Consider the following 71,783-nt stretch of genomic DNA (forward strand, 5'->3'; position numbering starts at 1 on the left):
TGACTCATAAAACACCCCCACACTTGAATCTTTGCTTGTCCTCAAGCAAAAGGCATAAACATAGCAGCATAAAACAAGATTAATGTATGACAATACAATTAAAACTCATGTCTCCTCAAAGGCTTTTATTTCAAGCGTACACTAATGCAGAAGTGTCTTTCGAATATGTCATTTTAGTGTTTATTTTGTATGTTTATTTTTTTCATATGAGGAAAATTTTGTGATAGTTTGTTTGGTCTATTTATCATTTTATTGTATTGTAGGTACCATTTTTTATATTGTTTCTATTTTTTTTAGTAAACTAAATTGTTTCTTACGTACAGTATACAGGGATATATCATGTTAATGCCGTATCGAATACATCATATTAGTATTATTTTGTTTCATAATCAATTTATGGATATTGGATCAAATTTTGTTGTCTAAGATTATACACCATGTCTTAAATCATGCCTAAAAGCGCTTGTTTTTTAAACTTTATACGCATTTAACTCAAAAAAAATTCTTCGAAAACTTGCATCAAAGGTAAAATTGTAATTGTCTTCCCTACTAAACCTTTTGCAGCCAACATTTGTCAATTGTCACAAACTAGTCCAATCCCTAATGTAGCAATTGACTTTTCTTATCAAAGAAATGACATAAAACGATTATGATACAAATTGTCAAAGAAATTGTTGAATATAGCACACATTTGAACACAAAATACGAAATATATTATGATGCTACCAAAGAAGCATTTTCCCATTAATGCGCTAGTGATTTTCAAATAAGTATTTTTCTTTTTCAATCGTGATGTGATCCAAAAGATAAACATTACACTGCCTTATTGTAACGCCCCATTTTTCTTAACGATAGAAAATAGTGTTACGTCTTAATACTTAAGTGTATAATGCGGATTAAGTTTATAAATCTTATTTTTACTAATAAATTAATTAGATTGTTAAAACTTAATTTAAATAAATACCTTTCTTGCAAAAAAAAAATCCATTAAGTTAAAGTCTTAGCTCTTGATCGTAAAACATAAAAATAAATAAAACACAAGGATATAAAATATGCATCAATATATTCTACATGACATTAATTATCTTGCCCTTAGGCTTACATATCCAGGCTTGTCAGGGCAGTTAAATATTTTACAAACACCTGCAAGTTAAAGTACGTCATACTTAAGTCGAACTAATTATACATAAGGAGAGATCACACGAGTGTAGAGTTATTTAGTCTACTAAGTACATGAAATAGCTCCACAACTCTAACCCACAAGTCAATATTTACATATTTGACAAAACACTACTAATGACCATCAGGGAGATTGCCGTTCGCGACCAACATCAATTCTAAAGGCATAACTATTTCCAAAGTGACATGGTGTATAGAAGAAGAGATAACTAGTCCTTCGATTCCTATGGTTATCCTAATTATTCCTGTGCATATCAGTGTTTGGGACGCCATATCCAATTCCCAAACTACATCTCCTATTTTCTCCAGACACTCAATCCTTCGGGTCCTTGAGTGACTCAATGACTCCTCCGACATTATCTGCAAATTGTAAGGGTGAAATACTCGCACACAAGGTTAACTAAATGCTAATAATATTACATGGGGATACATAATATATTATAGTTACATGTAATGTTTTTCAAATAAAGAAATATATACAACAATTATACATGTAATTTCTTTCACCATTAAATCCTGCAAAAATCAAATAATTAACCACATAGAAATTAATAAATCACAAGAAAATATAAATCAATTGAGAACACAAAAATTCATGGCAACATCACACATCAAAGTTAGTCAAAACAAAGATCACTTAACACTTTCTCATAATCAATACAAAGGTTATAGTTTTAACTTGTTAATAGCATCTTGGTTAAACCTACTCCATGGAGACCTCTATTATGAGTGTAAGGCCTTCTCAACTGCCATAACATGATTGTTTGCAATGAGTAGATATATAATCTCTACTCCAACCATTCTGGCCCGATCGCTGCACCTTATTATAGATAGTCTTGCACAGTCAGGTATCACTACGTCGGGTATTATGATTTCCTCTAGTCAGAGAAGATATCACTAACTATTGGTAGGAGTTCAAAACACCTGTGATCCCCAGAAGGTCTGTAGTCGACCCAACTGAACCTATCCTCAGTCTTATATACGTTATCGTATTATAAGAAACAACATGTATTACTCTTTACAAAAATTATTAGTTTATGTAAATCTTCAACACAACTATTTTCATCAACAATCAACTTAACAATTTAATTGTCAAAAAGTCATAAATGTACCTTAAGAGAAATTTCTTCAAATATTCAAAAATAATAATAACTATGAGTTAGTTATAAGATAAATAAATTAAGAAAACCATATTATATACACTTACAGTACCATGTTTAACTGATTACTTATCATATATATAGTATTTAGAATGTTTTCTAGAATTTCTTCTTTCTACTTACTGTCCAATTTAATAAATAATATAAATAATAAAATTTGCTCATGAATAATATATATTTAAAACAGATTAATACTACAATTAAATACACAAGTTTTATAATCTCATGTGATAATATACATATATATCTTGGGCGTTCTCCAAAGTATATTCCCTTACCTTTGAGCTTTTTAAAACTTGAGTAATCACCTTCTTCCACACCAATTTACTCATCAAAATCTATGAAGCCCGGGTACAAGATACGATACGGATATGATACGGCACCGATGCGCCGATACGGAAAAATTTCAAAAATCAAGATACGATACGGCCGGGATACGTTAATAAAAAATTATATAATTAAATGTACAGTATCTTACAATTTTTTTTAATATGCAAATATATTAACAAACACAAGAAATCAGTCATAGGCTCGTAGCATATCGATATAAATATAAGTAATATTGACGATTAAGAGAGTGATGATTAGTCAATTACATATACAATATTATCCCAAAAAGAACACTATCAATGCTATACTATATCCAAAAGGAACATTGTTAGTGCTATATTAATATAATGTTTTTTTCTTACTTTTTAAAAGAAAAAAAACATAAATCAAAATAATATAAAAAATAAAATTTATATTATCTGATACTCTTCCGATACGTATCGGGAAGTATCGGATAATTATTTTTAAAAAAATTAAAATTTAATGATCCGATACTCTTCTGATATGTATCAGAAAGTATCGGGCAGGTATCGGTGCAAGACACGCAAGGGATATGATACGTCACCCATTTTGAAGTATCTGAGCTTCATAGATCAAAATAATTATCTCTTAACTAACTATCATTGTAGTAAACACTAAAATTATTAAATGTTAAAGTAAAGTTAATTTATAGAGTCAAAATAACTCTGAAATGTAACACTATTTCTCTAAAGAAAACTTTCCAGTGTCACTACTTTTGGAACGTATCTATCATTGGAAAAATTTCAAAAGAAAACTATCCGGTGTCACTATTTTTAAGATCTTCTATTAGCTACTACCATGTTAACCAAAATTCTAAACAATTTAAATTTATTTCTAGCTTAGAGTTATTAATCTTGTTTTACAAACTTATGAGCACCTTCTAGTTAAAAGAAATAATATATAAGTCAAGTGAGTAGCTCCAATTTATTACTAGAAAAATAGGCATCTTAAACTTAACTAATTAGGGAATCAAGTGATAATATGCTACTGTGTTGTTGTAGCTATAAGTAAATATCTTATTTTATTTCATTTCAATTATAGCCATGCAGAAAATAGCTACTCTTATGTATATATTAACATGCACTGTATGTTTTCATCTAAATAGAAATTAGTATGTCAAACATGATCACTAATCTTTTGAAGTTCCAAAACATCATTTTATAGATAGCCCTTTTTTTACATTGGTTTTTCATGCTAAAAAAAAATAAAACTGGTTTATGTAGAGATTACTCATAGAAGGTATAGATTGGTATTCAACAGTGTATATTTGCCTATGAAATCATTTTTCAGTCGGTGAAAGTTATTGTTTTAAATCTAATAAAAACAAAGCAAACTAAAATAAGCTATTGAATGTGATAGTGAATAGGACTTGTAGTCTTCTAAGTAGTCAAAGATTTGACAAGGAATAAACTAGTAAAAACAAAGAATAGAAAGAGAAGGAAAGAGTATAAACCTTGAGTTTTCACTTCTCTGATAATGATAGATAATGATAGTTGTGTGTGAGTGAATTAAGAAGTGTACTAGCCTATTTATAGAAGAAGTGAAAAGCTTTGAATGGGCAACATGAAAGCCACGTTTAGAGTTTCTGAAGGGAGTAAGGCAGTAAGCCACGTTGATGTGTTTAATGTAGTTCTTATCTAATTACAATTTTTTTTTATTGATATGGTGAACTGTGGATTTATGTAACTTTGAATCATCTCAACAGGCTATGTCAGCTTATGGATATGAAATTGTTCAAACACTGATTACTGATATAGAGCCAGATGTCCATGTGTTTATTCTACATGGACCTGGTGCTGTTCGCGATGTTGCTAGCCAAATTCGTGATGGACTTCTCCAGGGTTCTCTATCTCATCAGTAGCTTCTATTCCTCCTACTTCGTATCTGATTTATATGGGAGTGTGGTTGTTTTATTAGTGCTCTTGGTTGTAACGCTTCAGTATGATATATGATTTTGTATCAGAGTGAAGTGCTAAATTGATCCTCCAAATATTATGTCATCGGTATATCAGCCTTGTAAAAAATATAATTTGTCATTAAGTTAATCCTTCAATGATTTAAAACAATTGTCACATTTTCTCTCGAGGAAAATGGTGATGCCAAATTTAAAATTTGGTAAATGTTTTGTGTCTTTGTTGGATTTATTGATGATAAATTCTTTGGAGGATGATTTAAAGGAATTACTCTTGTTTTATACTTCCAGTTTGCAACTCTAAATATAGATAAGAGTTTTCTACGTTATAATTGATGCATAACTAGGCTTTCAATTATCCTTGTATATACACGTTTTCTACATTGTGAAAGTTGAATTCAAATGACTTTTTATATACCGTTTGTTGCATAACTAGACTCTTTCTTTTTTTAATAACTTTTTACATCGTGAAAGTTAAGGACTATGGTTTTCTACCCACAATTTTGTTCAAAAGAAAAATGCTTGTTTCTGTCTCCAATAAATAAATGTAAAATAAAAATATCGAGATGCGGTTAAGTTGCAATTTTGTCCCTCGGAGTCGGGGTTCTTTTTAATTGAAAAAAAGAAACCTAAGAAAAGAAGTAGCATCAAACTGCTAGTAAATAAATCTAAGAAAAGAAAATAAGTCTTAAACACGTAGAAGTGATTAATATCTAATACTAGTAATGTTGTTGGATATTGAAGAAGTTATATCCAATTTGTATCATTGTTTGAAAGTCTCTACCAAAACCCTCGTTGAATGAGAGCACCTGCCTAGCCGGAATTGTCAAATCGAGCCTTTAACAATGTTGAAGGAAAAAATGCATTCTGAGCAGCAATTGAGAGTTGAGACAGAGGGATAGTTGAATTATTAGGGATTGTAGCTGCAATGTTAGAATGCAACTTGAGAAAGAGAAGAAAGAAACTAAGCAGAGAATTTGCAAGGATAAATTGAATAGTGTGAATTGTCTTCATATTGTTCAACTAGCCGTTACTCATAGCTTTGTGGTGTTACTTTTAACTTATGTAGTCATTTAATCATTTTTGGTCTGGGTTATGTAATTGCATTAAATTAAATTGAACTATATGTCAAATGATGACATCTTTATTTTGATGAATTAAATTGAACTATATGTCAAATGATGACATCTTCCCTTTAATGATGATAACAACATCTGATTTACCTAAGAATTGCATTATATATTTTTATTTTGGTAACGCCACAATATATCTTTGTTCGCCCGTACATAGTTTGGTTACAAATACAATGAAATTCCCAATCATTGCCACAATCTAAGAAATTTGTTAACCAACTATTGTCGGCAATATCCTTCTAGAAGGGAATAGAAGGGGTTAAAGATTTATAGAAAATAGCATAATTAAAATTAATCTAGAAGGTATTCTGTCACACAATGGTGACAGCAGTTTCTTTGAGTGACAAGCTATGTTTCACCTGTGTCGCAATGACAGTCGTGGTTAAGGAGTTCACTTCGTGATGAAATGTCACTTTTAGAGTGTAAGAGCTATCATGAATGCATCATAACACCAAACTTTAGCATGAGTGAATGTACAAACAGGAGCAGAACACTAAGCAGTAACGATTGAACTATCAAGTTAGTTTAAAGATTATTAATTGGTAAACAACAATTTTGATCCCTTTATGTGTTAGTTTAAAGATTATGGTAAATGATAATCTGTGCCCTCAAGGCACAAGTTAAGAAACAAAGATAGAAATATTTTGTTGGAAATTGTGCATTCAATATTCTAGAAATTTAAAATCTTATCTTTTCAAGACAAAATTTATGATTTAATTCCACTTTTAGAATCTTAACTTGTGCCCTGAGGGCACAAGTTAACACTACCCAAAGATTATTAATTGGTAAACAACAATTTTGGTCCCTATATGTGTGAAACGTCTATAGTCCCAGAATGTATTGAACTTAAAAACACCACCTAGTGTGTCTTGTGTCTATAAATTTATGGACTAAATTGACCAATGAAAAACGTATTCGAGGATTAAACTAACTAAAGACATATTTGAGGACCAAATTGACTAACAAAAGACACATTTGCATTTAGGAACTATAATCATAGCTCGTAGCACATTGAAGAATTAAAATGATTGTTCACCGTATCAATAATTGGGAGTAAAGCAACCCCACCCACCCAAATTGTAAATTCTAGCAAATACTCCCCTCAAATTTGAGAAAAGACAAAAACCCCTTAAAAATGTTAAATGTTGGTCAATTTGTCCTCTCTGTTAGTCAACATGACGTGGTCGTTGACCTTCTACGTTGCATTGTCACGTGGTCTGACATGTAATGCCACATTATTGAGGGATTATAAATCAATAAATCTTTGAAATAAAAAAATGCTAATACAAATAGAAGGTCAACAAAAAAAAAGGAAAAGAAGCAAAGATGCTTGAGATATTAAACTAATCTTATGCCTTCACTTAACCCAAATAACTTATATTTTAAGCTTCTAAATCTCTCGGCAAGTTCATGTTAACAAAAATAGGCAAAAAAAAAAAAAAACATATCAATCCGACATCAAAATTTGAACGAAAGACACGACACAAGTTGGTGGGCCGGCCGACCCCGCCCTGTTTTTTCAGGGCACCTAACGAGACAATCCAACAAGAGGGGACAAGTTCAGCAAAAAGGCGGGCTAAACAGGTCAGCCCGACTGATCGGACCCGTTTTGCCACACCTGCCTCTAGATGCTACTAAGCTATGAACATCAAAAATCTCATCATAGCAGGTGTTATTAGCAATTTCAGCCTGCTCAAACTAAAACGGATGATAGTAATACGTTAAAAACTATATATTGTGCTACACTTGACAAACTAATGAACTCCCAACACATGATTTGCAGATGACTTCTAGAACGGTAAAATTCATGATTTAATTCTAATAACCACGTGGAACTACAAAACTATCAACACAACAAACATCTTCAGAAGTTCATCGTAGCTGCATGTTAATAAATCTTAAAAAGGTCTACATTGGGGTTACAAAAATCAATAAGGGCAAACCATAATGCAAGCATTGTCATTAATAGTATAAATTGCAATTAGAAATGGTCACCAACATATATTTTCAAAAATACAGAAAAAGATTAAAGATACACCTTCAGCACCACGGTATACATAGCTCAATAACCTTTTACGAAACAAGCTTTGGGCCGTCTCTCTAGTTCTTACCTTACAAGCTTTGGGCTTTCGGATCCTAGTTTTTGCTTCCTTTTTCTTTTGTTTTTCTTTTGACTGTGTTTTAGCCTACACAAAACAAAAAGTAACTGTCCAAAATCAAAGATGAAATTTAAATATGAAAGTTTAAAATAAAACATGAAAATATGATGCAATTTTGTGCATAAAAATAAATTTTAAAGTATAAACATGTACATAAAAAAAAAATACAAAATGAACAAACAACAACAGCCAAACATTATCTTATCACTAAGTGGGATCGGATAAATAGATAAAACGACACCATAATGTTATATCATATATCATATTTTATCCAACTCATTAATCTCTAGATTTTTCTTGATAGTTTCTAATATAGTTTTTCGAGATCTTCTTCTGCCTCTAGTGATTTGACTACTCTCCTTCCTAGAGAATATACATGTCTTTTCTCTATACGCTCAGACCACCTAAGCCGAATTCTCACCATATTTGCTAGATAGGCACTACCCCAACTCTCTCTAATGTTGTCACTTCTAATTAATACTATCTAGTCTAGTATTACCGCATATCCAACGCAACATTTTCATCTCCTCAATGCTTATTTTAATCTCGTGTTGATTCTCTATTGAAAATGAACGTTATTATTTATAATTTCAAACCAACTTGCAATTGATTGAGTAATCTTTTTCAAGAAGCCAAATCAAAATATTCATAAGAGAAAAAAAGTTGCACTTGAGCACATGCAGTACAGAAGATGAGCTACTAATAATTGTGACAGCAAGATTAATGAGTTATGTGGCTGGAGCTTGTTAACTTCTCAACTCAATACTAAATCAACAAAAACCAGCACCTTAGCACAGTATGAGATCCCCTTCCAAGATATTACAACAACCCCTAACTATCATTTCTTGGTCCTTTAGTACCAAATGTCCACACCCTACTTCAAGCAAGTAATTATGCACTAGTCTATTAAACCATCTAAGTCGTTCTTCAGTTGCAGAATCAAAGCAAATCTACCCACCTAGCATCTCATTATTAACTTAGCCGTATTGTTGAAGAAAGACTTAGTTTTTCTAATAAATTGTGTGAGAAGTAGATAATTTGAAATTGTAACGAAATGCATGCATAAACTGTTAAAGCATACACAAACAAAGAAACTACTGCAATGCAAAATAGATTGTTAAGTCCACTGTTTCCTCATGTAAAGTAAAAACAGAACTAATATGATACAAGTATTCTACTACAACATTCTTTCCTCTGAATAGATTAAAAAGAAGATCACACTACAAAACAATAATATAAAACTAAAAGATAACAATAGAATATATGAATTACCAGTGTGGTGATACCAGACTCTCGTTGTAAATATGTAGATGACGTTCAAATCGACCAGAAATTGTAGTACAATAATCTAAGCCACCGTCATTATTTAAGTTATACACGCTGAGTTTAGAATGCTGGGGTCTCATAAAGAGAACTCCGTATTCTGAAATGAACAAGGCATCAGATAAACAATAAGGACCAGGTGATGTTAACTTATCCTGTGGGATGATCATCAGTTTAGTCCATGACTCAACAACTCCATACTCTTTCATCATCCACACAACCCAATGAGTTTTGTTAGAATGATCAAAAGATACGTAAATACAGTTACTTGAAACGTACAACACAGTATTCTTGCCACGATAATCTTGAGGCAGCGACATCTCCCCATACGTTTCCTTCTGAAGATCAAAGAAAACTATCATTTTATTAACTATCCAATTTAAATTGCCGCTCACAAATTTCCCTACCCCTAACCGATCAGGATCACACCGCGGATCACATGGAAACTACTGCAATGCAAAATAGATTGTTAAGTCCACTGTTTCCTCATGTAAAGTAAAAACAGAACTAATATTATACAATACACGTATTCTACTACAACACAACATAGACATTCTTTCCTCTGATAGATTAAAAAGAAGATCACACTACAAAACATTAATATAAAACTAAAAGATAACAATAGAATATATGAATTACCAGTGTGGTGATACCAGACTCTCGTTGTAAATATGTAGATGACGTTCAAATCGACCAGAAATTGTAGTACAATAATCTAAGCCACCGTCATTATTTAAGTTATACACGCTGAGTTTAGAATGCTGGGGTCTCATAAAGAAAACTCCGTATTCTGAAATGAACAAGGCATCAGATAAACAATAAGGACCAGGTGATGTTAACTTATCCTGTGGGATGATCATCAGTTTAGTCCATGACTCAACAACTCCATACTCTTTCATCATCCACACAACCCAATGAGTTTTGTTAGAATGATCAAAAGAGACGTAAATACGGTTACTTGAAACGTACAACACAGTATTCTTGTCACGATAATCTTGAGGCAGCGACATCTCCCCATACGTTTCCTTCTGAAGATCAAAGAAAACTATGACATTTTTACTAAAGGCGGCATCTTTATTAACTATCCAATTTAAATTGCCGCTCACAAATTTCCCTACCCCTAACGGACCAGGATCACACCGCGGATCACATGGGAACTTTTGAATAGTTGTCCAATCTTTTTCCCCAAAGGTATAAATTAAGGTCTTAGTTTGATCGAAATTATAGCAATTTCGCACAACTGCTAGGACCTTGTACCTGTCGTTAACTTGATCATAGCCAAAGCCACGATGTAGGAACCTCTTATTATCAAAACTATCAAAAGCAATAATGGTTGGAGATGGTTTGGATATCAATTTGATAGAAGGATTCCACAAAGTAAATTGAGAGTAATCATTAAAACAAAGCAACCCATTGCATGAACCTATGATTGTCATTGATGTGGTGTGTATCATTTCAAAGTTAGCGGGTTCAACACGGTGGGATGATGGGTTATCCAACAGTGGTTTTAAAGGATAAGATAAGAGATTGCACTTTGAAATACCCATAAAGACAGAGACCAATTGTGGGTTGGCGGTTGAGATCAGAACGTGTTTCTTTGCGAATTGAGGATCTGAGATTAAGGTTTTCCAGAATTTGCAAACGCATCTGAATTGAAGGAGGGATCTCACCGGAAGTCGAAGAAGTATCTCAACGATCATTTCTTCCGGAAGTATCGGCGACGGCATGTCGGCGGTGATTTCCGACACCGATTGAGTAAAAACGGTGACGTTTTGAGAGTGTCGTCGTAGACGTCTCCTTGTTTGATCGACTCGTCCAAATTTATACTAAAATGCTTAGACTATTAATTTTTTCACTCCATGTATTACTCGTGTGCTCTGTAAAAATCCTAAAATACCCTTCAGATTATGTAATTCTAAATTTTTTTGGATCATATAATCCGAATATTTTTTTTTTTTGGTGACCTGTGTTTGAATCTCGGAATTATATAATCTGAGATTATATAATCCGAATATTCTTTTTTTTTTTTTGTGGTGGCCGGGGTTTGAACCTCTGAATTATATAATCCGAATATTCTTTTTTTTTTTGTGGTGGCCGGGGTTTGAACCTCGGAAAAATCCTAAAATACCCTTTAGATTATGTAATTCTAACAATTTTTGGATTATATAATTATAATCCGAATATTCTTTTTTTTTTTTTGTGGTAGCTGGGGTTTGAACCTCGGAATTATATAATCCGAATATTTTTTTTTTTTGTGGTGGTCGGGGTTTGAACCTCGGACCTTGCATATTTTTATGCATTGTCCCAACCAACTGAGCTAAGTTCACGAGGACTCCAAATATTCTTTTTACTAGAATTTTAAACACACTTTGGTATCTTTATTTATTAATTTTATTAGGTCTGCAGCAACTTAACTTAATATTTTCCCTCCAATTTGTTGTATTAGTATGCAGTAATTTAGCCTAACAAATTTCATTTAAAAAATGCATCGCACCAATTTCATTCCTATCCTCTTGCCTTTTTTTTTGTCAATATTTTGTACACTTATTTAATACTAAAAAAATGCATCGCACCAATTTCATGCCTTTTTTTTTACAATATTTTGTATTCTTAATACTAAAAAAATTCATCGCACCAATTTCATGCCTTTTTTTGACAATATTTTGTACTCTTATTTAATACTAAAAAAATTCATCCCCACCAATTTCATTCCCTTTTTTTTACAATATTTTGTACACTTATTTAATACTAAAAAAATGCATCGCACCAATTTCATTCCTATCCTGTTGCCTTTTTTTTACAATATTTTGTACACTTATTTAATATGTTTACAAACAGAATACCCTAATTTTCATGCAAACTCGAATACCATAATTTTCATGCAAACCCGGCTATATATAGCAAACCCTAAACCATGTTTCTCTCAAAAAGAAAAAAAAACCGTGGTAAATTTTCATTTGTTAAATAATTTTTTGTTTAATGAATTAATGGCTACTTCAATTTCAGCATTATTTGTTTCAATAAATGTAGTTTTTTATTTGTTTTTGAATTTACAAATTTGTTAAGAAAAACTTAAAGGAGAATTTGCTATTTTTTTAAAACTGGTTTTTATTTCTTCGAATTTTTATCATATCCACTAAAAAATTCATACTACCAAACACTATTATATTATTATAGTAGTGTTACAATTTTATTACAATTTTTTTTGGTTACAATTTTTTTAAGCCGGTAGAATTTTAAACCGAAATTTTTAACATAGCCTATTATATTATTATAGTTCTATCGTACAATATTATTTTTCCTAAATTCACTCTCTACAAAAGAATTTAATTATCAGTCAATTCAAAGTAAAATACCGCAAAAACACACTAAATAATTCAAAAAAAGTAGGGTGTCACACTTACATTGATGGTATGTTTTTATTTTGAATGTGATTTGGTTTCATATGATAAATCAAATCATTCCGTAACTTGAATAACATCGATTAAGATTAATTGAGCTAGATGATCGGAAGGACCTCAAAAAGAGCTGATAAAGTATTTTATCATGGAAGTACTGATAAAATTAAATAATCCAAGTTGATAATAGAATTAATAAACAAAGACATTGTTTATCACCTAAGTCATATATATTATATAACAGTACCAACAATTGAGTGATTTCGAAATGCATTTGGTTATAGCATAAATAACCATATAATGCATATAGACTGCTTTCTAAGCATTTTATAGAAACGATGAAATAGAACATTATATTGCATATATACAATAAAAACAATCAGAATTAAAAGAAAATCAAAATGAATATAACCTGTACAAGAAAAATAAACCAAGGAAAAACTCAAACAATGAAAACCTAAGAATCAACAACAACATTAACACTAAACCACATTTAAGAACGACAAATATTAAATTATCAGAAATAGTAATAATATTTCACATGAATAAAGTTTGCACCAAAGAGGAGTCAGGTAATGTACATTGTTTTCACCAAAAGGTTATCAAAAAATAGGGAAACTAAATATTATACACATGATAATTGTCAGCAGTGAACCAAAAAAAGGCAGAGTTGCCCAACTGTAGATTAAAGATAAAGTACATAATTGAAGTGAAGATAGTAAAGGATAACATAATCAAAAAGTCCTGCAAATCTGAAGTGAGTTAGCTAATCACCACCTAATGAAAGATTCTAGTTTGGAATAACTTCAACATACAGCCTGCAAGGATGATTGTCGAAATGAAAAGGCAGCATATCACATTCTGCTAGACGACGATCTCTACGGAAATGGAACCATCCACCTCCCAAATATTTCTTAGTTTCTAATCTCTCAACAGTGATGATTTTACAGGTGTATGTGTTAGAGTGTTCAGGGTCAATGAGAGTAATTCGCTTACGCGTTCCTTTCAAAATAGTCTTTGAAATCTCGTTAGGGAAATACTAAAACAGAGGAAAATGAATCATATTTGGTTAATGCAGTAGTAAACCAAATTAAATGCTAAAACATGTATATAAAGATAAGTATGTATAATGCACAAATATGAAAGTATTGATGTGTTAATAAAACCAATGTAGTGTACCAGCAGTTGCAGTTTTTTCATGTTACACATTGCAGCAGTAACGTTTTCCACAAAATGACCCTCACCCTCATCCAGTTCTTCAACCTCTTGCTCTTGTTCCAATTCTTGAACTCCTTCCACTTCGTCAACCTCCTGCACTTGTTGCAATTCTGCCACTTCTTCCACTTCGTCAACCTCATGCAATTGTTCAAATTCTTGAACTTCTTCAACTATGTTACCATCCACGTCATTTTCAGTTGTAACATTTGCCTCATCATCAGAGCTTATGTACATGAACTCTTTTTGAACCTTTTCAGGGATAATTGGAATGTTATCATCAGTCATAAATGTTATGAGGAACATATTGCCACCACCTTCATGCTCAATCTTTGCCTTAGTTGGAACCTTGATGTGCATAGTTTTAGCAACCAGCTCACCATTGATCATATAAATCCCTTCCTTATTATTGCGCAATTGAACTACAATTCCTTTACCACCATGTCCGTGACATATAAATCCAAAGTTGGGACTACTGAAATCAAGTTCATTTTGATTTCTTTTGAAAAAATCAAAAGAAATCATTATCTTTTCCTACAATAGTATTACTAATGACTTCCGTATCTCTTTGCTTATAAAAAAAATACCTCTAAATTTCCCAATTAATTGTTACTAATGTTAAATAAAAATAAAATTATAAAGATGAGACAACATTTCTGCAACAATAATATAAGCTTTCAAGAAACTCTAAACTCTGAAATTGAATATGTGTATTATATAACTACTAGCGAAAATTAGAAAAATATCTCACACTTATATATGGATTGAAAGTGACTCCTTACCGGTCTTTAGAGCCTTCCATCTTAATGCTAGACTGCCTTGTCCCTTAAGGACTCGTTGGAACAACTACAAGATGGTAGCTAAGAATCTCAATACTGTTTGTACTCACACACATAGGGAGGGGAACCTAGCAGCAGATGCTTTGGCTACAAATGGTCATGGATTACCTAGCTTTACCTCTCAATGGTGGAATGATCCACCTCTTTTCTCTTAGGGGATATATAGTTTGCCTTTTTCTAGGTACTCTACTATGTACTGCTTTTGTACTTGGTTTAAGTCTCTATTGTCTTTTAATGTTTTAGTGTTTTGATAAAAAAATTATTATTCTTTTAAAGTATTTTCTTGATTGATTATACACTTTTAGTTTTTGATTAGAACTTCACCTATCTCTTTTCATATGTTTTTGTATGCAAAAAATGAAACAAGATTTGTCATACGTAACACTTTCGATAGTATGATGTGAATCTAAACCTAGTCATATGTCTAGAAACTAGTATCTATGAATATATTCCCTCAAAAATAAAAAATATCTATAAATATATTCAAATTTCCAAGCCATATGTTGTTTTGATATTCAAATTATATAAATATATTTATTTCAAAATAGATTGAAACCCAATTTGAGAAACCATTCACCGCGTTATGCGTACGTGTTTAAACATAAGGAAAACACTTAAGTACAATTCCTTATGTGCTTTTTGTATGGTTCTTAACTAAATTTACGATAATTTTCTCAGAGTTGGTTATATAAAAAAAATGTAGTTTTAATTATGAACCATACGAAAAACACTTAAAAAATTGTATCAAATCTAGTTTTTAATTGTTTATGGAAAAAAATTACAATGCCAAAATACATAACTAATTATGTGTCATTGTTAAATAGTTATGCAATACATTAAAACAATGAAGTGTTATAATATTTTAATCGTCTGTAACAAAATTTACCATTTAGTTAAAAACTATCTTGACCCTGGTCAAGATTTTGGGAGAATAAATTAAGGTGAACACTCTAGTACTTTAAAAATTGGTAACATGTACTTTAAGATTTCCAAGTTAAGGGACATATAATTCATTTTTCAACTCACTCCACTAAACAAAATGAAATCATGGTTGATAAACACTATTAAATTATATTTAGCTAAATTCAATTCATATAAAGAGAACCTTATTCATTTCATTGAAGTGTTTGGGGGAACTCCCTTTAGTTCACTAAACTCAGGGGTCCTTTAGTTTCCTTTTACATATCACAATTCATGGTTGCATATATATAGACTATATTTGTGAAGTGGAATCACAACCATCACTTATTTTTCCTAGTGGGGTAATTAAGCTTTGCAATGTGGCAATTAAGCTTAGTTTTGTTTACAAGATTAACAATTCCACCAAGGAACTAATTTCTTGCTTAAGAAGAAATTCAACCTTGAACCTTCCAATCCTGCTCCAATACTCACATGCTTTGGAATGAACACATTTACCATTCTCAAGGTAAATTCTTGGACGTGGGTCAACTATCATTTTCTCAAGTGAATTTGCATTCCTTAGGAGATAAATTGCAATAGCAATCTCACTTGAGTGACCTCTAATTCCTGTTATTGTTATTTCCTTGAGATGATTATGTGGACATCTTGGAAGCCAATATGTTATCTCTTCATCAATGGTAAAATAGGTCCTTAACTGCATCAAATTGAATTCATAATTACAAAAAAAAAAAAAAACACTAAATAAATTTCAACTGACTTATGTAAAACATGGTGTAAGAGATTAATTTCAATGTGGCGACGGAGTCAATCATTTTTAGAAAAGCACATCCAATCAAAACCAACTTTTTTAAGTTTTTTTTTAGACCAACAAACTTGATACATTTCATTAATAATAAGAGTACTGATACAATTGGGTGCATTGGTGAATAAGAAGAAACTAGTTAAAAATATGGTCGTCTTGGCTACAGTGTGAGCAATCTCATTGACTTGTCGTCTGGTAAACTCAACCCCGGAGTTTGCGAAATGTGAACTATGGATTCTACAACAATCTTGAAGGATAGCTTCGAAATCCGAGTACCAATTTCTTAAGTTAATTTCTAAAATATTTCCCTATATATGATCCGATTTGAGTGAATACATATATACAAATTTATTCTATTAGTGTATATAAATTAAATTCATAACATATAATACAATGATTTCTAAAGATTAATTATATATGTGCACATTGGAAAATTCAAGGATCATATATATTTAATTAATTCAGAAATACAGTACACAACCATTAGACAAAGTATTCTAAATTAACATATTCTAAAAGAAAACAACAAACTTACATGAAGCTTAAGTTTAGCTAGAGTTGGACATGCATTGAGAGCAAATGGTATCCATGACAGGTCCTGTCTAAATATGGCAACTTTTATAACTTCTAGATGCCTTAAATTTTGAAATGTGGGGAATCTATTTGTTATAACCTCACCCTGAATAGCAAACACCACATGAAGAAAAATATATCACATTAATAACAATTATTAATATCTAACTAGATATAGATTCACATGAAACTGAAAAGGACATATTGGTCTTCTGAAGAGAATCTAACTACAATTTTCACCCCACCCCCATTTTAACTAATGGGATCCCTGCAGCACTTTTGCCTCTGAAGTAAATCTCAATCGTCGAATTAATCTAACTACCGAAAGTTAAATTAAGACAACGATTGAAATTTATAGAAAGGGACAAAAGACGAATTAAGTCTGTATTTTAATGAGATATCTAATAACTTAAAAAGATGTATACACTTACCATGCAGCTGCATTCAATGAACAAATTTTCCAGCAAAGGAAGATCAGTGGAAAGTTTGCAGACTAGCCAATTTTCGCCGCGATAAGCAACCGATTCACTCACACGACCAACGAAACTTTTAAGGTTAGGGGTGTCAAAAAAGAATTCAACTTTGCTTCCCACATATTCCAAAGTCTCCAAATTGTTGCTTTTTAGCATAATTGCCTTCAATTGGCGACAAAGATTCACCTTCAAATACTTCAATTTCTTGCAAAAGGAATGCTCAATTTTCAGGTACTCCATATTATAACATTCAGAAAAACTTAACCGTTCAATGTTGTCACAGCTAGACAACAAAATCCGGATATACTCTTCGGATTTAAAATCAACTTTGAAGAGTTCCAAATTTGTGAGTGTACTAAAAACATAACATGGTTTTTGTGGAGCAAGTACACAATGCGCTAAGCGTAAACACTTCAAAAATGATTTGAAACCAAACATGTCACAAGGGAAAACATAGGAGAAACCATCATTATGAGCACTTAAATGATTCTCTTCAAACAAACAAAGATCAATCTCTTCTACATTTCGTTCCACCGCAAACCGAATCCATTCATGGAGATCATTGCAGCCATACCCTTTATTGCGAAATGTGAAACAAACTTTTAATTTGTCGATTTTTTGCACATTTTTAACATGTGACAAATATTTGTTCACATTACTTACAAAGGTAGAGGCTCTCTTCATTTTGATATTAAACATTAACACTTTGCTTAGGTTATATATATTGGGAAATGAGTAATCTTTCACTAGCATGTTTTCTGCATCAAAAATAAGATTGGTTGGATTTGTAAAAATGTATCTCCAATTGGATGATAGAACACTGGTTTTGACAGCTTCATTGATCTTAAGGGAAGATAAAATGTTGCTCAATAAACTATAGGGTAGTGTACTAATATAATCTTGATTATTTCTTTCCTCTACCCTTTGTTTCTTTTTTTGTTTATTCTTCATTTTGAGAAAGTATTGGCTGTGTTCCCAAAAGGGGAAGGTAGCCATATACCAAAATGGTATTTATAGAAAACTTGAGAAAGTTGATGAGTTACGAGTACGGTGCTAACAAAGTACACAATTTGTCTTCATTCATAAATTTAGCTATTATGACAAGCAAAATATGTCTGAGAATGTCTTCATTCATAAATTTCAATTTGACTATAGTCCAATGAATACAATTCATCCTCCAATCAAGACGGCAATAAACCCTCGTGTCGATTAATATTTTAATACTCCCTTCATCTAATATTAAAGGGTGTTGCTAACCAGTGTCATCAGGGTAATGATTAAGGAAACTGAAAATAGCAGTTTTACATTTTTTTTTTTTGAAGGAAGCAGTTTTACATTGGAAACTACAATTTTCAAACATTTAAAAAGTTGAATTCATCACTTTTTACATTTTCTAACACAATATTTCTATTATTGTTCTCTTAACCAATGCCCTAAGGGGCACTCTTTAACATTTCTCAATATTAAATGATCTAGTTTAACTATATGCACTATCTACAAAATCTATTTTGACTGTATTATTTTTACTAAGGGTCATGTTAACATGCGTTCTTATGACACATGTTTAAGTTTCCACAAAAAGAAAATATTTATTGAGAAAAATTAAATTTCTATCTTTTGTGTAATAAATTGACACAATTTTCAATGTATAATTTCTATATTTGGTACCTTTACATGTGTCCTTATGACACCTGTTAGCATTTCCCTTTTACAAATAAGTAAAGATAAATAGTTCTCCCTCCGTTCCTTTTTAAGTGTCACCTTTGAAGAATTTTTTTGTTCCTATTTAAGTGTCATTTTACATAGTTCAATGCAACATTAAATGTTATTTTACTAATATTACCCTTATTTATTATTGTGGAGAGAGAAATATATGTAATGAGATATTAAATAAATAAGGTTATTATAGTAAAAATAGAAATTATTGTATCAAAAGCAGCAACATTTATTGATTGTCTTGGTTTGTGTAAAATGTCAAAATGTGACAATTAAAAAGGAACGGAGGTAGTAATATGTAAAATGTTGAATTTGTCTCAATAAATTTTATTAAAATATTAATTTTAATAACTTTTACTAATAGATATTAAAAGTATTAAATGTCAAAATTGTACATCATATCTTGAAACATTTTTTTCTAAAAAAAAAAAAAAAATCATGCTTGAAACATTGATTATGAATAATATGAATTAAGATCCATATCTTGAGATTTGATTAGTGTCTTCATAGTGTCTTTCCTATGGCTTATTAGTGTCCTCATTTGATATAAATTGAATATTCTCTAGCTGGCACATTTATGGTCAAAAAAGGACTTTGATTCTCTGACGATAATAACTAACATGAAAATATTTTATGTTATGTGTAAAATATAAATCCGAACAAATATAAAATATTTCATTCCTTGTTTCTTTTGAACTTGTAAGAATCGACATGAAAGTAAATAAATCAGAATTACTTTCTATCGTATAGCCGTCAGTCTTGCCGATGAGAACAATAGCAACTTTACAAATGACAAGTATATCTTATATTTAATAATTTTTTTGTAAGTTATCAAGAAGATTCAGAATACTTTCATCGATCACATTCACAAGTGATTAATCTCTTTTTATTTAATACCAACCTTCACCACTCTGATAAACTACATTGGATAAACTTGTCATTTGGGTGCATGAGAACAAGTTATCTCATGTTTTATAGCTTATAAATTTATACGATAAAAAAAAAATCCATCCGTTTAGTAATCGACAATTTTATAAGGAAAAACAATTTAGCTTATAGTGAATAAACCTTTTAACTGATGTGAAAATTGTTCTACTTCTCAGCTCAAAAACTTTTCAACTATCATTGTTTGGATTATTTTGTGAATTACCTGCAAATACCTTGTGAATGGCCATAGTTTGCTACAATTCCTCTAAGGTTTTGATGATAACAAAGTATTTAAGAACAATTGAATATGCTAATATTTGTTCAAGTGTTTAGGATCATAGAATAAATCCATCAATGAATTGAACATGTCTAAGAGCATCAGAAGCACTAGAGAAGCTTAAAAGACTATGGTAGAAGATCTGTAGAAAGGTCAACCAGAAGTTAATATCTTGGATCAGAAGAAAAGGACGCCTCTTAGAAGCTGAAGATTAACCTCATCAGACTTTGTGAAGATCATTAGACTCAGAAGACCTCATCAAATTCAGAAGACCCCATCAGACATGGAAGGCCCCCAAGAGTACAATTTTGTCTTCTTATGACCATGTGTAGAAACGGGCAAAGAACTTCAAGAACAAATTTGTAGCTGTCTCTATCAAAGATCTGAGTACAATTTTGTCTTCTTATGACCATGTGTAGAAACGGGCAAAGAACTTCAAGAACAAAGAGAATGAACGAATACTTCTAGTTTCAGCAAAGGAATTTCGAATGACTATTCAATGGAATTATCCATGTCAGACAATGGCCCAACATCCTTGATTTGAAGGCATGGTTGTATGGTGGTGTCGATTTGTGTTCTTTGCATGCGACATTTTGAAACCTCGGCTCACCAATTTCTTTGATGTCCTTTTGCTTCGCATTTTTGGAATTGGCTAGGGATCAGCTCCATCGCTCTATTGGCATAGCTTCGGTAGTTTCTACTCTTTCTTGTATCCTACGCGTAGCAACTTGTAAGTTTGCAACTTGTTATTTGCAGCATTATTCACAGTTCCATACCATTTGGTTAGCTCTAAACTTCATGCGCTTCAACGGTTTAAAGGAATTTGATGACATCTTGTCATTACGGAATTTTTAATGTAATTCCTTGATATTTTGAGTTCACAAGCAAGCTTAGACTGCAAGAAAAGCAGAGAAAACTGAAGATTGGAAAGAATGTGGAAACATGACACGATTACTGAAAATCGTGTCTCGATTGGAGGCACAGTTTTGCCTATTTAAGCATAAGTTAGTTTCAGAATTAAGGGTTCGGAATTTTGGAGACCTAAAGTGTGATTTTGAGAGCAAAGGACTGAAGAGGAGGCTATCTAACCAACTCATAGTCAGTTTATGTATGTTTTAATTCTCCCATTGTTTATGTTATTTATGATTTCGATTATGAGTAGCTAAATCTCTTAGAGATTAGGTCTGAGATGAATCTGATGTAACTCTGTTTGAGACATGTTGCCGTGAAACTCTATTTTGTGTGAATATCAATCTAGTTTTATTCAATTCAATTGTTTTTAATGTTTTTTATATATTGACACCGTATAATCCGAATCGGTAAGATTGAATTACTACTGACCATAGCATACAACTTAGACTTAATTGAATTGTTCAAATAAACAGGGTTAGTTTAGGAATGGATAATCGTTTATTTGTGATATTAGGTTAACGTTCTTAAAACCTTCAAAGAATATTAGATCACCTAAGGAATTAGGGACTGTAATCTGAGAAGATGGTCCTAAGTCGAGGGATTGATTAAGCCTATTTTAGTTAACCAAGGTGAAACTAGAGAAATATTCATAGGAAATAGGTTCAGTATACCAAGCAAAGGATTCGAATGATCTAGTCTCATCTCTCTATATATTTTCCAAACAATCTTTATTTTCTATTTATTTACTTTTTATGCACACAAATCTACTGCCTCGGATATTAAAATAAATATCCCAGATATTAACACTATTGTTCAATTGAGATTAACACAGTCCTCGTGGAAACAAACTTATTTTTATTACTTCGATAGTTTTAATACACTTGCTAAAAGTCTATTAGTATCGCTCTTGGCATCCTATTTAAGCCTAAAGTTAAAAAATACAAACAAAAAAAAACAAAACTTCAGTTGCTTTATTAGTTAAAAAAAACATTTCAATGACTTTAATTAAGAAAAAGATAGTCCTCGTGAGCTTAGCTCAGTTGGTAAGGATAATGCATAATATATGCAACCAAAAAAAAATTAAGAAAAAGATATTTCTCCCGATAAAAAAATATTGTGATATTTTTAAATAAATTTACAAAATTACCCTTTAGTGGATAGTAATTTAAATAAGTAGATCATGGTTTTTTTTTTAAAAAGAAAGTGAGAGTAGGTTTGCTAACTTACTCCTTCATGTTTTTAGGTGAGAGTAAGTTAACAAATTAATAGTATATGTGTCACAATTTTCTATATCGCATGGGTTCCTGACTTAACAAATTAATTTGGTTCATTGATGTTTGTAAATATACATTATTATATGACTTGCTACCTTTCCCTAACCAAACAAATAATAATAATAATCATTTTTTACCTTAATAATGATTTTTTTTATTTAGAGAGCTAAAAAGTAAAGGAAATTAGTTATATATGTAAACTTACTCAGAATTAATTGTTAAGATTATAATTGATATCCGATTTTATTTTAATTTAAATATATTGCATTAATTAGAGAAAAATACTATAAATGAAGTATACTTTTTATTTAAAATTAAAAAGAATATGCTGTGTCATTTATAAATTATTTAAAAGGGAATTGATATTATCTAGAACTTTTTTATTTCTTTTCTTATATTTACCTTAAAATGATTTTTTATTTTATTTAGAGAGCTAAAAAGTAAATGAAAATTAATTATTTATCTAAAATTACTCAGAATTAATTGTAAATATTATAATTGATATCCGATTTTATTTTAATTTAAAAATATTGCATTAACTAGAGAAAATTACTATAATAAAGTATACTTTTTATTTAAAATAAAAAAGAACATGTAGTCTTATTTAGAAATTATTTAAAAGGGAATTGATATTTATCTAGTACTTTCTTATTCCTTATATTTACCATAAAAATGATTTTTTTTATTTAGAGAGCTAAAAAGTAAATGAAAATCAATTATTTATGTGAAATTACTAAGAATTAATTGTTAATATTATAACCGATATCCGATTTTATTTTAATTTAAATATATTGCATTAATTAGAGAAAAATACTATATATGAAGTATACATTTTATTTAAAATTAAAAAGAACATGCAGTGATATTTAGAAATTATTTAAAAGGGAATTGATATTATCTAGTACTTTTTTATTGCTTTCCTTATATTTATTTGTATCGCATGGTTGCTATGGATTCAAAATGAATTACTAATCTCAACAAAATAAAAAACAAAATCATTATCATCATACTATATTGGTTTTGTTTTTTGGTGCCATCATACTATATTTGTTGGATTTACTTTATGTTATTTTTAAAAAAAGACAGGGAATAGTTATTTTATAATTTGAACACGATGTTGTATAAATTCAGTTCACTCACTCTATATTCTTACTCAATTTCTTTTAGGGTTTTTACCTTTGAAAAAGAGGAAGAGCAAAATCATGTCATCAACGAGGAAGATCACCTTGAAAAGTTCCGACGGCGAGACCTTTGAAATCGACGAGGTTGTGGCAATGGAGTCACAAACAATCAAGCATGTGATCGAGGCTGGTTGTGTCGATGACGCTGGAATCCCTCTTTTGCAAGTAACCAGCAACATCTTGGCGAAAGTTATTGAGTATTGCAAGAAGCATGTTGAGGCTGCAAGTTCAGAAGAAAAACCTTCTGAGGATGCTCTTAATGCTTGGGATACTGAATTTCTCAAGGTTGATCCAAATACACTCATGAAACTCACCTTGGCTGCAAACTATTTGAACATCAAGAGCTTGTATGATCTTACATGTAAGACCATAGCAGACATGATGAAGAATAAGCCACCAGAGGAAATTCGCGAGACTTTCAACATTGTGAATGATTATACTCCGGACGAAGAAGCGGAAGTTCGTCGGGAGCATTATCGGGCTTTTCAATGATTATAGAATGAATTTGTCAATTTAGTCTCTAATGCTTTGTTTGATTATTTTATTTTGAAATTACAATCTCACTCAAGACATTTCCAGTGGGTTTTATGTTCCGCTTCATTTCATTCTGAAACAATCGCAATGTAGACTTCATGGGATAATTTACATAGTTTGGATTTTATGAGCATAATATTTTATTAAGTTGATTTGATGATTTTTTATTATAATTAATTTAAAAGTTTATCTTCTTAAACCTAGTTGTCGCTCCTATTATCTATCTCTCTTTTTATCTTCTTTACCCGTCAATAAGTGGTGGTTTTTTTTTTGTTACAAGGCTAAAGAGAAAACAAAAGAAAAAGCAAAAGAAAAAGATTAGGATCTCAGAAACCAAGTTCCATTGGCATCATTCCTTAAGGAGGGACGAACATCATCAGGAACCGTCAGGTGAAGAAGAAGGCTGGCATCCGAGATTGCTCCTAGCTTAGCAAAATAATCGGCGCATTGGTTCCCTTCGCGAAGAGTGTGGTGAAGCGAACAGTTCAGCTGAGACAACTTGTCTTTAATCTCTTGAATGAGGACAGCATGAACATGAAACTTCGATGAATTACCGGTAATGAGGTTGATGGAGAGGAGAGAGTCTGAGTAACAGGCTAACTCTGTGATGCCCATATCCCTTGTTATGGAAAGACCGTGGAAGATAGCAGATAGCTCCGCTTGAAGGATATCTGCGTTAGAGGGAAGGAAGCTTGAGAAGCCGATCAGGTAGAAACCTGCAATGTTGCGAATCAGACCACCAAATCATGCCCGAGTTGGAGTGCCAATACAACTACCGTCGACATTTAAAATTGCACAATCGAAATTGTTGTTATTCCATATGACGTTCCTGACAGAAGAGGCAGCAGGGCTTGGCTGATAGTAACAACGGTTGATGTCTTCAGCTGCTGTATGTATCTGCGACATCAGTCTGCTATGATGAATAGCTTCAGAATTCAAACACATAGAGTTGCGGTATCTCCAAACCCACCACAAACCTGCTGCAAACAAGATGGCACGCGAACCGTTCATCTCGTCTATAATCCAATTCCTGACACTTTCAGCCAAAAAAAAGGAGGAATCAGAGAAACCAAGGTGTTGCCAAATATGTTTCGAAAATCTGCAATCACGGATACAGTGGAACACCGTTCCATCAAAGTGACCACATCGAGTGCAAGTTGCTGAAGGAGCAATGTTTCTATGATGAAGTAACGATAGAGTGGGGATAGAATTATGACATGCCAGCCATATGAAGAACTTATATTTTTCCGGTAATTTTTGTCTCCAAATCCAAGACCAGGAGAGAATGACAGGGTGATCTTCTTGAGAGGAAAGAAGCCAATTATAGCCGCTTTTTGTCGAATAAACTCCATTTTTATTATGATGCCAAATGAAGGCGTCATCAACATTGAACCTGAGATTGCTATTATTAATGAAATCAGTTACCGCAGGAGGAAGGGATGTATACAGCACATGTGACCTCTGACCACTTGTTGTTATAACATCTTTAACAGTAAGGTGAAGATCATGTATGTCGATAACTGGGACGAGGGATCCAAGGGGGCCAAAAACACTCCTTGAGCTGAACCAAAAAGAGGAAGTTCCGGAACCTGCACGCCACGAATAGCCGCTTTTTAAAACATTTTTATTCCGGATGATGGAAGACCAAGTGGGGGAGCTGTTGGCGATAATGGAAGCATGAAGAAGACTCGGACCAGCTGAATATTTATTCATGAAGAGATTAACCCAAAGCTTGTTATTTTTTTTGAATCAAATCCCAAACCAATTTTCCAAGAAGACAAGTATTTGCCGCTCTAGCTGTCCGAATACCCAGGCCTCCAAGATGCTTAGGCTTAGCTATTTTTTTCCATCCAACTAAATGAACCCCTTTGTCGTTGGCACCTTTCCAGATAAAATTGCGAGTTGTTTGATCAATACTCTCACAGATGCTTTTGTTGGAACAAAATGTGTTTAACAATGAACCTTAAAGAGTTTTAATGATAACAAGGTATTAAAAATTGTAAATTGGACTAGCTAATATTTGTTCGAGTGTACAGGACCATAGTTAAAAATTTACATCATATAAAGGTTCTGAAGAACAAAAAGAGAGCTAAGGAATAAAGAAAAGGAAGCTTTAAAGCGTCTGAAGAGAAGTGCTCCTGAAGACAAAGTGCTCCTGAAGAATGATGACGTCATCAGATGCTGAAATTCATCAGAAGCAGAAGTTCATCAGAAGTGGGTAGTTCAGAAGCGAGTTCATCAGAAGTTGAAGCTCATCAGAAGCTGATCATCACCACAAGCTGAAGATTCAAGGATCAACACTTCAAAAGCTGTCTATTGGATTCGAAACACTGTAGAAGACTAGTGGAACTTTGCAACGGTCATTTTAGTGAAGATTTGAAGGCTTTGGAAGCTTATCTTCAAAAACGTTAACATTGTATTATGTACGAACTGTACAACCACCTTCTCCACTACTCTGTTTTGTGTCCACGCTACAAGACAAGAAAACAACTCCAGAATACAGCTACGCCTGCCAAGATGTTCCTTCACAATGGGAATGGATTTCAAATTGGTTCTTCATAGGACAACAACTAAATCAGGCAAAAGATCGTTGGTGAAAGATCAAGCTTCAACAACGACTCTTTTGATGTGCTGGCAATTTCACAACGTCTCTTTCACACCTCTATATAAAGGAGTGAAGACTTAGAGATTGATATACGACTCTACTACAATTTACAAGTGCCAAACCTCTGCTAAAATTGTTCTGCTTTCAAAGTCACTTAGAATTTCTGTTTCTCAAGTTCTTATCTTATAAATTCTTAAGTCTTAGAGTCTGTATCTGATTTGTATTATGAGCACCTCTGATTGTATATCAAGTGTTCAATCTCAAACAATTTTCTGTGTAATTTTCTTTGTGTAGAAGTCTCTTGCAGTTGTGCTTGATCTTAGAAGTCTCTTGATTGTGTTCTTGAGCATAGGAAGACTCTTGCAAAGTGTGCTTGAGCAAAGGAAGTCTCTTGCTGTGTGCTTGAGCAATTGTAATCAGATATTACATTCTATTGAAATCTCCTTGGAAGTGCAAGGGGGACTGGACTACTTCCGGATTGTGGAAGGAACTAGTATAATTGCTTTGTGTCTTTCTTCTTCTTCTCTCTCTCTCTGTTTTTATCTGCTGCGTTCAGATTCTGATTATCACTTCAGAAGCTGTTTCACTTAGCTTCTGACCTGTGTGTTCAGTTTAGGAGAATCAAAGAATTTTTCAAAACACAATTCAACCCCCCCTTCTTGTGTTTTTCTCACGTTCAATTGGTATCTAGAGCCTTGGTTCTGCTGATAACACCTAACAGTGTAACAGTCCAAGATCTGAGAAAAACATGTCTACTTCTACTTCTGGATCTGGACCTGATCATTCTGATGTGGCTCATGATTACAATGTTGACAACAAGAAATCCAATGTAGGAAAGATTCCTAGATTTAATGGAGACCCTGAAGAATTCTCTTGGTGGAAAACCAACTTCTATAGTTATGTCATTAGTTTAGACGAAGAACTTTGGGACATACTAGAAGAAGGTGTTGGCGATGACTTGGTTCTTGATGAAGAAGGAGCTGTTGTGGATAGAAAGAAACATACTCCTGCTCAGAAGAAGATTTACAAGAAGCATCATATCATCAGATGAGCACTTGTCACTGTTATTCCTAAAGCAGAGTACATGAAGATGAGTGACAAGTCAACTGCTAAAGCAATGTTTGCTTCTCTTTGTGCTAACTACGAAGGCAGCAAGAAAGTCAAAGAAGCAAAGGCTCTTATGCTTGTACATCAGTATGAGTTGTTCAAGATGAAGGATGATGAAACTATTGAGGAGATGTACTCAAGGTTTCGAACTCTGGTCTCTGGACTTCAAATACTAAAGAATAGCTATGTTGCTTCTGATCATGTGAGCAAGATACTTAGAAGTTTGCCTGCTAGATGGAGGCCAAAGGTGACTGCCATTGAGGAAGCTAAAGATTTAAACACTTTAAGTGTTGAAGATCTTGTTAGTTCTCTCAAAGTTCATGAGTTAAGTCTTAATGAACATGAGTCTACTAAGAAGAGTAAGTCAATAGCTCTTCCATCCAAAGGCAAGTCATCAAAAGCTCTCAAAGTGGTTGAATCTGAAGAAGAAGAAGAACCATCTGGTTCAGACTCTGAAGAGGATTCTGCTGAAATGGCTATGCTCTCCAACAGACTTCAGTATCTGGCCAAGAAGAATAGGAAGTTTCTGACCAGAAGGAGTAACTCTAGAAGCTCAAAGAAAGAAGATCAGAAGGGTTGCTTCAGCTGTAAGAAGCCTGGACATTTCAATGCTGATTGCCCTGATCTTCAGAAGGAAAAGTCAAAGGACAAGTCAAAGAAGTCATCTTTCAAACCAAGCAAATTCAAGAAGCAGATTAAGCAGAGTTTAATGGCAACCTGGGATGATTTGGGAAGTGAATCTGGATCTGATAAAGAGGAAGCTGATGAAGATGCAAAGATAGCTAATGGGTTGGTAGCAACAGCAACTTCAGAAGCTGGATCAGATTCAGACTCAGAAGATGAAAACGAGGTATATTCTAAAATTCCCAAAAATGAACTTGTTGAGTCACTTAAAGAACTTCTTACACATTTTGAAGTAAGAACCAATGCGTTGAAGGATTTAAAAGAAAAATATGTTGATTTAGTGAAAAGTGTAATGAAAAACCTTTAAGCAACCATGAAATTGCTCTTGAAGATTTTATCGTGTCTGGTATTGATAGAAGCAGAGTTGCTTCAATGATTTACAGCATTTACAGAAACAATGGCAAAGGGATTGGTTTTTCAGGAGGGAAACCTAATAAAATCAGTCTCAAAGCATGTTGTGAATGCATCAAGGAAGGATTGAAAACCTTCTTTGTACCTGAAGGTGCTGAGTTGGAAACTGTTGTTCAATCAGAACCTGAAGCTTCTAGCTCTAAGGCTAACATTACTTTAAAGCCAAAGAACTCCAATCCAAAGGCTATGATCAACTCTGATTCAAAGACTTCAAAGATCAGGATTCTAAAGAGATCAGAACATGTTCCTCAGAGTCTGGTGAAACCAAAATCTGAGGTTCTAAAGTCTAAGTCTCAGAAGAAGACAATTACTGCTCCTGAAGTACCAAAACCAAAGGTTGTAAAACCTAAGGTGATGGTTAATCAGAAGCAACCCAACACACAGCACAAGGTACAAGAAGTGAAGAGTAAAACTTCTAGTACTAACCTGAGAGGACCCATAAGACAATGGGTACCTAAATCTGAAAATGTCAATGTTGCAGGTATGTCTAAGAGCAAAGGAGAAACAAAGATCATGGTACCTATACAACGGTTGCTCAAGACACATGACAGGAGAGAAGTCAATCAACCTAACAATGAAAGAAGGAGGAAGTGTGAAATTTGGAGGCAACCAGTCTGGAAAGATCATTGGTACATGAACTATTGTTAATTCCTCTACCTCAATTAATAATGTATGGTTGGTGGATGGTCTTGAACATAACCTTTTGAGCATTAGTCAATTTTGTGACAATGGTTATGATGTGTTATTTGAAAAAGCCAACTGTATTGTAATCAACAAGGAAGACAAATTCGTTGTGTTCAAGGGAAAGAGGGTAGAAAATGTCTACAAAATCAATTTTTCTGAACTGGCTGACCAGAAGGTGATTTGCCTTCTGTCAGTGAATGATAAGAAATGGATGTGGCACAGAAGGTTGGGACATGCTAACTGGAGATTAATCTCTAAGCTTAGTAAGTTACAACTTGTCAAAGGCCTACCTGACATTGACTATCATTCAGATGCACTATGTGGCGCATGTCAGAAAGGGAAGTAAATATGGATTGCTTATTGTTGATGATTACAGTAGATGGACTTGGGTAAAATTCCTGAAGAGTAAAGATGTTGCTTGTGATGTATTCAGTAGTTTCTGCATTCAAATTCAATCTGAAAAAGAAACAAAGATTTTGAAAATCAGAAGTGATCATGGTGGAGAATTTGAAAATGAGTCATTTGTAGCTTTTTGTGAAAAACATGGAATTGTCCATGAATTCTCTTCTCCTAGAACTCCACAACAAAATGGGGTTGTAGAAAGAAAGAATAGAACTTTACAAGAAATGGCCAGAACCATGATCCATGAAAACAATTTAGCAAAACATTTTTGGGCAGAAGCAGTGAATACAGCATGTTATGTCCAGAACATGATCTATATCAGACCTATTTTAGAGAAAACAGCATATGAACTCTTTAAAGGAAGAAGACCCAATATCTCTTACTTTCATCAATTTGGATGTACATGTTACATTCTGAATAACAAGCTCTACCTAAAGAAATTTGATGCCAAGGCCCAAAGAGGAATCTTTTTAGGTTACTCTGAAAGGTCAAATGCATACAGAGTGTATAATTCAGAGACACTCTGTATTGAAGAATCTATGCACGTTAAATTTGATGACAAAGAGCTTGAAGATAAAACTTCAAAGTAAGATGAAAGTTTTGCAGAGATACAGGTTCCTGAAGATATTCCAGAACCTGATCAGATAGCTGAATCTGAAGATAGTCCAGAAGCTGAACCCACATCAGAAGCTCAAGATGAACCTGCTTCTGATGAAGCACAAGATGGCTCACATCAAGCAGATCCTCCCAGAAACACATTCAAGCATAAGTCTTCTCATCCTGAGGAGCTAATCATTGGAAACAAAGATAGTCCAAGAAGAACAAGATCATACTTCAGACAAGGAGAGTCTATGATTGGACTGATATCAATGATTGAACCTACAACAGTTGATGAAGCACTTTCAGATGATGGATGAATCTTAACTATGCAAGAAGAGTTAAATCAATTTCAAAGAAATGATGTGTGGGATCTGGTACCCAAACCTTAGCACAAGAACATTATTGGAACAAAATGGGTATTCAGAAACAAGTTGAATGAGCAAGGAGAAGTAACAAGAAACAAAGCAAGACTTGTTGCACAAGGTTACAGTCAACAAGAAGGCATTGATTATACAGAAACATTTGCTTCAGTTGCATGATTGGAAGCAATCAGGTTACTTCTATCCTATGCAGTTAATCATGGCATAATATTATATCAAATGGATGTCAAGAGTGCATTTCTTAATGGTGTCATAGAAGAAGAAGTGTATGTCAAACAACCTCCTGGTTTTGAGGATCTTAATTATCCTGATCATGTTTTTAAACTGAAGAAATCACTATATGGCTTGAAACAAGCTCCCAGAGCTTGGTATGATAGACTAAGTAATTTCTTAATCAAAAATGATTTTAAAAGATGACAGGTTGACACAACACTCTTCAGAAGGACCCTTGGGAGAGATATTCTTGTTGTGCAAATATATGTTGATGATATAATATTTGGTTCTACTAATGCATCTCTTTGCGAGGATTTTTTTAAGTTAATGCAGGATGAATTTGAAATGAGCATGATGGGAGAGCTGAAGTTCTTCCTGGGCATTCAAATCAATCAATGTAAAGATGGAGTCTATGTTCATCAATCAAAATACACAAAGGAGCTTCTGAAGAAGTTCAAGCTTGAAGATTGTAAAGTGATGAACACTCTAATGCATCCTATGTGCACCTTAAGCAAAGAAGATGAAGGAGCTAAAGTAGATCAGAAGCTGTACAGAGGTATGATTGGTTCTTTGTTATACCTCACTACATCTAGGCCAGATATTTTATTCAGTGTATGCTTGTGTGCAAGATTCCAATCAGATCCTAGAGAATCTCATTTGACTGCTGTCAAGAGAATCTTCAGGTATTTGAAAGGAACAACTAATCTTGGACTCCTTTATAGGAAATCCTTAGATTATAAGCTAATTGGATTATGTGATGCTGACTATGCTGGTGATAGGATTGAAAGAAAGTCAACCAGTGGAAATTGTCAATTTCTGGGTGATAATCTTATATCCTGGCTAGCAAAAGACAAACAACTATTGCTATGTCTACAGCAGAAGCAGAATACATTTCAGCTGCAAGTTGTTGTACACAACTACTTTGGATGAAACATCAGTTGGAAGACTATCAGATTATTGCTAACAGTATTCCCATTTATTGTGATAATACTGCTGCTATTTGTTTGTCTAAAAATCCAATTTTGCATTCAAGAGCTAAGCATATTGAAATCAAACACCATTTCATCAGAGACTATGTTCAAAAAGGAATCTTAGATATACAATTCATTGATACTGAGAATCAATGGGCTGATATATTTACTAAGCCTTTAACTGTTGAAAGATTTGATTTTATAAAGAAAAATTTGAACATGCACTTTGTGTCTGATTAAAAGGTTGCTTGCTCCTGAATAGGATTTTAGGTTCTGAAGTCAGTTCAGAAACCATGGTCCATCAGAAACTCTTTATTGAGGTTCTGAGGAAAATATGCTTCTGATGATGACGTCAGCATCTGAAGTCCAGAAGCTGGATTTTATGCTTCTGAATAGTAGAGTTAGTGGAAACGCTGGAAGTTACTTTTTGTAGTAACACTGGCCCACTAACTTGGCAGTTACTCTGAGAACTTCTGACGTGGATTATCTGTACTGCTGTGTAACTTAAAAGGGCAATGATGATTTAAAGCTTTGAAAGTACTTTCACGCGCCCCCAATGTCATTAATGAGATGTTTGTTTGTCTCTTTTGAATTGCAAACGTTTTTACTCTTAACACTTTGACAATTCACACACTACTCACTTCACAACAAACACTTCTTCTTTCAAACCTGTTCTTGCGAAGTAAGCGCAATCTCAACCCTAGAAACCCAAAATCATCATCATCATCTACATCAAATGGCATCATCAAGCTCGAACCAACAAGATGTTCCAGAATCTACTTCACAAGAGGCCCCTGCCTATGAAATCAGAGGAAGAACCATGGAACTAGAAGAATGGGATTTAAAGGTTCAAATAGAAAATCCTGTGGATTTTGAATCTCTAGCTTTCCATGGATGTTGGATAAGAAGTTTCTACGAAGAGCAAGGGCTCATGCCATACTTCAAAATGTTGAATGGACCAACATACGAAGCTTTGGTTAGGCACTTCTGGGTAAGAGCATCAGTGTATGATAAAGTTGCTTCAGAAGCTGAAGAGAAGGAGAAGGTTTTACTTAATCCTAGTCTGAAAGGGAAGACTAAAGAAGAAATGGGACTTGAACCATTTACTTGCACTGAAATCAGGTCAAGCATCTGTGGAATCCCTGTAATCATTGCAGAATGGCAGATAGCATCTGTACTCCAATTAGAAGCTTCTGGCAAATATTCAGGGATATATATTTCAAGTGCTAAAGAAGGCTTCTGGAAAGAAAAAGTAAACATGGCCTTGTACAATTCCAAGAAGACAGGAAAGTATGCTGACTTAAGCATAGAAAAGAAGCTGCTTCTGAAGATTCAGAATGAGAATCTGCTTCCAAAAGGTGCAGGTGATCAACCTTCATTGGGGCAGAAAGTCTTTCTTCAGCACTTTATCAAGAAGGAAAAGGTGAATGTGCCCAAGTAAATTTTCAAGTATTTGATTGATAATCTGATAAAGAGTCAGTTGGAGAATAGATGTTGGGTACCTTATGGAAGGCTCTTATCAGAAATTTTTTACCAAGCAGGGATTTTGGACCGACTCAGTAGTGTAGAAGCCTTCTCAGACGAGCAGCTTGACACTAAGACTGGGAAGTTCATTAATGCTCATACCCTCAAGCACATGAAGCTGATCAGCACTGTCACCAAGCTCATGACTGACTTGAGTGAATCCGGTGCTAAGTCTGATCTCTTGAAGGATTTTCCACCCATTTGCAAGAAGGATCCTCTTGATGTGCAGATGTATTTCATCAAGGATCACTATGAAACAACTAATAAGGTCATCAGGTTGGAGGATGTACCTGAAGAAATGTATGGTGGTGCTCTGCCAATTGCTAAAGGCAGAAAATCAAAGAGGAAGTTGACCGAAGAAGAATATCTGGAAGCTGAAAAATCTGCAAAGAAGGCAAAGAAAGAAAAAGGTGCTTCTGATAAGCTTAAAATTGGTGGTTCTTCAATGCCATCAATTATAGAAGAAATTGAGGACCTGGACACAGATGTGGTCCTGGACAGGAAGACTAGAAGTGGAAAAGCTGCTACTTCTTTCAGTGCTCCTGATCAACCTACAATACCAAAGAAGAAAAGGAAGCCAGCAGTAAGGAAGATCAAGGAATCTCCTTATGTCATTAAGGAAGTAGAAGATGTTGAAGCTACTACTAACTTGGTGTCAAAGGAATTAGGGAGGAAGAAAACAGAAGCTGAAAAAGGTTTGAAAATCACTGCTGAGTTACAAGAGATAGTGACCTCAGAAGCAGAGAACTTATTGCTGACTGCAAGCAAATCTGTTCAAAAGTATTTTGATACTAAGTCAGAAGAAGTAGTCAATGTACCGTCAGATTCCTCATCATCTTCTGATTCTGACGATGATATACCTTTAGGACAATGTTTCCCAAACCTTACCAAAAAGCCCTCTCAGACAACTTCTTATGAGCCTGTTGGTCCTTTGATTTATCAAAAGATAGGTTAAATGTCTGAGAGAAGAAACAAAATCTGTGAAAGATTACCCCTCTATCATCCTATTCAACCTCAAACCATCAAACCCCTCAATATGATTGTACCTGATGAAGTTAACCCAAACTCATAGAAAGCCTCTGAAACAGCTTCTAAAGCAGTTACTTTTGAGAAAGTTGTTTCAGAAAGCCCCCAACAACATACACATGAACCACAAAAGACTTCACCACCCCAACAACAATCACCCAACACTCATATTAACCCACAACCAGAGCAAACAATACCCCAACCTATAGATGTCATCAAACCAACATCCCCAAACAACCCCCCTACAGTCACTTCAATGGATGTTGACACTAATCATCAAGTCAATGCTCAAGCTGCAACTCTGACTGAACAAGTTAACCCTGACCAACCATCCTCATCTACCCAACCTGATCAACATATCACCATTCCAGAGCCTGACCCTGTTCAATACTTGTCCCTTAGTGCTTCTGACCAACCTTCAGACCTAGAAATTCTTGAACAACCACCCCAAGACATCCTGGAATCTGACTACATTGAATCTGAGCTATTCAAGATCAACTCAGAGATGCAAGATCTGGTTCATCTCAGAACAATGATTGATTTGCCAATTGCTTATGAGGAACAATGGTCAAATTTGAAGAAGAAAGCTTCTGACCTGATAGAAGCTGTGAGCAGAAAGTGTATCAAGGTCAAGGCTGCTTCAGTTAGAAAATTCTTGAAGAATCTGAAATCAGCTGAGCAAGCCAGAACTTCAATGCTATATTTGGCTAATGAGCCTTTCTACTCAGAATCAGCCTACGTTTCAAGGGAAGCAAGGGTTTTTAAGATACTGAAACAGAAGCTGGCAAGGCAACAGGAGGAATCCAAGGCAAAGGAAGATGCTCTTCTTCAGAGGCAACTGGCTCTTGAAGAATTGGTGAAGAAGCAAGCTGAGCAGATGGAGAAAATGATGGCTATGATCCAACAACAACAACAACCCAAACCTTAGTTGCACATCCTAGTGTTTTTCTTTGTTGTTGTTTCTTATTGTTTATTTTTGCTTCTGAACTCTCTATGCTTTATATTCTCTGTTGTTTCTGAATGATATTAAGTTGCATATTTCGTTCTGATTTGCTCTGATATTCTTTATTATATGCATTGCTCTGATATACTCAATGATTTCAGCTCTGATTATATTTTGATAAGTTTATAGGTTCTGATGGTACTCTCTCCATGTTTGAGTTTTTTTTTTTTTGTCTTTAATGCTTATTTGCTTTTTGCTAATGACAAAAGGGGGAGTATATGTGATAGTATTTAAAGGCTCTGAGCTCCATTAATGATATTTGAAAATTATTTTGAAAAACTTATATCATTTTCACCTGAAAGGTATAAGCTATGAACGAAAGAAGGAGTGTCAAATTTCAAATAAAATTAATTGAACCATTCTTCATATCTATAATCTACTTCTCAATTATTGGTTTTTAATAGCTCTGATATTATTGCGCGCTCAATGAATTTAATTAACCTGGATAGAACTTAGGGGGAGCTTACAAACCTCGCCTTAAAGATTATCAGACTCAGGGGGAGTTAGAGCTTACAAACCTCAGACTCTGAGCTTACAAAACTCAGAACCCCAAAGTCAACTTGTTAATTAGATTAACAACAATTAATCAATTTTATATACTATTGTTTGTCATCATCAAAAAGGGGGAGATTGTTGGAACAAAATGTGTTTAACAATGAACCTTAAAGAGTTTTGATGATAATAAGGTATTAAAAATTGTAAACTAGACTAGCTAATATTTGTCGAGTGTACAGGACCATAGTTAAAAATTTACATCATATAAAGGTTCTGAAGAACAAAAAGAGAGCTAAGGAATAAAGAAAAGGAAGCTTTAAAGCGTCTAAAGAGAAGTGCTCCTGAAGACTAAAAGTGCTCCTGAAGACAACGTGCTCCTGAAGACAAAGTGCTCCTGAAGAATGATGACGTCATCAGATGCTGAAAGTCATCAGAAGCAGAAGTTCATCAGAAGTGGGTAGTTCAGAAGCGACTTCATCAGAAGCTGAAGCTCATCAGAAGCTGATCATCACCACAAGCTGAAGATTCAAGGATCAACACTTTAAAATATGTCTATTGGATTCGAAACACTGTAGAAGACTAGTGGAACTTTGCAACGGTCATTTTGGTGAAGATTTGAAGGCTTTGGAAGCTTATCTTCAAAAACGTTGACATTGTAGTATGTACGAAATGTACAACCACCTTCTCCACTACTCTGTTTTGTGTCCACGCTACAAGACAAGAAAACAGCTCCAGAATACAGCTACGCCAGCAAAGATGTTCCTTCACAATGGGAATGGATTTCAAATTGGTTCTTCATAGGACAACAACTAAATCAGGCAAAAGATCATTGGTGAAAGATCAAGCTTCAACAACGACTCTTTTGATGTGCTGGCAATTTTACAACGTCTCTTTCACACCTCTATATAAAGGAGTGAATACTTAGAGATTGATATACGACTATACTACAATTTACAAGTGCCAAACCTCTGCTGAAATTATTCAGCTTTCAAAGTCACTTAGAATTTCTGTTTCTCAAGTTCTTATCTTAGAAATTCTTAAGTCTTAGAGTCTGTATCTGATTTGTATTAGGAGAAACGAAGAATTTTTCAAAACACAATTCAACCCCCCCCCCCCTCCTTCTTGTGTTTTTCTCACCTCCAGCTTTGGGGGAGCCAATTAATCTGCATGTAGTAGGTGGGGATAAAAGACAGGACCGAGGAAGCAAGAGTCAATCAGCCATGCCTATTTAGCAGTTTATTCTTCCAAGAAGCAAGCCTTGTTTGCATTTTCTCAATAATAAAGTGGAAGTCACTTCTTTTCGGGAGACCTTTGAGAATCGGGAATCCTAAATATTTATCCAGAGAAGTAGTGCTTCTGATACTAGATATGGAAGTAAGATTGATAATTTTTTGATGAGGAATACCTGAAGAATAGAAGGTTCTTGATTTAGAGAGATTAATCTTGAGGCCAAACACTTGGCTGAACTTGTCAAAAAGATCCTTGATGAATCTGACTTGAGAATTTTTTGCTTTGGTGAAGAGTAGGACGTCGTCTGCGAAGAGGAGGTGTGAAAGATGGGGGCAGGTAGTAGACATCCGGATAGGGTCCCAATTACCTTGGAGAATAGCATTGTTGATTGTAAGAGATAATTTTTCCATACAAAGGATGAAGAGGTAAGGAGACAACAGATCACCTTGTCTGAGCCCATGAGCAGGCTTGAAATGCGGCAATTTATTTCCATTCCAAAGGATAGAGAATGTTGGTGAAGTAACACAATACATGATGAGCTTTATGGTGGCCTCAGGAAATCCGAAGTCATGAAGACAAGAACGAAGGAACTCCCAGTTAACATTGTTAAAGGCTTTCTCAAGATCAAGTTTGAAAGCAACATAACCTTTTTTTTCTCTTGGATCTCTACATGAAGTGAACAATTTCCTTCAAAACAATAGAGTTGTCAGAAGTTCCCCTACTTGGCAGAAAACTGCTTTGGTAGGGACCAATAATATTATTTAGGATCGGCCTGAGACGGTTGACAAGGACTTTGGTGATGATTTTGTAGGTAATGTTACAAAAGCTGATAGGTCTAAAGTCTTTGTAGGTTTTTGGTTGGCCAATTTTAGGGATAAGGGCAATGAGAGTGTCGGCTATGGTTGGGTCAAAATAGCCAGAATGGAAGGCTGTGGAAACGAGGCGAAAAATTTCTTCACCAACAATGTGCCAATATTGTTTGAAGAAAATGCATTGAAAACCATCTGGGCCAGATGATTTGTAAGGTTTCATGGAGTTAAGAGTTGTTGAAACTTCCTCTTTGGTGATGGGTTTAGTTAGGGAATTTTTACCATCGTCATCAATGGTGGGGTGGAGGCCAACAATGAAATGGCGATTTTGGTGATGGTTAGGACCGCAGAAGAGGCTCTTGAAGAATCTTTAAGCTTCTTCTTGGAGGATGTTGGTGTCGGAGGACCAAATGCCATTAGGGAGCTGAAGTCTATGAATTTTGTTTCTTTTCCGTCTGATAATGGTTTGGGCATGGAAAAAAGCACTATTTTTATCACCAAATTTAACCCAGTTCTCCCTAGATTTTTGATACCAAAACATTTCTTCTTGAGAGAGGATACGATGATATTCCTGTTGAAGTTCTTTTTCAATGAGGGAGTGTCTGAGAGAGTCAACTCTTTCAAGGAATAATTGGATGTCTTTGAGGCGCTTCTCAATGTGATTCTTCCTTTTGAAAATATTGCCAAAGACTTCATGATTGAAAGAAATGGAGTTTTCTCTGACATTGTTAAGAGCGACAGTGGTGTTATGATTAGAAGAATTCCAAGCTCTACTTACCAAATCTGCATACTCTTCATGATCGATCCAAGCTATTTCGAAATGGAAATGGAAAGGTCTATAAAGAACCTCCACAAAAGCTTCAGGAAAAGAAAGTCTCTAGTTGATGTTAGCAATTCCTCTGTCAAGTTTCTTAGAAAGGATACGAAGACCGTTATTGTTGCGGTGCCAAGTGAAGCGGCCTCCAGTTGTTGTGAGATCCAACAGGTTGCAATCATTCATAAAATTGGAGAGGAGAGTCGCTCTTGTATGGTTGAAAATACCCCCTCTTTGTTCACTTGGTAGGATTGTTTCATTAAAGTCACCTATCAACATCCAGGGGCCAGTGAAGGTGCGGTTGGGGTTAGAGAGGTAGGTCCAGAATGGGGTTCTCATGGTGTGGTTGGGGATAGCATAGACGCAAGTGCAAGTGGTGGTAGCATCTCCAAGGCTTATAGTAAAGGTTATGGAGTATTGATTGGTATCTATTATGGTAGATGTGGTATTTTCTGTGGAATGCTTGAGAAGCCAGATACCTCCTGAATGGCCATTTGCTTCAATGATGTGTAACCATGGATGGACCAGAAGGTGGATAATCTTGCAAAAGGGACATGAGATTCAAGAATGGCTAGAAAGGAAGGTCTGAATTTTCTAATCATCTCTTTCAATTATCTTTTAGCTTTACTATTATAAGCCCTCTAATATTCCAAGAGAGGATAGTTGTATCTAGGAGAGCTTCCATAAAAAAGGAACAGTAAAGAGGACCGAAGAAAGAAGACTAAGAAACCATGTCTTCCTCCCTTATGGCTTCATGACCCTCATCACTGTTAGCAATGCCAACTACAGTGTCATCATGCATATTTGTTTGAATATTATGAACCAAGACATTGTTCTGTTTGGTCAGAGAGTGGGGGCGAAGTTGGGGAGAGGTCAGAGGTGGAATTGAAATTTGTGTTAAGGGTAATTTGGTCAGAAATTGTGTGTTCAATTTGGAACACGTGATCATTCATGTGAGGTTCAGGCATATGTGGTTTAGGTGGGAAATTTTTTCAAGTGACGTGTGATAGGGCCAAACCGCAAGTGCACGACCTATCGAAGTAATAGTAGTAAAACTATAAGGGCAAAGCAGTAAAACTACAACAGAGTAACTTGGGCTTGAAGAAAAGCAGCAAAAGAGTATCCTGGAGGGTGGCACGGCCGTGCCACATGTTGGCACGGGCCGTGCCAAGCTTCTGACTTGGTAGAGACATATTTTTGTCTCGTATCTTCGTATTCTTGTACTGTATTTGCTCCAGTCCTCTTTCTTTTGCTCCAAGACACCTTCCACCATATATTCGTTCCTAAAATAAAATAAAAAGCAATTTAAAGTAAAATATTCAAAAAGGAAATAAATATGCAATAAAATAAAATCAAATCTAAATAAAACTAAACTAAATAAAGCATTAAAATAGACTAATTTATGACTCATCAACGTGTCCATGGTGTTGAGGGTGAGGACAGGTTCAGAAGTGCTAGCTTTGGGGATGCTTGATGATTGGCGCAAAAGGATATTAGAAATTGGCACATGAGGGTCTTCATATCTGCGCCTTTTGGGCACATAATTATTACTGCCACATGTAAAGTTTGTGGGGTTAGGCAATATGGGAATTTTGTGGTTAACGTTTTTTGGAGCATTCACAGTGTTATAATTTGTGGATTTTTTTTCCTGGTAACAACTAACCAATCACCGTGCAGCAGGTGATTCTCATCATTACTGCTGATATCGTTTCCTTTTTCAGCAGCTGTCTCTTCAATGCTGGCAGTTAAATGTTTTCCGTTATTGCCAGCCGCCAATGATTGTGAATTAATGCTAACCGGGTCAGACTGAGCTGGGTTGGGAGTTGGTTGGGTCGGGTTGGCGGTGCTTCTGTGGTGATCACCGGCGGTTTGGAGGTTGTTTTGAGTGGCTGGTTCAGCAGCAGATGATTTCTCGGTGCAGTTTCTTCCCACAGTTAGTGCAAATTAGATGTAATCCTTCATATTGAACCTTGTACCAATGGTCGTTCACCCAAATTTTCCCCACCACCGGTACAGTAAGATCAATTTCCACACAAACCCTGGCGAATTTTCCTCTTTCTACCTTTAGAGTGTTTGTGTCAACCTTTATGGGCCTGCCAATTGCAGATGCCATAGCAAGAGGGAAATTCTCATCATAATAAACAAGGTTTAATCCAGGAAAGCGTACCCCGAACACCGTGCGATCGACCTTGGCATTTGGTGAAGCGAATTCAGGTGACCAATTGGTGACAGCCAGGCAGTGATCGAAGATTAGCCATGGTCCTCCAGTGATGACTTTCTCTTTGTCCGCTGCTTGATCGAACTATACCATGAAGAAACCATTGTCATTGTCCATAATATCGAAACCTCCTTGAAGCTTCCATATTTTATGTAGACGTTCTTTCATGGTATTGTAGCCAAGGTTTTTCCCCCAATAACTTCACTACCAATGCATCTTTCCAGGGAGTGCAGAGTTCTTGGAAAACTTGTGGTTCGATATAGATTTTAGGTAGAAGGAGGTTTCCGTCTTCTAACTCTATTCAAACGAGCTTCTTCTCAATCATATCTTGTCGTTCGCGGATTGGGATTTCTTGGGTAGATTCTAAAAATTTGTCACGAAAGGATGGCTTATGGGATGAAGGCTTAGTGGGATCGGGTGGCTTTTTGGATTGTTGCATGTTGGTTGCACCTTGGGCAGAGAACACAAAGTCAGCGTCCATGTCTCAGGCTTTTTCCCTGAACCTCATTAAATGTTTTATCTAATGGTAAAAACAATTTTATTTAGTGTCAGTGTCAATAAGTGGTGGTTTAGAAGCAATTTTTGGCCCTAAATCAAATCCTATGTTTTTTTTTAATTTATATTGTTGTTTCTTCCCTTTTATTTAAATACATGATTTTGAAATATATTTAGTTATTACTTTCAAAAAAATATATGTTTAGTTCTTCCTTCGTGATTTCGTCGACTTAATGCGACACTTAGTTTTGTTCATCTACTTGTGTGGCATTATCTTAGTTTTCTCTCTTGTTATGGTATTAGGTATGTTGAGATTGTCAGATAAGCTTTGATCTGTTGCAGACTAAATCAATCAAAGATTTTAGTTTCGTCAATGTTTTAGATATGATGTGAGTTTGTTAGCAAATTCATCTTTTTTTTTGTTTTACCAATTTTTTATATATGTTGTTCTCAATCGATATATTCTATCAATTTGAATGAATTAAATGTTTTTATTTTAATAAACAACAGATGTTGAACGGTATAACTTTCAACAATGACATAAATAAGTGATTTTAAAATGAGAGGTAGAGAGTTAGAGGTGCCCATCCTAGGGTGAAGGAGGGTGGGAAGAACTGTTCGGTATGGATGCGGGTCATGGCTGGTATTCTTGATGGTCTGGGAATGGGGGTTTGTAGTTGGTTTGACAATAATATTAAAAGGGTAGTAGGTGATGGTAGTACTACATTTTTTTGGTCAGATAATTGGGTGGGAGGAGTTCCATTACGTGTTAGGTTCAGTAGGTTATTTGACCTGGTCGAGAATCCATGGTGTTCAGTAGCTGGTATGTGTCGGTTAGGATAGAATGAGGGGGAGGGGGCGATGTGGAAGTGGAGGACAAGGTTGTTTGTGTGGGAGGAGACTATTTTTCAGGAATGTTGTTTTTTGCCATGTAACATTGTTTTGCGGGCAAATGTTTCTAATAACTTTTTGCTACTCTTGTTAGAGTTTCAAAAATCCAATACCCAAGTTCCCTACTTCTGGTATTTCTTCAAGGTTTGCTTCTAAATACCATATTACACAGAAACAACTCCAAGATTTCACATGCAACTTACTAATCAAGCTTGAATGTGTAAAACTCCACAAATGATAAAATTTTAGAGGAAGGGTTCGACTAAGTGAAGGAAAGGAAACGGAGATGCGCGTAACAGAAAACGGTTATGGTGGAGGATCGTTGGACCATGGAGGTTAGCGAATGATCCCCTCCTTCTAGCACCAAATGATATGTCCGATAAGAATGGTTGAGTAGCAACGGCGGCAGAGAATGCTCCGGTGTGACGGTAACAGCTTCCAGCAAAGCGGCGATGAGTCTTCGCGGTGGAAGGAAGGGTTCCTGCAGCCACGTTAGCACTTCGACACTCAAGTTAGTAATGGAACTGAGAAAGAGTGTGTAAGAAGTGTTATGAAAAGTGATGTGTACCTTGAGGGTGAAGCAAGTTGACCCTTATATAGGCGCGCGTTGGTCATAACCGTCTCTGGATTATGCGGCGTGCGATTAGAGACGGAGGAGGACACGGGTAGGGTGATCCTCGCGCAGGGGCGCACTTCTGTGTGGCACGGTGCATGCAAGCTGACGTGCTCTTTCAGACGTGAAGCCTTGAGGCGGTGTAAGTTTGGCCACGTACGGTTGGTCTTCTGACCGGTCCAGACCAATATAATACAAATGATTTTCATGATATTTTGGATTATATCATTTGAGTCCTATAAAACTCATAAAATTCCTACAAATTACTATAGTTTCTCTAATTCCTGTCTCAAATTAGTTCAAAAAACATAATCCGAAAAAAAAAAATATTAACAACTCGTATTATATGATCTGGTGTCAAACAATTGCCTCCCCATATCAACCAAGTTTATCAGATCACTTGTAGTCCATATGTTGACACATTTTAGATTATATAATCCGAATTTATAAAATATGTATTCAAATTATATAACCCAAACTATATCACCACAAAAATGATGTGTATTTGTGACAGAGAACACACTTTTTAGAAAAACATGCATTGAATTGCAACACACATCAAAACATAACAAGTCATACACATATACTTAAAGCACAGAACATCGTAATCATAATATATGAATAAAAACCGATATCCAAAGTTTACAAATTGTTTGGAACAACATATACATACCTTACAACATAATCAAAACAAAGTATATAAATAAAACAAAGCATAAACACCTCCTACTGGGTAGCATGTCCACCCCTAAAATCCCCCTTCTTCAGTGATAGATTGTCCCTAGCCTCAACATTGACTCTCTCCGAGCCTTGCTCCACTTGTTCACTCGCCATTATTTCGGTGGCTATGTCCCCAATGTGTCCTGGTAGTGGGCCCATATATACCATCTATATTTTCCCCATCTTTTCATCAGCAATATTATTGACGACTTCTTGCTTAAGTGGCCTAGGACGATCCCCAATGGGTCGGTGTAACATATACAGATCTGAAATCCTGAAACACCATTTCATATATCCAAATGATGTCTCGATATCATGCAGTGCATTAGATCCCAAGTCCTCAACAAACAACATGCATTCAAGAAAGTTGGTATAGGTCACAAACACTTGTTTTCAGGTCATCACAGGTAAAGCAGGTTAACCTTGATGCCTGGAATGACATTAACAAATCCAAACTGGTACAATTCTCACTCAACTATATAACTAACTATGTCAAATATATAGTTGATTCACCCTGAATAGAGGGTCTTGCACATGGATCAGATTATATGATGTTTGTATCTATAATCTAATCCATGTGCACTCTATAAGGGTCTGTGACAACGAGACCCTTCACTGGTACAAATATCATAGGACCGAGGTGTCAATCCTCCCTGTAAGATTGAACATAATCTGCACTCCAGCATTATCTATTCAGCAAAATCTTCCTCTTCTTTCCTCTCTTTTAATATAATATTAAACAGCACTTCAAATTTAAAATTCTTCTCTTAATTAGGAACATGACCATCAAAAATTGACTTCTCCATCATCATGCATTTAAACAAAACTGTGATTGTTTCCATTTCAGCAAGAAAATTATTAAAAAGATCAAATTGTGACAAAAAAAAAAAAAAATAGAATCCAAAATGGTGTACAATAGTTTACTAAATTTAAAGAATATAAAAAGTAGCAGCTATATGCCTATACCCCAAAACCGGATCTTGACAGGTTGTCCTACACTACTTTTGCATGCAGTTAACTAATTCTTATACTCTCCAAAATGCAGGAACAACCAGGACAATAATCTAAAATGGGATTAGGTAGAATAATTGATGTCACATTAAAAAAATGTGTCAGTGTCACCCATGTTACTAAAGAATGTGTGTATTATATAGGTACCCTGGTCCTTATCTTCAGTTTGCCCTCATTTTAGAGTAACATCTCACCGACACAAACACAATGGCACTAAACTCCAAAACCTACACGCATTCAAACGTTTTTCTTTCTTTGAATAAGACCATCTCCAATGGCCTATTTAATGACAATTTTCATCTATTGAAACCATTGGAGTGTGCTTATTGAAGATGAGGTGGAGGAGAGAGCTGATTAACTCGTTCAACATGTTTAAAGCGATCCCACTGTGCCACGCGTTACGTTTTCATTGCTTCAAAAATGGCGCGTGCGTTACACGCGCAGACAGGGGGCGTTAATGTCAGACAACACAGAGAGAGAGAGAAAAGCTGTGGGAAGCTGGGACACATGTTTCAATTTGATTGGCTGTTTCGATTTTAATTTTCTTAATGCTTTTTACTCAATTATTTCATTGCAAATAATTTTTTTATTTTTTTATTTTTTTACTAAAATTCGTGATTTTTTTTTCTCTACAAATAGAGACTTGGATCATTTGATTTGGACACAGAAAAAAAACTAAGTTTTTCACTATCTTAATCTTATTATTAGCTTTTTTTTGAAGTTTTAGTCTTTATTTAGTGAAATGGATCCCAATAATAATCAATTAAACACCCAAAATTCTTTTGATTACTCATTTAGCTATCAAAATCACAACAATTATCAACACCCAAATCAATTTTCAAACCAAAAATTAAATAAGAATAAGAATAAGAAATAAAAAGTGGTGGGGTAGGGTGTTGAATGAAAACCATTGGAGTGATAAAAATTGAATGGGTGTTGAATTAAGAGAGAGAAAATGATGTGGAGTGTTGGGAATTGAAAAAGTGGGTGTTGAAGGTTATTGAATTTGTTTTGCCATTGTACATGGTCTAAGTACACCCGATGAACAGTTATAGGGAATAATTTTTTACAACGAGGTGCTAAATTATTATGAATAGAAATGTAATATGGTGGACCAACAAGAGAGTAATGAGAGAGCTTTTTTTTTTTTTTGAAGTAATGAGAGTTAGAAACATGGTCGTCCTTCACAGAAAGAATTGAGTTTAATTTTTAAATTCGTCAATTTATGATCCTAGTAAAAAAATTAGATGTATTGTTGTTGATTCGATGATTAATCTCATAATAGATTTAAGATCTAAAAGGCATAAACCATAAAAAAGCCTTCAAACACACTATTAGAGTTAAAGATCTTAATTACACTTGGTTAGAAGAAAGTAAAAATAAAAAAGCAAATTTGTTATGAATTACTGTGTCGATTGTGGATTATTTTTTTTTCGTTACATGTGAGGGAAAAAAAACAAAACTAAGTCCTGATAAAGGACACTCCTAGGAGGTTAGGACGTCTGCTAAAACCATCCAAGAGAGACTAAGAACAGATTCATTAACCATGATAAAAGAGGCTACACAATTAGCTCACATCTTTGCAATGATATCCGCATAAACATTTCCTTCATAAAGGGTATGTTTCAAAACAAAATTTCAATCCTTCTTGATGTAATGGTGATATCCATGTGTTCACATAGTTACCAACTTGACCAAATGAATAGAATCGGAATAACAAATGATTTTTTTTAAACCAACATGCCAACACAGCTCGATGCCAATCAAAAGAGCTTAAATCTCCGCATGTAACACGTTCGGCGGCCAACTAATACTCCCATAAAAACCAAAATGGAAATTTCCCTAGTGATTTCACACCAACCCCCAATGTCGATTGTACATATGCTACATTACAGCGAAGTAATTATTCATGTTTTATGATTTCTACCTCAAAAAAAAATGTTTTATGATTTCTAAAAGGATGTTTGTTCATATGCATAACATATGTGATTTGTTTATAATAAACTGTTTTAGTAAGTTTACTTCTTTTGCATAAATTCAAGTTATATTTTTACAAAAAAAAACTCATTTGTGTCCTATTGGATTCACATATTCAGGTATTCAAGCTACAGGTCTAAATTGTATCTTTTCATCTTGGTCAATATCTATTGATCTAGAATCTTAAATAGATTTTGGTTCATGGTTCTCGTTACACGACTTGAAAATTTCTATCTAGAGACCGATTTAGTAATCAAAATATTTCATTTTTCACATCAAACGATTTAGCGACCAAATTTTGTAATCGATCAAATTGTTTGCTAAATGAGTTAATAGGCAATTTAAAGACCAGTTTGCATATTGTGGCTAAATCACTAGTTGCTAATGTTAACGGCCGATTTAATAATTAGATTAACATTCGTTTTCTAAATCGGTCATTATTATACTAGTTTTGAACAAACTCTTCACGACAGTTGTGATTATTAAAGAGAGTGTATATAATATGATTTAGAAAAGAAAAGAAAAATATAGAGTTAATAAATTAATGTCATTGTCTCTCCTCTCCACATACTATGAATGAAAATATCCAAACAAAATGGAGATTGAAACATCCTCAAAGACTTAACACCATATGCAAGGAAAAGGAAGTAAAATAATGATTCTTAATACTCTACCATTACCAATAGTGTTGTCGTGTTGTGTACTAATTTATACTTTCCAGATAAAAAGTCACGTGGTATGGCATGTGGGTTACATTAACAACTCTTTAGATTAAGCAGTGTTCACATAAATGGGTCAAAACCGACGTTCCTTCATTGGCTACTTTGATTTCAGGGCAGTGTTGACTTTGCTGTCATTGGCATTTTGCAGTTTGGCAGAGCTTGGATTCCTTGGAAAATGTAACAAGTAACTAACCTAGTGGCTATTTAATACTCCCTCACTCTTACAACTAGTAGGAGTAGTATCATTTTAGGTAATGCATTTCTTTTAAAAAAATACTAGTAGGACACCCGAGCAGGGTCAAATTGTTCAAGAGAAATGAGTTTGATTTTTGAGTTAAACAATTCTTGATCATGTTTACTTATCTCTCGGTCGAACTTTGAATTATCAGAACTCGTTTTCTTTGAGGTCGAACTTTGAATTATCAGAACTCGTTTTCTTTGAAAATCAGAGGATTAACATAAAAAAAGAGTAAAATATGATGTATGTTTGATAAAGTTTGATCAACAAAATTTGATGTATGTGATCCAAATTTTAAAATAAACACTTCTACTTTTATTGATTTTACTTTTTTTTTATGTATAAGACCGAAATTACTGCCTGTATCTTATACATATTTTAGTCTAAATACATTGTTTTGACTAAAAAAATTGAATTTGGTATTCTTAATTTATTTATTTTAGGAATTGTGCACTACTAGAATTGAGACATATAAAGTCAGATGAAAATTTATTAATTGAAATAGTTGAAAGTAATAGTAATAAAACAGTTAGTTTGACAAGTAAATAATATGAAAATATTATTAGAAAAGTTAATAAATTTTAAACTTTAGAGGAGTAAATATTCCAAATATGCCATGAGGGAGTATCATGGCTTGCATACCATACTTTAATACACCTCTCCACTCTTTCATGTGATGTGTGTGTAACAAAAAAAAAGGCTCCTCCATTAAAACTATTTATTTCTAATTATAGGTCCCTTCACTCAAAATTTGAACTCCACACTTTTCAGATCTCAGATCCACTTTTTGCAAACTTAATTCCTCCCCCCATTTCCTACCTACCTACTCCAACATCACTGAGTTAATTCTTTATGCTAATCATTTTTCATCAAAAAGTAAAACCCTTTTTTGCAATCATTGTATCATGAATTTTTGACAAGTAACTTTTCTACTTAATAGCTTTCCTCTCCTAATTATTAGACCATACACAATTTCAAAAAGAAAACAATAAAAAAATGTCATCATAATTATTGATCAAAGATTTGTTTTATATAGCCACTTAGTAAAATCATGTCATCTTAGCAATTTCACTTTTCTTTCAATCCAAACTCTGAAATATGAAGAAATTGTGTCTTAAACTTTGTTATTTGTTTCCAACAATCATTCTTGTGTTTCTTATTCCAACTTCACTTGCACAATTAGCACAAACAGAAACTAGAATTCTTTTCCAAGTTCAAAAACTTCTAGAATATCCACCAGTACTTCAAGGATGGAACAATTGGACAAACTTTTGTTTCCTCCCTCCTTCACCTTCACTCAAAATAGTTTGTTCGAACGGTCACGTAACCGAATTAACTATCATTGGAAACAAAACCTCTCCATCTTCACATATCAACAAACCTTTTCAAGCACTTTCAGGAACTTTTTCAACTGATTCATTTTTCACTGTTTTGACAAAGCTTTCAAATTTGAAGGTTTTGTCGTTGGTTTCATTAGGTTTATGGGGTCCATTACCTGAAAAAATCAACAGGTTTTGGTCACTTGAAATTCTCAACATTAGTTCAAATTTCATTTCTGGTGAAATTCCTTCTTCAATATCTTCAATGAAGAATCTGAAGAGTATTGTTTTGGCTGATAATCTTTTCAATGGAAATATTCCAGATCTTAAGAGTTTAACTTCTCTTGAAGAGGTTAATTTTGATGGAAATAAGTTAGGTCCACAATTTCCTTCAATTGGAAAAAATCTTGTGAAAATTATTTTGAGAGAAAATTCTATAAGATCACAAATTCCTTCTATGATAGTACACCTTAATAAACTTCAAGTATTTGATATTTCTTCCAATAACTTTTTTGGAAAAATTCCATTTTCCATATTCTCTCTACATTCACTTCATTACCTAAATTTGTCTTCAAACAAATTTAGTGGTAACCTCTCAATGAATTCACCATGTGGTTCATCATTGAAATATGTTGATATTTCACATAATTTTCTAGTTGGAAAATTACCATCATGCATTATGAATTCAAAAGGTAAAGTATTGTATTCCGGGAATTGTTTATCGACAAGAAATCAACATGCAACTTCATATTGCAAAAAAGATGCAGCTTTAGCTGTTAAGCCTCCTAAAAGAAAAGTGAAGAAGGAATCAAGTATGAAATTAGGACTTGTGCTTGTTATTGTTGGAGGTGTTGTTGGAGTTGCATGTGTTTTGGCTCTTCTTATTGTGTTCATCTTGTGGAAATCAAAACCAGAAAGATTGAATCATAATATGGATAGATCTTCTGCTCGTAAGTTTTCAGATAAATCAAATTTGAATGCAAGTAAGAACATCATCATTATGTTTATTTATTTATTTATTTATTTATTTATTTATCATTTATTGTAAATTAATTTATGATATATTAAATTTAAAATATATGCATCACAACCAACAATGAAAGTGATTAATGAGTTTCGACTAGGGTCAAATACTTGAGTTTGAACTTTAACAGTAATAATTTATAGTCAGATTTTATTTATCTTATGGTCAAACTTCAGACTATAAGTCTTTTCCGTGATTTACCAATGTGTTGTTACAAAATAGAAAATACATATGAGAAGATAGTAATTGTTGAAAAATCCATAGTGTTTCAGTCATGATAGTATTTAATAAATCTTTTAAGAAACACAATTGATTTTTCTATGTTGTTTTCATGAACAGTAATTTTAGGAGTTTATTTTCTGCTTTCTCAGTAATGTTTCAGTTGTATTTAGTAGGGAAGTGTCTGTAAAGGCGGGCGTATATGCTGTCATAAACATTGTTCTTTTGTTTATTTTTTGTTTTTTCTTTTAGTAATCCATAATCGGGTGGTAAATAAAGTCTGATCAATAATTGTTAAAGTCAAGAGTCGAATTTGGTATCATTCAACTTTAATTGAATTTAATTAACCACTTTATTTGATATTTTCTCTATTTATCTTCCAATAAATCATTTTTATATTATTTTTCACTCATATTCCTTTCATACAACAAAACAAATTCCTTCAATTAAAAACTGCATTAATTTTATCTGACCTATGAAAACAGGACATGTTCCTCAAACAATGAGGCTAGCTACACATGGACAGCCACCATACAATATTTTCACAGAAGAAGAAATTGAAGATGCAACCAATAACTTTGACCAATCAAATCTAATAGGAGAAGGATCACAAGGACAGGTAAAAGAATATTTTTATAATCTTCAAGGTTTCATAATTTGTTCTTTATAATGAAAAATGGACCACATGATATTAATTATTTACTATCTTATTTACACAGATATATAAAGGTTGGTTGAGGGATGGTTCAATGGTCCTTATTAACTGTATAAAAATAAAGCAGAAGGGTTTACCACATAGCATTATGCAGCACTTAGATGCATTACAAAATTTGAGACATAGACATATGGTTAGTGTTCTAGGACACTGTGTCATTACTCATCAGGACCCTCCTCAAGTAACAAGCACAGTCTTCATTGTACTTGAATACATCTCAAATGTGTCCTTGAGGGATCAACTTACAGGTAAACAATCACATCATCAAATTCATAAAGAATTTAATTCATATTATACCGTCAGATCAATCATACATTGTCAATCAATCATAACCGTCACATCATAAAAAAAATTCGGTAGGTTGTGATTTGTCGATAGTATAAAACTTTTTACACTGACAGCAAAGATATGAATATTAAAATAAAATTGACATGACATGATAAGACTTTGTTTAACAGATGGGAAAAAGAAGGATATGCTGAAATGGCCACAAAGAATGGCAATCAGCATAGGAATTGCAAGAGGGGTTCAGTTCTTACACACAGGAGTTGCTCCAGGAATATTTGGCAACAATTTCAAGATTGAGAATATTTTGTTGGATGATAGTCTTAATGCAAAAGTTAGTGGATACAGAATTCCATTGCCATCTAAGGTTTGGACAGAATGCATGATTTGATCAATTTTTTCAGTAATATTTGCATGATCATCTAAATTTCTAACATGGAATGATTTATGTATTGATTAATTTTCAGAACACAGTTAATGAACCAAGTTCCACTAATCAAAATGGAAGGTATATGCTATCTTAATTAATCACTTTCTTATGTTATATTTCACTGTATCCTAAGATAGTATTTTGAAATGTAAATCCATGTGCAGCACAAACTATGCAGAAAAAGAAGATATTTATCAGCTAGGTGTTATTCTACTTGAAGTCATTACTGGTAGACAAATTGCTTCCTCCAATGAAGTAGAGCAGCTCAAGGATGAGGTATCCATTACTACATCTGTTCTTCGTCACGTTTTTCATAAAGTGCTCAAAGATTATAATGTTTGTTCATCTTACATAATATACGCTTGTTCGAACCAACCAGTTGAACCGAGAAGTAGTTACGTTGCAACTAGTTGAACTGGCTGAACCGACAAGTTAAATTGCAGTTCAACCAGTTTTCATTGTTTTATAGTTTATTTGCCATCTAGTTCAACCATGACTGAACTAATTGAACTAATTAAACCATGACTCAAAGGTTTCACTGGTTTGGTCTCTCATCCGATTTTTAAAACATGAGTTTTGGTACATGAAAAACATTGCCGAACATGTTTATCTTTTCTACACATTATCTAATCAAATTTTCCCTATCACTTGTTTGTCGAGATATTTTACAAATATAACAAATCGACATTAAAAAGCATTTTGATTGATAAGATGACCGTGTAAAATATTTTATACCGTCAATAGACTCAATACACAGTCCTTAAACTCATGTTTTGAACTCCATTGAATATTTCTTTATTATGTTCAGCTGGAAAGAGGTTCATCAGAAGCACCATCACAAATACTAAGAAGTGCAATTGATCCTTCTCTACGTGGGAGTTATGCATATGAATCAATGAGCACTGCAGTTCAAATTACCATCAATTGTCTCTCTAAGGTTTCTAGTAAACGTCCTTCAATAGAGGATGTTCTATGGAATTTACAGTATTCAATGCAAGTTCAAGAGAATTGGACCAGCAGTGGGAACCTCAGCACAAAATTTTAAACCTCTTGTCAATAAATTTGTTTGATTGTGTTTCATAAGTTCATTGATCAAAATGAATAAAATGGTTATGTAAATATTTTATTACTTCCTTAAGGCCAAAAACACATTTTGTCCTACATTTTTCATTTTTGTTATGTATAAATTATATTATTATTAAAGTTCCTATCATATTTGTATTTTGCCTCCGGTAATTCTATTCTTGTGTGGAACAATTATTGATCAAGCTATACTTATCTCACCGCTAAGCTCTCGATTACCAAAGATTCATTTCCCTATCAAAGGGTTGACAAAAAAAAAAAATCATGTCAGTGTTTTTTGGCCTAATTATATAGTGCTTAGGCGGATTCGATTCTGACACCGTCAATTTTAATGGACTAGTTTAACTTAAAAAAATATTACGCTAAGGAAGTTACAACTAGATACATTGAAATATTATAGAATCCTTGCACATAAGTGAAAAACAATTTGTTCAACTTGGAACTATATTCGGAGGTACCAATTTGTGACACTTCCAAAATCAACACAGTCACCAATAAACTCCGATAGAGTATTCAAATTCCTCAAAAATCAACATTCTTCCTTACTTTGAAATACAAAAAGGTTGTTGTAAATAAACCACTGCTGAAGCATTTCCTCTACTAGATTACAAGCTAAGCCCTTTTGAATGTTGTAGTGTATTTAAGGACTGAAATTATGTGATTCAAGTTCGAACTGATCAAGGATAACATGATTGGAGCTTTAAAGATATCAAAATGTTTAGGAAAAATGCATCACGGGGGCCTTTAAATTTAACGTTTATACCAAATTAATCCTTTTAGTTTTTTTAGTTTCAAATTGGTTATTTGTATTACTAAAAGTCTGCACCTATTTCTTTAAGTGATTAAGGTGGAGGAACGAAAGAAGATTTCCCCACCATCAATCGATTTTAGGATGGATTGGTTGAATGTTAGCTCGTAGGTTAAATAATTGTGATGGATTTATGGATGAGGATGAGGAAGAAGAGACGGTGTGGAAGGTGAAGAACAAGGAGTAAATTTGATGTAGGTGTGGAACGGTACACCTACTACATCAAATTTACTCGACACTCTCTTCCTCCTCTCTTTTCCTCACCTCTATGAAGCTCGATTTTTCAAGAAATGATGTCTAGATGCTGATTGTTTTCAAGAATCCAACATGGTGGAAAAATAAATAATATAAGAATGTAACAAAGAGTTGCTACGAGTCATGTTTACAAGAAACATCCCAAAAACAAAAAGTCTTCTACCTAAAAAAAAGAGATAATTTGATTGCACAAAAGCGTATGGCTCATTGAATGATCATATGATGGATTTATGGTGTAGTATGAGTGCCATCACATATTGTGGGGCTTAAAAATTTATTGGTGCATAGCACTTGTGCATATGGTACAAGATAGCACCTGTGCACCATAGACTTAGCCAACCAAAATTGTCTGTTAACTATGTTGTCTTTCTTATAATGATGAATGAAACAAACAATGAAGGTATCAACAAAAGCAGAAATGAGCACAACATGGGGGAATATTTTAATTCATATAAAGTTTGAGTAAACACACAGTCAAGCAAGGACAAATAATATAAAACATAGTTGTTTATAAAAGTCTGATGGTTATTCAATCAGATTCATTTTTATCACAGCCATTGTCAAGTCAATGCCATATATAATATGGTTAATCAGCAGTCCAACTCTGCTCAACAATCTCACGCACTCTTCTGTTGTATTCACGCTTGTTTTCGCTGAACATCCGAGCAGCTTCAGAATTTGCTGGTGAGTTTGGGTTTGGATCACACAGCAATGACTACATAAAAACAAAGAAAATCAGTTAACTTCCATTGAAAAACAAGAATATATCCATAGTTACTACAACATGACATGTGTGTTTTTCTTTGTTACTTCGTTTTTTAAGGTTTGATATAAATTATTCTAAGGAGCGTCAACGAAATGAACAGACATATCAAAAGTTGGTAATAGAAATGCATGACATTACCATAGGTTCTAATGAAGAAAAATGAGTTGGAAGCATGAACTATATAAAACAATGGTCCAAAAAGTTGTAAAGCTGCTGAAACATGTAGATGAGGACCTAATGGAACATAAAACATTACTTCCACTGTGGTAGAATTTCCTGCCCTTTAGGAACACTTGTTTGTGCCTAAATAATTTACGAAATTTAGTTATATAGTGTTCGGTTGGGGGGAAGTAGAGATTCCTTTAAAGCTTTCTTGTTTGGCTCATTGTTTTGGAGGGGAGAGAAACAAAATCCCTCCCGACTCAATTTTGGCTCCCCTCCAATATAAGGGAGGTTTTGATAGGACAGAAGATTGGCTCATCAAATTTAAGATGTAAAGAGTAGAATATATGTACATTAGATGTCATATAAAAGGTATTAAGGGTGATAAAGTAAATTAGCACTTCCTTTCCATTAAAATCCCTGACCACCCCCTTTTTGAACCAAACAGACACGTACACTTTTAGTTTGACCTGACTCAAAGAAGAAAAATGGAATTTTTTTTTCATATTTTCAGAGAGCAAAGCAACTATGGAACAAATGAAACTATACAAATTGATGGGCAGACTAGAATCAAATCATTTACCAATTATTGCATTAAAACAACTCTGAATTATCAAGTGAATCACAATTACCTGGATTGAGGTAAGTATTGCAGCTACATCATATATTGGGCTCCACTGATTTTGTAAAATATCCAAGCATATACTTCCATCAGCATAAACTGAAATTGCCAAGCGAAAAGGGTCAAAGAAAGTACATTTGAAGTCATTATCATGCTAATCGAAGAAAATTTTATATCAATACAAAATTGATTTCCACTCCAATTCAATTTTAGATATAATATGCTTTTAAAGAAAATTACAGCACCAGGATGCTCTTTCCATTTACTCTTTATAAAGCAAATTAAAATATTCACAACTTAATCAGATTCTTGGAATCTGGCAAATATTCACAAATTTGGTAAGATTTAACTATGTTTGATTCAGCGGTTATATTGTTTTAAAATAAGTTTCCACATCAAGTTTTTTTTTTTTTTTTTTTGACAAACATCAAGTTGTTAAATGGTACTAGTATGTCAATTCTCGGGTACTAGTATGTCAATTCTCACACAACTGTCAAGATGGAAACCGTTTAATAATCCCTAAATACATAACATACAAGAAATTCCAAGTTTTCTACTTTGAAGATTTCAATCCCCAAAAAGAGAAGGGTTAGATACAAGCAAAGGTTGTCAAACTTGAAAGAGTATAAAGTCGTAAAATCTTCATAGACTTGACTCTTAATACTAATTAACACATTGATCACAGAATCGAACGACAAAGATAATAATACCCACAAACCAGAAAGGACTGGTCCCGACTAAACCAGAATTTTTTTTGGTGGTGGCCGGGGTTCGAACCCCGGACCTTGCATATTTTTATGCATTGTCCATACCAACTGAGCTAAGCTCACGAGGACCCCGACTAAACCAGAATACACAGATAGTATCATAATTTAAAGATAGATAAATTCACAAATCTTGAGATAGGCTAACATAAGACAAAAACAAATAACACAGGTTCAAAATCAATCAACAATCGGCAAAGTGCAAGACTCAGAATAAGACAAAAAAAGGGTTGAAAATCAATGGACAAATCAGCAAACCAAAGACCAAAATTAGCAGCAATTGAAAGATGGTAGGCTTGGATTCCCTTCATTAGAGCTTGATTCAGCTCAGCAGATCTAGGTTTCATCAGAGTTGGGTTCATTGCAATCTTGTGATGGGCTCATTGGTTCCTAGTTAGTGACTTTGTTTATGCTGGGAGCTACAGGAGGCTGAAATTCTGATAGACTACTTGATATGAGAATTCATGCTAGAACAGAAAGAGATCCCTTCTGTTCCAGCAATGAATCCAATAGGCTACATTACAAAAAAAGGTTCAAACCATAACACACAAAAAGAGCATAAGTTCAAAATTAACGGACAATAGACTCAAAATTATTAAACACTACTAATGAATAGTGGGATCGAGTTCTCATTGGGCTAATTTCAGCACAATAGAGCTGGGTTTCGGTTCATCATAGTTGGGTTCATTCACCAAGTTGGCCTATTGGATTCATTGCAAACTTGTAGTGATGAGTTTGTTCATGTTTACTAGTTTGTGACTTTGTTTATCCTCTGGGCTATGGGGGTTGAGGCTTGATATTGTACTGTTAACCTATTTTGCATATAGGTTGACGTAAAGTTTTGAGATTGTGAGTCTACCTGAGTTTACACAGAAACGTCTATTTAAGTGAGTTAACCTAATTTTGATACCTAGAGTTGTAAACGTGTATGATTCTATGAGTTAGCTCAAGTTTTTGACAACCACACTAACAAAAGTTCAGCATGCATTTAAATGTCTAAAATATACAAAATTATCTATTAAATAAATATAATAAATTTGAATGACATTCCAGGATGCCGTGTACAAAATACTAACTATAAGGGGAAAAGAAGTGTCAACATTCCAGGATGCCGTGTCCAAAATACTAACTGTAAGGGGAAAATAAGTGTTATCAATGGCAGAATTGCAGAAAATAGCGGAAAGCCAAAAATCCGCGATGTGAACAATAACAGATAGTGTTGCGGGCAAAAAGCAGAAGGCACATGGCGGTTGAAACTTGAAATAAGTCAATTATATATAATAAAAAAAAAAAAACACGTCACATACAAATACAAAAGGAAATGGTGGCATAGCATAACTTTATATTGAATATTGAAAAATTTACATATTATGGTGAATAAAGGAGACTCAAATTCCAGTTTTTCTATTATAAAAATAGGATGTTTAGCACACATGCAGGTTCTTCAGCTATATTATTTTAAAAATATCCTAAAATTCTTTGTTCTGCACTATTGCCGTTAAACCAGCTGTTAGAAACTGGAATATCGGCTACTATTGCCCTAATAGGGAAACTAGGATAGCATCGAAGTTTTGGTAACAAATTAATCAAATTCCAATTTGCTATAGCGCCGCAACTTGACAACACGGGAAAAAGTACAAAAAGTGTCTCCACTATCTATAACCAAAGTTCCAAATCTGACTTGAGAACAAATGTTTTATTTTCCATATAAACTATACGTCAAGAAGATTTGCAAGGAGAAGAAAATAAAACCAAAAAAGTTATTCAAAAGCTGTTTCAAAAGCAATTTCTAAAAGCAAAGTTAAACTTGTAGATTGAAACAGACTTCCCGTTTTGGTTTAAACTTGTTAGTTTTAATGCACCACAATGCCCAGGCACTCAATGTACAAACAATTGAAATGATTGCTAATCTAACTCCTGAAAAGAATTGCAAGGTAGTTTTGTACTTACTGTTTGGATGAAACATCCGAGAAACAAAGCGCACAGTAGGTGGTTTATTAGGATAATCCTCTGTGAACTGAAGTGTCAACTTGAACGTACCTGAAAAAAGCAAGACATTCCTTAGATGAAAATCCAAAATTTGGAAGACTATGTACTACATAAAACACCATGACACAGGTCAGTTTTTGATATATATCATTTTGCCCTTTTCTGTCTATAAGTTGAGAAATGACCCAAACTCAACACCTAAAATACATTAAATACCAACTACTGTGTGACACACACATATGTACAAGTTGAACTCATGTCCCAATAGACACTTCCAAAATTGTTGAATAGCAGTTAAAGTGGTGCTTTAACGTAGCGGAATTCGAACAATTTGTTGTTGTTCCACCTTACGCTATTTAGTACAAAATGTTGTCAACTAACAGCTATAGCAGCGTTATGGCACTGTTAACAAACCGCTATTTTTTGCAATTAACAACCCACCCTCCTACCAACAACATACAAATAAATGTCATCGTAATCAATTATTTTTTGCCAAGAATCTGTTAATTCATGACATATCAATGCTATTCATATCAATGTTTAATAGAAAGATACTACTTCCAAGTAGTTAACACATACTAGAAAGTCAAAAGTAATTATTGCTGACAATGATTTTTGAGTGAAAATCTGTTCATCCACAGCGAATCGATAAATGATATATTTCCAAGTTAACAACATACTAGAATGTGACAAATAATTGTCAAAAATCTGTTCGTCCACTATGAATCAAAGTTTATTTGTAACAATGTTTAAAGCAAAAGCAATTTCCGAGTAGTTAACTGATAAGTATTTAAGCGGTTGAGAACCCCTCCCTTAAAAACTATCAAGGGGGAAGAACCAATCCATGTAAATACTCCACCAAGCATCCTATACTACTCGATGTGGGACTTGGGCTACAAATAACGCCAAGTCTCCATCATTAAGCCGCACACTAGAAAGTTATAAATCACAATTATAATATTAAATAACATCAAAAAACCATTTCAGTTTATAAAGGAAGAGGATACGACTGTACCTCCATCCCAAGGGGTGTCATCTGGCCTGGAAAAGCACAAAGAAAAGCATATTAGATTGCTATTACAAATTTAATTATGCAGAAGCTAAAACCATAAAATAAATGGGAAAACACACACACACACACACACACACAGGTTCTAAAAAAAAACATTCGCGACCGCAATCAAGGCCACGTCAGAACAATTTTTATCTTGCAGCAACCGCAATATAGGCCACGTGACAACAATTTTTATGTTGCCGCAATCTAGGCCACGTCACAACAATTTTCATGTTGCCGAAACCGCAACACAATCACGGCTAAAGCGGCATCAGTCACATTCAACTTCACACACATAAGGAAAAATATTATGAATAGAGTAAACTTCTACATACCCAAATATCACAGCATTCCAAAGCATGATATTGTTGTCTTGGGGAGCCCCACTGATGCCAGCAGGGGGATCTTGTTGCAACCTCTTAAAATCCCTCATCAGTCTCTTCCTTGCAGGAGTCGACATCCTCACCACCTACAATCAAAATCAAAAACGAATAGTAATCGGTCAATAACATCATTGCAAACACCACAAAATTTAAAAACAGATTGAATAAGAACAATTTAAAAACATAGCAAAGAATACATCACAGCTTCAACAGATTGCAAACACCACAAAATATGAAGTTTTAGATCTTCTCAACTTAAAATTTGACCATATTAACAACTTATTTTCCCAAAGCTTAACAATTATTATCAAGCCATCAATAATTCAATAGCAAACTCCACAAAATTTACCATATCCAAACACAACAAAACAAACTCAATTCAAAGAAAGAGTATTAAACTCACAACAAGTCACAAATAATTCTCTATTATGCATCAATGAGTTAAAACATTAATTTTTTCAAAGTTCACACAATCTAAAACAACAAATAGTGTTAACCTATTTCATATCTTCATGCTTTCCAAAAACCTATAAAAAATATAATCAAAAGCTAAAAAATCAAAAATCAAAATTTTCCAAAGATCAATTAAGTCTAATCACAACAACCACAAGCTCAAATTGTAGCAAATAACCTAGATCCAACCCTTCATTTCTAACCACAACATGAACCTAACAAAATTAATAACAAGTATGAAGAAAAAAATACCAACAAAAAAATAATGGGCTTATGAAATCAAACACCAATAAAATCAACATGGGTATGAATTGATTTCATGAAAATCAATTAATATCAAATAAAAATCAAATTTTTAGAAAAACAAAATTAAAAAAATTGAAGAGAGAGAAAGAGAGAGAGGTTCTGACTTGCGAGTGGAGAAGGGTGAGAGAGGTGAAGAAGAGTCAGAAGATGATTGAAGTTTAGAAAAAGAATAATTGTGGCTGTGAAATAGCTTATATAAGAAAAGTGATTAAATGTGAAAACGCGGAATTTAACTTTTTGTGATTATTATCAGAGAAATGCTTCTTCCATGGCGATAGGCTAATGAAAGAGAAAATGATGAGAATGAAAGAGATTCTTTTGTTCTAATTATTTTTAACTCTTTTTTCAATCTTCTTTTCAGATTTTCCCATCAATTAATTAATAATTCAATAATATAAGTATGACAACATTATTACTTATATCATTTAGTCAAAAAAATAAAAAAGGACATCATTATTTGTCAAAAAAAAAAAAGGACATCATTATGGCTCATATTTAATCAAGTAATTGATCTTAGTTATTAAGCTTCACTTTAACTACATTGTCGGTCATTATTATAAGCAAAAATTTACATTTTAGATTTATTCAATTAATAATGTACATCCTCCTATCACTATTATAAGCAAAAATCTACATTTTAGATTCATTCAATTAATGATGTATATGTTCTTTATTATAGACCACATACATAATTTAATGAATGAATCTAAAAGGTTGATTTTTGCTTATAATAGTGACCGGAGGGTGTATATAGTTTTTATTATAGACTACATACATCATTGAATGAATGAATATAAAATATCAATTTTTACTTATAATAATCATCGAAAGGTGTACAAATTATTCCAATAGTTTTTTCTTTTGACAAGTTATTCCAATAGTTGATTACATGATTACTTTTCTTTCAGAATCAAAAAATTAAAACCTAAAATAAAAAAATATCATTTTTAAGATATTTTATGGTCTTTCTTTTAAAAAAAATAAAAGATATTTGATGCTCTTTTTTTTTAAGGAAAAGATATTTGATGGTCTTATTATTTTTATTTTATTTTTTGGTCAAGTAATTATTTTTTATTTTATTTTTGAATAAATAAATTAATGTTTCATTCATTATTTTTTATTTTAATTATGATTGAACTATTGATTACTTTTTTCTACTAATATATTTATTTATTATATATCAATTCACCTAATTTTTCCATATTTTTTTAATAAATCCATCTTAAATATAGGAAAAATGTCAAATGTATCTAGTTCAAATTTAAGCTAAATACATTTGATTTTTTTTAGTTTATATTTAGACTAGATACGGAGTATATTCATTTAATACAAATTATTGAACACTACCAAAAAAAATTAATCAAAATTATTTTATTATTTTTATGAAGAATAAAAAAACAAAAACGATATTCATTCAATAAAATCGATAGAGTGCATCAAATAGAACAACATATTCGACTTTGCTAAAAAAGTAAATGATGAATATGTGAACAATCTCACAACATTCAAGTTACTAACATTCAACTGTAATTTTTTTTTTTTAAGCCAAAAGATAAACATTAAATTAAAAAGAAAAAGATACAAAGACTGGGGGAACATAGAACCTGACCCAGGAAAACTCAAACGGGAATACATCGTGATAAATCAGCCTAAGTGGAACTACTTTAATCTATCCTAACAAAAATTCACTAATCACGGGCGCAACCCAGCGAACCCGCGTACGGGCGCGAAACCAGGTTACAAAAAAGAGTGAAAAGTGAACATCCGCATGGAACAGTTAGAGTGTGGTAATGGCGAATGGATCGACGGCCAACACGGTAACAAACTCCAAGTGCCAACAGCTCCCTGAACAACAGCAAGCATAAATGCTCTTTCGAGCGAACAACGCGTAAGAACTCAGATCGAGGGATGAGTCCAATACGTCAGTAATCAGACCCTATCGGGTTAAACGAACCAGACCCTTACGGGTTTTTGTAACAGACCCTTTCGGGTTTACGTAACCGAACCACCGCAAAAAAGGCCAAAGTCACCTGTCACCCAATCTAAGATCGAACAAGAACAGAAAACAAGCAACCCAAACAAACAAAAACAAAAACAACACGCACAGAACATAAAAAACCAAGGAACATAAACACCAAAAAAAAAAAACCAAACCACCGGCGTGAAGGCGACGGATCCGAAGCCAAGAAATCTGCAGAACTCAACAGATCTGAAAGGAACCAGAGATCAAAGGCCATGAACGGTGAGGATGTCTGGAACCAAAAGGGAAGACACAGAGAGAGCCACCACCGACCCTGCAAGAACCATCCATCAACCCACCACCCAAAGATCCAACAGCCAGCACCAGTATTCCCGAGTCCGAAACCGAATCAAGAATCTGAATCAAACCATCCTCACACTATCAAAACACTGCGACGCAAGCTGGCCACGACGGAAGAGCGGTGAAGGGGACGGAAGATCGCCGGAGGAAAGGAGGATCTGGACCACAAAAAGGAGGAGTTCGACCACCAAACTGGAAGTGGCGCAGACCCAAACAAACTCCAAAACCGGCGAGCAAAGGAAACCAACGGAACCCAGGATGAAGAGAGAATAACGACGGCGAGATCTAAATAGCAACTCGACGGCGAACCACCCAAAGCTCAAGCTCCAAAGGCCACTGACCTCGACGGCGAACTGGAGAATGGAGGTGTGGAGAACCATCGTTCTCGTCACACCACCGCATCTGGAAGCTACATCTTAATGTGAAAGTTTGGATTTTGGGGTTTGAGGGCGGCGAAGTGTTTTCCTAGAGAGATGGCAGAGAAGAAAAAGTTAGAGAGAGAAGTCGTCCACCCACTAAAATGTTCTTCAACTGTAAAATGCCACAAAATAATATGATAAAATCAAGGTGACTTGAATACTTATGCATCTTGATCTGCAACCATGATGCCTAAATGATTGAATTATGTATGGCTTTACAAACACTTAATAAGTTTTTTCTGTCTAAACCATTTCATTCTGATGAGAAAATAACATGGTGATTTAATTAGAGTTTGATCGAAAGATAAGTATTATCCTCGTTCCTAAGTATAAAACTCTGTTGCGTAAATCACGAGAATTAAAAAAGTTGATTGTCAAATTAGATTTATTAATAATTTAGATTGATGGGTTATTTTGGATACAAAATCCCCTCTTTACATAAATTATATCCTCCTCTTCTAATTTAAATAAATGGTTTTCATGATCTAATTTTCGTGGGAGATCTTTATTTCAAAAAATAAATAAACTTTCATGGAAGATCCCGTAAAAAAAAAAAACTTTCATGGGTGATGTTATTCCATTCATCACCATTTGTCTTTAACATTTCTATTAAAAAAAAACACATTTGTCTTCCTTACAATTTTATCTCGGTTGGTAGAAATATTGTATAATATATGTAGAAATCGAGCTTCGAACTTCGGACACCTTATTTATTCGTTTAAAAATATGAATTTCTAGTCATTATCGTTTTATAAAAAGAATATTTGTCATTAACTTTCTTTTTGAAGGGAAATATTTTTCTTTAACATTCATATATTCTCTTAAAAAGAAAAAAAGGAAGAAAAAAAAAATATAGTCACGAACCGGTCCCATATACAGTCTCTCACTCTATAAAATGGCTCCCTTTATTGGCAACTTGCTTTGATTCAGTGCATGCACGGACAAAGGGTCTCGGTTTGCTTTTCAATTGTTAATATAAAGGAGAAATTTTAAGATAGACACAAATATCCCTAAAAAAAAGATAGACACAAATAAAAATGTAAATCATTTAAGCACAAACACAACAATACATATTATCCAATGTTTTCAATAATAATAACAAGGGTTAATATGTCTTTACCCCCTGTAATATAGGCGAGTTCCGGTTTTCCCCCCTGTAAAAAAGATTCTTTCGATTCCAACCCTGTAATATAAAGATTCCATCGAAAACCCCCTGAGCACATTTGAGACCCCCCCAGCTGATGACGTGGCATGACGAGGCATGACGTGGCATGACGTGGCGCGCCAGTGTGCATTTATTTATTTTTTTAATTTTTTTTCCCTACCACGTGTGTATTTGACTGCCAGATCACTATTTCCCCTTTTTTTAATTAAAATCATTTTAATCATTTTAATTATTAAAAAAAACATTAAAAATTTTATTTTTTTTAAAAATTCATTCCCTTTATCTTTGTTCTCCATTTTCGTATCCTTCATTATCGTCTTCTTCCTTCTCCATTTCCCTTTTCCTCTTCGATTGCAGATCCAAATCTCGTAATCCTCTTCAATCTCTTCAATTTTGGTTGTCAACCTCACGAATTTCCTTGCGATTTGTTATTTGCGAATTTCTTTTTTTAGGGTTTGTCATGGCTGGAAGCAAAGCATCATCAATTGGGAACTCAGATGGAAGAACAACACCGAAATGTGGGTGCAATAGGTTTATGCGATTGTGGGTATCAAACACAGATGAAAACCCAAAGAGGAAATTTTGGAGGTGCTGTCATTTCTGGGAGGTAATAATTTTTGATGTTTTTTGATTTTGTTTTCCTCTTCTTGTCTTATAAATATGCTGTAATTATTTGGTGTAGAATGAAGATCATTGTAATTTGTTCATATGGGATGATGAGTTAGAAACACCAAGAGTGAAAGCCCTGTTGAAAAGATTGGCTGCAAAGAACAGGGACAGTGAACTTGGTTCTACATTGCATAACTCAGAAGGTTCAAATGCCTACGATGTTGGAAGCTGCAACATGGTGAATCTGACTGGTAGGAATGTTGAAGATGGTTGCAAGAACTGTGCAAGGCTATCTGAATTTCTAAGGGTTTTTGGCAAGGAAAATGGAGAGGAAGTTGGAAAAGAAGTTGGAAAGGAATTAGGCAAGGTATATGGGACTGAGAGGGCCACAACGAAGCACCTAAAAACAAAGAAGAAGTTGCAATATGAAAGAAGCAAAAGCTTTGGACTACTTGTTTTATTAGTGTTGTCATGGATTTTCTTCTTGGTTGTTTTGAAGTTTATGTAATCTGTTGAAATGTAATGTGTTCAAAGATGAACTTTAGAACATCTATAACTAGTATGATGTAATGCTTGGTATTAATGAATGAAGTATTTTGATTTGTTACATTCTGGTTTAACTTTGGCGTCAGTAACATCATGATTTAATACAAAATAGTTAGCAACACTTTTAATAGTGCATAAAGTCATTACAAAATACTTAGCACCACTGTTAATTATGCTTAAAGTCATTACAAAATAGTTAGCTAACACAGTACTTGAAAAGATTGCACACAAAGTGCTTAATGTCATAACAGGCAACAAAGTTTGAAAAGATTGCACACAAAGTGCTTAAAGTCATTACAAAACACTGACACATTACTTGAAACAAAGTTATTTCTCTACAACTAAAGTTGGCATTGTTCTCATATATGGAAGAACCACTCCTTCCTTCTTTGCAGTACATTCTTGTGTTAAAACCCCTTCTTCAGACTCATCTATCACCATTGGTGCATCTGCAGTAGCCCCTGGACCTTTAATTAACTTTGTCTTTAGTTTCCTGATCCTATCACTTGTCCTCTTCTTAACCTTTTGGACAGTATTCTTCAACTTAGCAGCAATTGTCACAGGTGGGCCATTGAGCATCCTTGGGCCATTGAGCATTCTTGAGCCATTGAGCATCCTTGGTCCATTGAACATCTTTGGTCCAGGTGCAGCAGCAGGTAACTCAGTTGCAGCAGCAGGTAACTCAGGTGCAGCTGCAGACACATTAACTTCAGTTGCAGCTGCATACATAGGAGATTGATCAGTTGTAGCAGCAGAAATATGGGTAAAATAATGCTTATGAAAAATAGTAAGAACACAACATATGTTAAGTCTTGAAACACACTATCATGGGTAAAATAATGGATATGAAGTGCTAAGAAATTACCTGTCTTTTAGCAGGGTTATCAGAGTTGTCCCTTTCAGTAGTATGTGCATCATGTTCACGACTTTCATTTGCATCCTCATTTTCACCACTTTCAGTCTGCCTCTTTGGTTTTCTCTATAACAGTTTCATACCATTATCAGATGTGTAAAAAAGTAACAAAGTTAAACAAAGTTAAAAAAAGTGAAAAAAATTTACCTGTCTTTTAGCAGCATTTGGATCCTGAGTAGTACTTTTACACTTCCTCTTGTTGTGTCCAAACTTGTCACATTTCGTACACCTATAACTCACTCCAGGTCTTCTCATTCTACTGCCAAGCTCATCAACCTCCCTGATCCTCAGTTGTTTGGGTCTTCCAGGTCCTCTTTTGTAGTGTGGTGGCAAAGGTTCTTCTATGTCTACTTGAGGCCACATTTCCATGCCATTGATGGGACTGACTCCAAAACTATAACACTCTAAATATTTTTCCCTTGAGTAGCACTGGTCAACAAAATCTGAAGGGTTTTGCATCCTATAAGATAATGCAGCAATTGCATGTCTACAAGGAATCCCTACCAATTCCCAAAACCCACAAGTACAAGTTCTCTTAGCAGTATCAACAATAAATTGTTGCTGACCATAATGATGTGTCACTTGCCATTCCTCCCCCATGGACAAATTTGGTGTCCATTGTCCAGACAGAACAACTTCTTTATCTAACCTCTTCCTAGGCATAAGCATGATGTTGTGTTGCCACCTATCTAATTTATTTCTAGCAGTACCAATCCTATTCATTAAGTAAGTCCTAATCCATTCACACATAGACAAAAATGGTTTATCCCTAGCCACTAATATTGTTGCATTAAAGGACTCAGTTAGGTTGTTCATTAGTACATCCCACTTAGGGTAGTAAGAAAAAGCATGCTTACACCAACTTTTAGTAGGATGAAGCATCAACCATTCCCAGGCACCAGCATCAATCTTCTTCAATTCATCCATTTTTGCCTTCCAAGCTTGAAAGTAGGTTGCTTTTGCAGCACCCATCATCAGGTCCCTTATCAAAGTTCCACCACCAAACTTCTTCTTGAAGTTTGCATATAGATGTCTTAAACAAAGTCTGTGCTCAATTGAATCAAACATTTCTTTAAAAACAGACATTAATCCCTATAACAATTAAAACACAGTTAAGTTAGTAAAACTGACAAAATTACAAACAGTTAAAAATCACAATTAATATTGATATACCTTCTGTTGATCTGATATGAAGACGTATCTTTTATCATTTCCTATGTCATTCATCAACAACTCCATAAACCATCTCCAGCTTGCCTTACTTTCTACTTCAACAACACCAAATGCCAGTGGAAAATACTGGTCATTGGGGTCCCTTCCAACAGCTAGCAGAAGTTGTCCACCATATTTAGTCTTCAAGTGGCACCCATCAACCCTCACAAAAGGTCTACATGCAGCTTTGAATCCCCTCTTGCATCCATCAAAGGAAAAGTAGAAAGACCCAAATCTTGGTTGAAGTGTAGGACCAAGTCTTTCAACATTTACCTTAGCAGTGTTACCAGGACAAACCCTTGTTAGCTCAGCAGCATATCTCCAGACCATGCTATCCTGCCTGTCAGCATCCCCTTCAACAATCTTCTGTGCTATCTGCTTTGCCTTCCATGCCCTTCCTCTTGTAAGATCTACTGAGTGGTTGGTCCTCATATCATTCATGATGTCTTTGATTGTGACTTTCTCAGTTGTTTGAAGTTTGTTAACAACAGCAAAGTTTGCAACCCACTTAGACTTGGCAGATCTGTTTTTTGTAACCCTCCCACATGTGTGGTCCTTTACATAGCTTTTAATTTGGTAAGTGTGACTGTTACCCACTTTAGAACAAAGACATAAATACCCACACTTCTTTTTCTCCCCTTCCTCTCTTTTTTCTCCTTTTTTCAAAGCATCTACCTTACACACAGTCCTTACCCTATAACTCTCATTTTTTTCAAAGCTAATTTGATACCCATTTAGTACATTCCACTCTATCATTGCATCCTTGAACTCTCTTAATGAATTAAATTCCATACCTAATCTAAACTGATAGTCCTTGTTTAATTGCTCCTTTCTAAACTTTTCATACCTAATTCCTCCCTCATGGTCAGAATCATCTGGATCTGAGCTATCTAACTCCTCACTAAAGTATTCCTCAATTGGTTCCATCATAGGAGCCTTACCCTTTCCTTTACTTAAGTTTTGCTTCTTGTCTGGTTCAACCAAAGGAGCCTTACCTCTACTGCAGAGACTAGTACCTGACTTCTTCATATTGCCTATTAACAACTTATCTACAGGGACTTCTTCATTTTCAGCAACATCAAACCCATCATCTAGTGCAGTAGCTCTCTCATTTTCACTGTCATCTAGATCTACATCATCACTGCTATAACCACTATCCTCCACATCAGAGTTGAACTTCATATCAAAACAAACAGGTTCCCTGAATTCCAAATCTCTTTCTAAGACATGCTGTTGATTGTGCTCTAAATATAAATGCCCATCAACTTCATCACCAATAGCCCTTATAGCAACCTCTTCAGCAAGATGATCAACATAAATTTGAAAAAACTTACCATCTTTCCCATCAACTGCACCCCAAATCCTGTAGTGTTGTTTATCATATCCCCAACCAGTTACAATCTCATCAATAGCATCCATACCCCAGGTCTGTAAATCTATATCAATTACTATTGTTTGCTTTCCACCTCTATAGAACAAGACATCATCCATAACAAATTCACCACCGTGATGAAAGACACAGTTGAACAAGAGTTTCTCCTTCAAAAAACATAGACCAATCACAGTTAGACACGTGTAAGTGTGGACCCCACACACGGTCAGCAAAACAATTTACTCTCTTAGGAATAAAAAACCCTAAACGACAACACCCTACAAGACAAAAATCCATGCACATATATGATTTTTAAAGACATTAACAGGACCACAACATCTAAAAACAACCATCTTTGTTTAAATCCATGCAAATATATGTTCAAACAAAGAAGAAGGATAAAGAGATAGAAAGAAACTTACTGAAGCGTTTCCACCTTCATTGTTCATTTTCGCATCCGCTACGACCCTCTTTCCTCCGTCTTCCATGCTTAGCTTCTTCTTCGTGTTCTTCTTCTTCGCGTCGTTCCCGTTATTATTCCCGTTATTCGGATTATTCTTTTCCGTAGCAACATTCTTCTTCTTCGCGTTCTTCATGTTCTTCGATTTGGTCATCTTCTTCTGGGTTCCGATTTGGATTCGATTCCGATTTTGAGTGATTGTTGAGTATGGGTTTAGAAAATGGAAGATGAAAGTGTGAAGTGTGTGTTGATTTGTTAGGGTTGAAAACGTAACAAAGGAAGTGACTTTCTATTTTCTCTGATTTTTGTTTTTAAAAAAAATAAAATTTTTAATGTTTTTTTAATAATTAAAATGATTAAAATGATTTTAATTAAAAAAAGGGGAAATAGAGATGTGGCAGTCAAATACACACGTGGTAGGGAAAAAGAAATTAAAAAAAAAAAATACACACTGGCGCGCCACGTCATGCCACGTCATGCCACGTCATCAGCTGGGGGGTCTCAAATGTGCTCAGGGGGGTTTTCGATGGAATCTTTATATTACAGGGTTGGAATCGAAAGAATCTTTTTTACAGGGGGGAAAACCGGAACTCGCCTATATTACAGGGGGGTAAAGACATATTAACCCTAATAACAATAAATTGATTTTTTTTCTTTTTACATATTTTTATTTGTATGTGTGCCTAAACCAATTATATTTATGGTTATGAACACCCAAGAATCGTTCAATATAAAGATCTTGTTACATAGTAGTTGCATGTACTATGTAATAATCACTTTTTAAATTATAAAAAAAAAAAAAACAAAAAGTAGAAATTGCTGTGTAGTTAAAGATAGGGTTAAATATGTTTTTGGTCCCTATAAATATGTCAATTTTTCGTTTTAGTCCCTCTAAAATTTTCCTTCAACTTTTAGTCCCTATAAAATTCTCAATCTTCACTTTTGGTCCCTCTTTTAAAGTAAACTCATATGTAGAATTCATATTATTTAATAAAATTTTTCAGAAAAATTCAAAATATTATAAGAATCAATCCAAAAAAAATCAGAATTTTTTAACAAAACATGAATTTAATATGAATTTTTATATATTTTACGGTTAAAAATTCATATTTTATTTGTGTTTTGTTAAAAAATTCTAATTTTTTTTTTAGGAAATTTTTTTAGAATATTTTACACATTTCTGCAAAATTTCATTAAAAAATACAAAAATTAAATTAAAAATAGGGACCAAAAGTAGTGATTGAAAATTTTATAGGGACTAAAAGTCGAAGGAAAATTTTAGAGGGACTAAAACGAAAAGTTGACATATTTATAGGGACTAAAAACATATTTAACCCTTAAAGATAATTTTCAATCAAACAAAAAAAAATTAAGTGGTTAATGAGTTTTAACAAATGGTAGAGAAGAATATAACTTTAAACCACCTTCTCAAACTTTTTTATTGTCTAAACCCATTGACTACTAAATTAGCATTTGTTTTTAATATAATCTTTTTTACAAGAGGAATCTTTAATATAATCAATTGTTATTAAAAGATCAAAATATGGACTAAGAATCAAAATAATCAATTGTTTTGAAAGATTGATATGGAATCATTGCATGTGTTGAAAATATCCAGTATGTCAAAGCCACCCCAGCTAATAGAGAGTCAAAGAAGAAGTCAACGTGATCATAATAGCATAGGAAAGTTATGAATGTCCATTTATTTGTTAGCACACTGGAAATGATAAATTCCAGAAGTGAGCCTAATACATATGATAAGCTCCAAGGGTAAAGACACATTGAAAGGCATGATAGTTAGTCATCCAAATTCAAACCGGGAAGAATTCCCATCAACCACAAGGAGTGGGAAAAAACGGTTGAAGGTAAGGCAAAGTTCACCTCCCAATCCATGGCTGTTTCAAAGATTTTGGTGGCCTAAGGGCGAATCTACAATTTGGATACTAACTGATAAATATATATAAACATTAAACTTGATACAAAAAACTAAGCAATTTTTTTAGGCCTAATAGACCCCTAAAAAAAGAA

The 71,783-nt window shown here is 34.0% G+C and overlaps 6 protein-coding genes and 1 pseudogene across 7 annotated transcripts in view; 2 read left to right on the forward strand and 5 right to left on the reverse strand.

Annotated features, from left to right (window-relative positions):
- Nucleotides 1–7,598: 7,598 nt before the first annotated feature.
- Nucleotides 7,599–11,048, reverse strand: LOC146899573 (F-box/kelch-repeat protein At3g23880-like). 2 transcript variants are annotated; one of them, XM_085734655.1, is made up of 2 exons: nucleotides 9,857–11,022; nucleotides 7,599–7,921 (listed from the first exon to the last, which is right to left on the reverse strand). In XM_085734655.1, exons 1-2 carry the CDS (start codon nucleotides 10,942–10,944, stop codon nucleotides 7,843–7,845), a joined length of 1,167 nt encoding a protein of 388 aa, XP_085590781.1. In that variant the 5' UTR covers nucleotides 10,945–11,022; the 3' UTR covers nucleotides 7,599–7,842. The 2 variants fall into 2 exon arrangements, with proteins under 2 accessions (XP_085590781.1, XP_085590780.1); XM_085734654.1 differs by lacking the exon at nucleotides 7,599–7,921 and adding an exon at nucleotides 9,446–9,666 and having other exon boundaries at nucleotides 9,857–11,048.
- A 4,714-nt stretch (nucleotides 11,049–15,762) lies between these two features.
- LOC146899574 (putative F-box/LRR-repeat protein At5g54820) lies at nucleotides 15,763–18,404 on the reverse strand. Its single transcript, XM_085735442.1, has 3 exons — nucleotides 17,397–18,404; nucleotides 16,928–17,071; nucleotides 15,763–16,284 (listed from the first exon to the last, which is right to left on the reverse strand). Exons 1-3 carry the CDS (start codon nucleotides 18,387–18,389, stop codon nucleotides 15,973–15,975), a joined length of 1,449 nt encoding a protein of 482 aa, XP_085591568.1. The 5' UTR covers nucleotides 18,390–18,404; the 3' UTR covers nucleotides 15,763–15,972.
- Nucleotides 18,405–23,718: 5,314 nt separating this feature from the next.
- LOC146899575 (SKP1-like protein 1B pseudogene) lies at nucleotides 23,719–24,276 on the forward strand (annotated as a pseudogene).
- A 16,558-nt stretch (nucleotides 24,277–40,834) lies between these two features.
- On the reverse strand, nucleotides 40,835–41,916 carry LOC146899576 (uncharacterized). Its single transcript, XM_085736812.1, has 3 exons — nucleotides 41,743–41,916; nucleotides 41,232–41,519; nucleotides 40,835–41,128 (listed from the first exon to the last, which is right to left on the reverse strand). Exons 1-3 carry the CDS (start codon nucleotides 41,914–41,916, stop codon nucleotides 40,835–40,837), a joined length of 756 nt encoding a protein of 251 aa, XP_085592938.1.
- A 7,247-nt stretch (nucleotides 41,917–49,163) lies between these two features.
- LOC146899577 (Leucine-rich repeat protein kinase family protein) lies at nucleotides 49,164–53,324 on the forward strand. The gene is made up of 7 exons (XM_085737788.1): nucleotides 49,164–50,404; nucleotides 51,150–51,283; nucleotides 51,384–51,627; nucleotides 51,838–52,031; nucleotides 52,132–52,172; nucleotides 52,259–52,370; nucleotides 52,903–53,324. Exons 1-7 carry the CDS (start codon nucleotides 49,201–49,203, stop codon nucleotides 53,137–53,139), a joined length of 2,166 nt encoding a protein of 721 aa, XP_085593914.1. The 5' UTR covers nucleotides 49,164–49,200; the 3' UTR covers nucleotides 53,140–53,324.
- Nucleotides 53,325–54,659: 1,335 nt separating this feature from the next.
- Nucleotides 54,660–61,044, reverse strand: LOC146899578 (ubiquitin-conjugating enzyme E2 2-like). The gene is made up of 6 exons (XM_085737789.1): nucleotides 60,844–61,044; nucleotides 59,933–60,066; nucleotides 59,559–59,584; nucleotides 58,505–58,594; nucleotides 55,801–55,889; nucleotides 54,660–54,955 (listed from the first exon to the last, which is right to left on the reverse strand). Exons 2-6 carry the CDS (start codon nucleotides 60,055–60,057, stop codon nucleotides 54,827–54,829), a joined length of 459 nt encoding a protein of 152 aa, XP_085593915.1. The 5' UTR covers nucleotides 60,058–60,066; nucleotides 60,844–61,044; the 3' UTR covers nucleotides 54,660–54,826.
- Nucleotides 61,045–66,125: 5,081 nt separating this feature from the next.
- The window catches only part of LOC146899579 (uncharacterized), a 5,735-nt gene continuing 77 nt past the window's right edge, over nucleotides 66,126–71,783 (reverse strand). The window contains exons 2-6 of the mRNA XM_085736813.1: nucleotides 69,718–69,915; nucleotides 67,885–69,462; nucleotides 66,859–67,803; nucleotides 66,664–66,777; nucleotides 66,126–66,572 (exon numbers count right to left, since the gene is read on the reverse strand). Of these exons, the coding sequence (XP_085592939.1) occupies nucleotides 66,126–66,572; nucleotides 66,664–66,777; nucleotides 66,859–67,803; nucleotides 67,885–69,462; nucleotides 69,718–69,915 (3,282 nt within the window). The remainder of the gene's footprint in view (nucleotides 66,573–66,663; nucleotides 66,778–66,858; nucleotides 67,804–67,884; nucleotides 69,463–69,717; nucleotides 69,916–71,783) is intronic.

The sequence above is a fragment of the Medicago sativa genome, chromosome 8 (genome assembly GCF_051527215.1).
Source record: "Medicago sativa cultivar Bolivia chromosome 8, Bolivia_mono, whole genome shotgun sequence".
Lineage (NCBI taxonomy): Eukaryota > Viridiplantae > Streptophyta > Magnoliopsida > Fabales > Fabaceae > Medicago > Medicago sativa.

What these genes read in the sequence shown, in the direction of transcription:
- LOC146899576 (XM_085736812.1), bottom strand. Translation starts at nt 41,916, where the DNA reads ATGGACGCTGACTTTGTGTTCTCTGCCCAAGGTGCAACCAACATGCAA. An exon ending in ATATGATTGAGAAGAAGCTC is followed by an intron (nt 41,520 to 41,742) that starts GTTTGAATAGAG and finishes TTCATGGTATAG; the next exon opens with TTCGATCAAGCAGCGGACAA. An exon ending in GTGTGGAAATTGATCTTACT is followed by an intron (nt 41,129 to 41,231) that starts GTACCGGTGGTG and finishes AACTGCACCGAG; the next exon opens with AAATCATCTGCTGCTGAACC.
- LOC146899577 (XM_085737788.1), top strand. Translation starts at nt 49,201, where the DNA reads ATGAAGAAATTGTGTCTTAAACTTTGTTATTTGTTTCCAACAATCATT. An exon ending in GAGAAGGATCACAAGGACAG is followed by an intron (nt 51,284 to 51,383) that starts GTAAAAGAATAT and finishes TTATTTACACAG; the next exon opens with ATATATAAAGGTTGGTTGAG. An exon ending in TAGAGCAGCTCAAGGATGAG is followed by an intron (nt 52,371 to 52,902) that starts GTATCCATTACT and finishes TATTATGTTCAG; the next exon opens with CTGGAAAGAGGTTCATCAGA.
- LOC146899574 (XM_085735442.1), bottom strand. Translation starts at nt 18,389, where the DNA reads ATGAAGAATAAACAAAAAAAGAAACAAAGGGTAGAGGAAAGAAATAAT. An exon ending in TCATTGAATGCAGCTGCATG is followed by an intron (nt 17,072 to 17,396) that starts GTAAGTGTATAC and finishes TTTGCTATTCAG; the next exon opens with GGTGAGGTTATAACAAATAG. An exon ending in TAGCTAAACTTAAGCTTCAT is followed by an intron (nt 16,285 to 16,927) that starts GTAAGTTTGTTG and finishes AATTTGATGCAG; the next exon opens with TTAAGGACCTATTTTACCAT.
- LOC146899573 (XM_085734655.1), bottom strand. Translation starts at nt 10,944, where the DNA reads ATGCCGTCGCCGATACTTCCGGAAGAAATGATCGTTGAGATACTTCTT. An exon ending in AGTCTGGTATCACCACACTG is followed by an intron (nt 7,922 to 9,856) that starts GTAATTCATATA and finishes TGTTTTGTGTAG; the next exon opens with GCTAAAACACAGTCAAAAGA.
- LOC146899578 (XM_085737789.1), bottom strand. Translation starts at nt 60,057, where the DNA reads ATGTCGACTCCTGCAAGGAAGAGACTGATGAGGGATTTTAAGAGGTTG. An exon ending in TGACACCCCTTGGGATGGAG is followed by an intron (nt 58,595 to 59,558) that starts GTACAGTCGTAT and finishes TGCTTTTTTCAG; the next exon opens with GTACGTTCAAGTTGACACTT. An exon ending in CAATACTTACCTCAATCCAG is followed by an intron (nt 54,956 to 55,800) that starts GTAATTGTGATT and finishes GTTTTTATGTAG; the next exon opens with TCATTGCTGTGTGATCCAAA.